This window comes from Oncorhynchus clarkii, chromosome 4, assembly GCF_045791955.1.
Source record: "Oncorhynchus clarkii lewisi isolate Uvic-CL-2024 chromosome 4, UVic_Ocla_1.0, whole genome shotgun sequence".
Classification (NCBI taxonomy): Eukaryota; Metazoa; Chordata; class Actinopteri; order Salmoniformes; family Salmonidae; genus Oncorhynchus; species Oncorhynchus clarkii.
This window is the reverse complement of record NC_092150.1, coordinates 13,403,435-13,475,523: the sequence shown is the minus strand read 5'-3', so window position 1 is coordinate 13,475,523 and position 72,089 is coordinate 13,403,435. Positions and strand designations below refer to the sequence as shown.

Genomic DNA, 72,089 nt, shown 5'->3' with positions numbered 1-72,089 from the left:
AAGAGCTTCTGGACATCAGGACAGCGATCACTCACCTTGGATTAGACAAAGATTTCTTCAACAACAACAGCAGCAGCAAGCAGGACTCACATGATATTCTCCAAACAACCCACATGGCAGATGATCTTCGGATGTTTTCACTCACGAGACTCCCAGTTACACAACAAATGTTCCTTTTGTTCCATGAAGATTATTTTTATACCCAAAATACCTCCGTTTGTTTGTCACGTTATGTTCAGAAATCCACAGGAAAGAGCGGTCACGACAACGCAGATGTATATTCCAAATAATATCCAATGTCCACAGACACATGTCATACGTTTTTTATAATCAATCCTCAAGTTGTTTTTAAAATATATATTCGATAATTTATCAGTGTGTAGCTTTGTCAATAACAGCGGGAGAAACAATGGACACTTTACTCAGTTGCACAAAACTCACTCAGATCCTCCACCTATCCACTCACGCAATGTGATCCTCCACGCTCATTTTTCAAAATAAAAGCCTGAAACTATGTCTAAAGACTGTTGACACCTTAGGGAAGCCATAGAAAAAGGAATCTGGTTGATATCCCTTTAAATGGAGGATAGGCATGCATAGGAACAGAGAGGTTTCAAAAATAAGAGGCACTTCCTGATTGGATTTTCCTCAGGCTTTCGCCTGCAATATCAGTTCTGTTATACTCACAGACAATATTTTTACAGTTTTGGATACTTTAGAGTGTTTTCTATCCTAATCTGACAATTATATGCATATTCTAGTTTCTGGGGCTGAGAAATAGGCAGTTTCAAATGGGTATGTTTTTTAGCCAAAAACAAAAATACTGCCCCCTACACGCAAAAGGTTAAGTTTGCTGACGACACAACAGTGTCTGATCACCGACAATGACGAGACAGCCTATAGGGAAGTCAGACCTGGCCAGGTGTTGACAGAATAACAACCTATCCCTCAATGTAACCAAGACTAAGGAGATGATTGTGGACTACAGGAAAAGGAGCACGTCCCCATTCTCATCGGCGGGGCTGTGGTGGAGCAGGTTGAGCACTTAAAATTCCTTGGTGTCCACATCAACAACAAACTAGATTGGTCCAAACACACCAAGACAGTCATGAAGAGGGCACGACAAAGCCTATTCCCCCTCAGGAAACAAAAAGACTTGGCATGGGTCCTGAGATCCTCAAAAGGTTCTACAGCTGCAACATCGAGAGCATCCTGATTGGTTGCATCACTGCCTGGTACGGCAATTGCCCTTCAGAGGGTAGTGCGTACGGCCCAGTACATCACTGGGGTAAAGCTGCCTGCCATCCAGGACCTCTACACCAGGCGGTGTCAGAGGAAGGCCCTTTCAAAGACCCCAGCCACCCCAGTCATAGACTGTTCTCTCTACTACTGCATGGCAAGCGGTACCAGAGTGCCAAGTCTAAGACAAAAAAGGCTTCAACAGTTTTTACCACCAAGCCATAAGACTCCCTAACAGGTAACCAATGGTTACCTGGACTATTTGCATTGTGTGCCTCCCCCAACCACTCTTTTACGCTGCTGATACTCTCTGTTTATCTTATATGCATAGTCACTTTAACTATACATTCATGTACATACTACCTCAATTGGCCCGACCAACCAGTGCTCCTGCACATTGGCTAACCGGGGTATCTGCATTGTGTCCCACCACCCAGCAACCCCTCTTTTATGCTTCTGCTACTCTCTGTTCATCATATATGCATTGTCACTTTAACGATACCTACATGTACATACTACCTCAAAAAGCCTGACTAACCAGTGTCTGTATATGGCCTTGCTACTCTTTTTTCAAATGTCTTTCTGCTGTTGTTTTATTTCTTTACACACACACACACACACACACACACACACACACACACCTTTTTTTTTGGCACCATTGCTTAGTAAGTAAGCAATTCACTGTAAGGTTTACACGTTGTATTTGGCGCACGTGACACCAACTTTGATTTGATTTGAGAAGCTTCTAAAGCCATGACATAATTTTCTGGAATTTTCCAAGCTGTGCCTTGAAAACGGGACATGGTTCCCAATGGTTTTAGCGGAGCTGGGGGACATGTAGACCCCCAGCTCCGCTAAAACCATTGAGAACCAGGCAAAACAATTGCTCTGTACCTTTTTATTGATATCTACCTATATTCATGGATTGCACTTACGTCACCACAGTCTGAGTGTTCTCAACCGGAGTGGCTGCCATATTGATGTCCGAAAGAGTAGTCGCTATTGCGAAATATACAGCTCACCTAAACTGAGGGAAAAATGTAATAAATGTGTTTTCTGCATTATTATGTATTTTGCATGACACTTCAACATTCTATGGCAGCCATGTTAGTCTACATTAACATTACATACGGAATACTAAAACAATGCAATGTAACTGAATGTCTCAAAATGGAACAATATTCAAGAAGGTGGCCTAACTCTCTCTCTCACACACACACCAGGTATTTTCCTTTCTATTGTTCAGGACATTTAATGACAACAAATGAGTAGCCTAGTGGGCTTTTAAACAACACTATTGGGTGAATTTTAATAATATAAGTAATGATGATGTGAGAGCAGCTTAGTACCTTCCACAAAAAGTGTTGCTCGCCAAAAAGGCACGTAAGCAACACACACACACTTCTCCACCCCTCTCTTGGTGACAGCGTGTTGACTGAACCACATTTAGAGCGTGACGTCTCCCGGCATCGTCATGGCAACATCAGTTCCACCGCATGACAAGTATCGGCTTCTCTAGACCAGAGCGCTAACCGCTGCTTATTGGGAGTAATGCATATTTTCTCCATATGTGAACAATCATACAGGTGAGAACTACAGTAGACATTCTCCCGCTTAGTGACACACACTGTATGCGCACAGATGTAATACAACATTGATACAAAAGAGCCTTCAAGCGCTGCAAATCCTGCTTTCGGTATGTCTTTAGGTATTACACTGCACAAGCACACACAATCTCCTACATACAATAATCATACCGGCCAATCTGCGGTAGCCTTGTGTTGGAAGCACTCAAGTCAGACAGTTCCAATCCCTGAAATCAGTCAATCCACACCAAGGATTTTCCCTTTCAGCAGGGAAATAGCACTGACAGTCTGACAGACTGCCACCAGATAGGGGAGATGCTGTATGAAGGAAAACAAGCATTCAAGATGTAGTAAATCCTGGTGAACAAGATACAAAATCCTGCCAGAAAGATGACACCTGTGGCCTTAGGAAAGAACACACCCTATAGTTAAATACACCTTCCACCTGCTTTGCAAAACAAACTACTAAGACTAACTGACAATCTGCTTTTGAAAACACACTTAGGCCTAATGCGCCTTTAGCTATTTCAGAATCCATTCTAAATATAACAAGTATTGACATTCACATTGTTAGGCATCATTCAAATACATTCATGAAGTTCAGTATTCCAATGCACTTTGAATACTAGATCATCCATCTAGAGACTTAAAATGGCTAACACACACACACATATGGGAACCTCCCCCAAACTCTGAGCAAACTGCTGATCTGAGAGTTACAGTGCCTTCAGAAAGTATTCAAACCCCTGGACTTTTTCCACATTTTATTGTGTTACAGCTGAATTTAAAATGGGCCTACACACAATATCCCATAATGTCAAAGTGGAATTAATGTTTAGAACATTTTACAAATTAAATAAAAAGCTGAAATGTCTTGAGTCAATAGGTATTCAAACCCTATGATATGGGCAAGCCTAAATAAGTTAAGGAGTAAAAATGTGCTTAACAAGTCACATAATAATTTACATAGACTCACTCTGTGTGCAGTAATAGTGTTTACCATGTTTTTGAATGACTATCTACCTCATCTCTGTACCAAACATACAGTTATCTGTAAGGTTCTACAAATGTTTTCCAAAGCCTGACAAAAAAGGGTGCCTATTTGTAGTGGTTTCTCCTTTAAAAGTTGCGTCATACTGCGGGACACCCTGTGTGCTGCTGCAGCATTCTGTGGCACGTCATTCCATTCTTAGCCATTTCTTCTGTTAATGCAAGTTATTGCTAGTTTGACCACCAGAGGGCTTCTTTGAGAAACATTTGATAGTACTCCCTATTGGTATTAAAACCTTTTTTGTAATAACATAGTATATGGGATTGATTTTAGACAATTTGGCTTAATTTGATTAATATTATGGCGTTTCCATTCAGAGAAATTGTCCGTTTGTAAATTCAGACCGTTTTGCTCTTGGAGAGCACACTGGATGTTCGGGCCGAGGAGTAGGGTTGATTTGAGCGTTCTGGCCTTGCAACGGCAGTCAAGCACCCAAGCTAATGTTGGCTAGCTACTTCCATACACAAATGAGACCACTAACCATTTTACTCACCCTAGCAGAGCTGGTAAGGCAGTTTTAGTGTTAACCAGAGCGTTGGTGACTGTAAATGTGCTGCTGGAAACAATTTAAATTACGCTTTTTTCCCGACGTTTACTGACACAGGCCATATTCAACAGGTGTTGAGCGCTCGTAAAGTTATTTTTCTGCGCTCTGGTACACTCAGAGAGAGTGCTCTGAAATCCTGTGTAGAAAGTAGGCTTTTGTGGAGCGATGGGTAACGATGCTTTGACGGAGGCTGTTGTCTGTGTGTGCAGAGGGTCCCTGGTTCAGGCCCAGGTAGGGGCGAGGAGAGGGACGAAAGCAAAACTGTTACACGGGTACCATTTTAAAATCAGGAGAATCTCCTCTTTGTAATTATGTAAGTCTGGGCAGCGAGCTCGTTTGTCGTCATCGATCGCTAGACCAGAAATAGTCCGAAGTTTTTATTTTTTCCCTACTTTTTCATTACGCAGACATAAGCACCAGTTTCGTCCAAGGAACAGATTGTAGTGGTAAAATAAAAAGAGATACATTTAATGGAATTCTAAGCATCACTCCAGTCAAAACAGGTTCTGCGAACGTTCGACTCCATTAATTTGCTATGGGCTCGTGCTAGCGTTCCAGTTTAGCCAACGTTCTTATGCCGTTTTTCAGCCTTCGGTGAATTTTGACTCGTTCTTTTGTCCAGCCTATAGATCGCCAGAGTGAAAGTACCCGAATGTCCATTGCGAAAGCACAACAACTATACCATTTAGCTAAGCTAAGAATGACGAGAATAATCAAGTCAATAAACGTTGGGTTGTTAGCCTATAGTTAATATACTGTCAAGTTTGATGTACAACTACTAACGTTAGGTAGATAGCTAACATAGCATATCATTACAGCAGTATGTACCGGTATGTGATTCGGAAGGACAGCGTAGCTAACAAATTGTCAGCCAACATAACGTGTAAGGTAACTTATTTGAAAAGTCATTACATTGAGTAGCAAGCTGCCCCTTGGTAGTTAGGGCAAATCTGGTCTGAGATAGAGGGGGGGGGGGGGGGGGGGGTTCACACCTAGCTCAGCTATTAGACTTTTCTTTAGTAAAAGTTGAATTGACTATTGTTCAGCTATTAGCCCTCCTCCCCAACTTGAAACAAATTGATGTTCCCATCGCATTCCTTTCCCTCTTCCACACGTCATCATTCTACTCCTGAGTGGCTCGCTTGTGAGCGTGTTGGCAGGATATGGCAGAAACTTTGGGTGTGCGTCAACAATTCTGCATACAGTAGCATGTTTGTATGAAGGTGTGGTTATTCACAGGCAAATTGTTACATGCTATGGAGGTACATTTGTCAAGAGCAAAACCTTTTTTATTTTCAATCAAAAATAGTTGTTCTGAAAGCAACATTTTTCAGACAAAGACAAGTCAATGCAGACACCAACGAAGATGTCATCTCAGGTAAGCAGCAATGGGCTGTATTGACATTTCCTAAAAATGACATCTGCTGCTTTAGACTGAATAGTCATATCGCAGTTATTGTTTTCATATCTATAAAAAATAAGCTGTTTCCTTTACTTTCAGAGAGCAAGCTGACCAAGGGGTCGAAAATGTAGATATTGCCAGATGTTCCCTGTCCGAGGAACATGCCATGGAAGCTGTATTGCTGGCAAAAGTTTCCATAACCAGAGGTAATTAAACTGTTCTGTGTTCTTTTTCTCCATCTCTGCCTGTCTTGTTGTACATGGAACCTGCCTCACTTGCATTAGTTTAAAAAAAACTTAAGATATCAGCTGCTAATTTTCAGATTTACACCACATAAACACACTGGACTATCTGTTGCTGATTTGATTTCCCTGGGGGTTAGCCTTGCAATAACCAAGTGGTGAGCCCTTTATATTTAAATTCTTCAGGTACACTCCGATAGGTGTCTGCGTAACATACCGTATCTTCTATTGACATGATCTTCTATTGTTTGTCTTCATGTGTCTGTTTTTCAGCATAAAGTACTCTGTAGCCACTTCGTGTGGACACCAGGTGAGACCACACACACAATAAGTCTCTTCTTCACTTCATCCCGCTCTCCCTTCTCTCTAAATCCTCTAGGTTACATTAGTTGTTTTGGTGAACCCCTTCCACATCTGAAATGGCTGACACAGCATGATCATAGGTGAGATGTTACTTGGTCGGGTCAACAGGAAGTATTATTAAAGAGATGCTGCACATTGAAATACAGACAGACGTAGCAGTCCCAGAGTTAATGATCCAAGGTCAGTTTTGCATTTCACCTCCTGATGTAAGATGACTGACTGAGTTAGAATTTAAAAAAAACAAGGCTTAATCATGCTCTCTTTCTATCCATTTGTCACTCGTCTGCAGGTATGTTTTGATGTGAGAGAGGAAGCCAGTCCCATCACCACCTCACCCGTTCTTAAGATAACCAGCTTTGGGCCGAAGGTTAGGAGACACCGCAATTGTGACGAACTCTGAGAATTTCAGGGTAGCACTAATTCATGAATCATATGTTGAGTTGAGAATGACAGAAATATTAATTTTCACAAAGTTTGCTGCTTCAGTGTCTTTAGATATTTTATCAGATGTTACTATGGAATACTGAAGTAAAATTACAAGCATTTTATAGGTGTCAAAGGCTTTTATTGACAATTACATGAACTTGATGCAAAGAGTCAATATTTGCAGTGTTGGCCCTTCTTTTTCAATGTACTTCTGGGTCACATCCTTTTTCTTTGTCCACCCGCCTCTTGAGGATTGACCACAAGTTCTCAATGGGATTAAGGTCTGGGGAGTTTCCTGGCCATGGACCCAAAATATTGATGTTTTGTTCCCCGAGCCACTTAGTTATCACTTTTGCCTAATGGCAAGGTGCTCCATCATGCCGGAAAGGGCACTGTTCGTCACCAAATTGTTCCTGGACGATTGGGAGAAGTTGCTCTCGGAGGATGTGTTGGTACCATTATTTATTCATGGCTGTGTTCTTAGGCAAAATTGTGAGTGAGCCCACTCCCTTGGCTGAGAAGCAGCCCCACACATGAATGGTCTCAGGATGCTTTACTGTTGGCATGACAAAGGGCTGATGGTAGCACTCACATTGTCTTCTCCGGACAAGCTTTTTTCCAGATGCCCCTATTCAATCGGAAAGGGGATTCAGAGAAAATGACTTTACCCCAGTCCTCAGCAGTCCAATCCCTGTACCTTTTGCAGAATATCAGTCTGTCCCTGATGTTTTTCCTGGAGAGAAGTGGCTTCTTTGCTGCCCTTCTTGACACCAGGCCATCCTCCAAAAGTCTTCCCTCACTGTGCGTGCAGATGCACTCACACCTGCCTGCTGCCATTCCTGAGCAAGCTCTGTACTGGTGGTGCCCCGATCCCGCAGCTGAATCAACTTTAGGAGACGGTCCTGGTGCTTGCTGGACTTTCTTGGGCACCCTGAAGCCTTCTTCACAACAATTGAACCGCTCTCCTTGAAGTTCTTGATGATCGGATAAATGGTTGATTTAGGTGAAATCTTAATATCCTTGCCTGTGAAGCAATGACGGCACGTGTTTCCTTGCAGGTAACCATGTTTGACAGAGGAAGAGGAATGATTCCAAGCACCACCCTCCTTTTGAAGCTTCCAGTCTGTTATTCGAACTCAATCAGCACGACAGAGTGATCTCCAACCTTGTCCTCATCAACACTGACATGTCAGCTGGTCCTTTTGTGGCAGGGTTGAAATGCAGTGGAAATGTTTTGGGGGGATTCAGTTCGTTTGCATAGCAAAGAGGGACTTTGCAATTAATCTGATCACTCTTCATAACATTCTGGAGTATATGCAAATTGCTATCATACAAACTGAGGCAGCAGACTGAAAATTAATGTGTGTCATTCTTAACTTTTGGCCACGACTGTATGTGCATTGAAGTACAGATTGAAATTATAAATACAATATTACAATTATTATGCATTTATAACATCTGAATAATGAACTTTTAATAAAGCGTTTCACATTCTCCACTGGTTGAAATGAAGTATTACATTGATTACTATCCTGTGTCCTCAGATTAATGCAGCTGAAGGGAGTTAGATATGCATATTTTTTTTCCAGTATATATGAATTACAAATCAATCATGTTTATAGTCCATTGCGTAGTTACAAAGTATAATCATTGATGTCCCGGGAGCAGTAAACACTGTTGAAGTGTAAAATTGTAATACATACATGCATACACAGCATCATTCAAATAATGGAGTTTGATATACTTTTTCAGTCATGTCTCAGAGATCCATACCTGAACCATACCTTTATTTGCCAAGGAAGAGTACATGATCAGTGAATATATTCAATGTACAGGCTGCAATGTGGGTATCTCATGCGTGGTAATAACTACAGTGCATGTGTATATAGGACTTGCATCCTTGGCACAATAAAGTAATTATATTCTACTCTATCCATAGGCTTCATTAATGCCATTCAGACTTGAAGTTGATACATCAACTATGATAGTGGAGGTTCATAGATTGGTATGAGAACGTAACGTTTTAGGGTCCATACACAGATCGGCTACATACTGTAGCTAGCTACACATCCATAGGCATAGTTATTTGTTATCCTCCACTACACAATAAGCAAGTAAAGAGTTAGCTAGCTATGTTACTTCAGCTGCATTGCAAGGCAAGTTTACGCAATTGTACTTTCAATTTGCAGTAAATGCTTTAGCTAGCTAGATTGTTTACATCCACTGTTTCACAAGACAAGCCTGGTTTGCTGGTTTCCTCAGGGGTCCCTAAAACATTAAACAGGAATTACAAATTCATTCTCCTAACACTAGCTAGCTGGCTAATGTTAGATAGTCAGATAACTTGCTAAATAGCGATTTTCGTAAGTGAACTTTGACAAAAAAAATATGCACAAACGTTTGTCTCTACATTAACTAACATATTCCTCTCAAGTGTACAGTTTTTGCTTGACTTATGTTATAACTTACATTTGGTTCCACTGTAATGTTTTGTCAGCCATCTTTGTTGAAGAACGCAAGTGTAGCTCGCGTAAAAATTCGTCATTGGAACCACACGATATGATTGGTCATATAAAAACCTTGGGACCCAAATGCATAACGAGTGCTCCAACTCCCCCTTGTGGTAGTCTGGAGCAATGAAGCAGTGACGCTGGGTACCTCGAAGTCCCGCAGTGCAAGCTCGCAACTTTTAAAGGAGGACCCACTGTAGGTCATTGAATATCCCTTTGAACATGTTGAAAGTTATTAATTACACTTTGGATGGAGTATCAATACATCCGGTCACTACAAAGCTACAGCATCCATGACAATAACCTAAAACAGAACACCAAATATACACTGGAGTTGCTTACCAAGATGACATTGAACCATCTTGAAAATCTATGGCAAGACTTGCAAATGGCTGTCTAGCACTGATCGACAACCAACTTGACAGAGCTGAAAGATTTGTGCAAATATTGTACAATCCAGGTGTGCAAAGCTCTTAGACTTTACCAGAAATTCTAACATGTTATCACTTTGCATTATGGGGTATTGTGTGTATATGGGTGAAAAAAAAATATATTCAGTACCAGTCAAACTTTGACACACCCAGACTTCAGCCACCCTTGTCATCGACTGTTCTCTTTGCAAACGCACAACAAACGGTACCCGGAGAAAAGTCTAGGTCAAAGAAGCTTCTAAGCTTGACTATGTACCGGTACCCCCAGTATATAGCTCCGCTATTATCATTTAATGCTGCTCTTTATTATTTGTTATTATTATTTGTTATTCTTATCACTTCTTTTAGGGATTTTCTTAAAACTGCATTGTTGGTTAAGGGCTTGTAAGTAAGCATTTTACTGTAAGATCTATCTATGCCTGTTGTATTTGGCACATGTGACAAATAACATTTTATTTGATGACAGCTTTGCAAGCTCTTGGCATTCTCTATACTAGCTTCACCTGGAAATATTTTCCAACTGTCTTGAAGGAGGTTCCCTCACATGCTGAGCACTTGTTGGCTGCTTTTTCCTTCACTCTGCGGTCCAACTCATTCCAAACCATCTTAAATGATTTGAGGTCAGGTGATTGTGGTGACCGGGTCATCTGATGCAGCACTCCATCACTCTCCTTATTGGTCAAATAGCCTTTACACAGCCTGGAGGTCTGTTGGGTCATGGTTCTAGTGGAAAAAAAATTGTGGGACTATTATTGTGGGATTATTGTGGGTAGCCTTGCTTTGAATTCTAAATAAATCACAAACAGTGTCACCAGCAAAGCACCCCCACACCTCTTCCATGTTTCACGGTGGGAACCACACATACGGAGATCATCTGTTCACCTACTCTGCGTCTCACGGCAGTTGGAATCAAATTTGGACTCATCAGACCAAAGGACAGATTTCCACTGGTCTAATGTCCATTGTTTTTGGGCCCAAGCAAGTCTTTTCTTATTGGTGACCCTTAGTAGTCGTTTCTTTGCAGCAATTCGACCATGATGGCCTTTTTCACGCAGTCTCCTCTGAACAGTTGATGTTGAGATGTGTCTGATACTTGAACTCAGTAAAAAACATTTATTTGGGCTGCAATCTTGAGGCTGGTAACTCTAATGAACTTATCCTCAGCAGCAGAGGTAACTCTGGGTCTTCTTTTCCTGTAGCGGTCCTCATGAGAGCCAGCTTCATCATAGCACTTGATGGTTTTTCCAGATTGACTGACCATGTCTTAAAGTAATGATGGACTGTTTCTCTTTGCTTATTTGAGCTGTTCTTGCCCTAATATGGACTTGGTCTTTTACCAAATAGGGCTATCTTCTGCATTCCACCCCTACCTTGTCACAACAACTGATTGGCGAAAATGCATTTAGGAAAGAATTGCATTAAGGAAAGAAATTCCATAAATTAACTTAAGGCACACCTGTTAATTGAAATGCATTCCATTACCTCATGAAGCTGGTTGAGAGTATGCCAAGAGTGTGCAAAACTGTCAAGGCAAAGGGTGGCTAGTTTGAAGAATCTCAAATACAAAATATATTTGGATTTGTTTAACACTTTTTTGCTTCCTACATGATTACATGTGTTATTTCATAGTTGATGTCTTCACAATTATTCTACAATGTAGAAAAATAAATAAAAAAACTTAAAAAAAACAATGAGTAGGTGTGTCCAAACCTTTGACTGGTACTGTATATAATCCATTTCGAATTCAGGCTGTAACAAAAAAATGTGTAAGAAGTGTGAGAGAGAGAGAACCGTGTTAGCCATGTATTCCTGCCTTTCTCATGTGGAGGGGCTTGCTGAAAGAGTCTCAAGGGCAAAGCCATTCAGACGAACATATGCCTTTTAGCAGACGCTTTTATCCAAAGCAACATAGGTCACACTTCCATACATCTTTACATATGGGTGGTCCCGGCCATTGAACCCTCTATCCTGGCGTTACAAGCGCCAGGCTCTACCAACTGAGCTACAGAGGACCATCAAAATGCAGTATAGGATCTTAAGCACTTACAAATTTGTATAGATATCTTCAGGTTTCTTTCTTTCCTTCTCTTCCTTTTGCAGGACGTAACATATATGAAATGGATAACGTAGCAAACAATTGTGCACAATTTTCAGGGACCCATTGTGGCTCGTGAGCACTACTTTCAAAACTACTAGCTGAAATTAGGGTTGTGACGATACCAGTATACTCAGCGGTACCGTGGTAAGGAAACAAAACATGAAGCAGACTTGATTTAGAGGAAACCAGTTCTAACATTGGAGACAAACAACCTGATGCTATCACCCAGAATCACACATTTCCTTTCCAAGCCATGTTACATACACTAGGATTTTTTAAAGGACAAAATATTTAAGTCTGCTTTGTGTTTTCCTTTTTGCCATGGAAAAAAAAAAATCAGGTATGGTAGTATCGCGATACTGGTACTGTGACAACCCTAGGTGAAATTAAACAAAATCTTTGGAGCGTCACTTTAAGCACCTTCTTTGTTTTCTCTTCTCCAGCAGCATAGTGGCAGGGGCCGTATTTCAAATTCCATATTTCTTCAATTTACACTTTTATGTAAAACATACAACCATATAAAGATAGAAAATTCTGTCTCTCGTTTGCGGCGCTATTGTCGTTGTTTCGTGTTGATGAAGTCATGTCTGCTGGTTTAATGGGGTTTCAATATGTTTTGTATTCTACAACTATGGACCTTAAGATGTCATGTTCCAGTCAATGCAAGGTTGTCTCAGGTCGAAGACATCATAACCAAACCTTGAAGTGAGTTCTCAATAACTATGTATCTTTTGAATAAGGGCTATGACAGAAGAGTAACATCCCATTTACCTGAGGGGAAAACAGCAGCTAACTGGCTACTTTTGTAGCCATGTAGTGTATGTGGACACCTGCTCGAACCTCTCATTACAAAATTATGGGCATTAAAATGGAGTTGGTCCCCCCTTTGCTGCAATAACAGCCTCCCCTCTTCTGGGAAGGCTTTCCACTAGATGTTGGAACATTGCTGCAAGGACTTGCTTCCATTCAGCCACAAAAGCATTAGTGATGTCGGGCACTGATGTTGGGCGATTAGGCCTGGCTCACAGTCGGCATTCCAATTCATCCCAAAGGTGTTTGATAGGGATGAGGTCAGGGCTCTGTGCAAGCCAGTCAAGCTCTTCCACACCATTCTCAACAAACCATTTCTGTATGGACCTCACTTTGTGCACAGGGGCATTGTCATGCTGAAACAGAAAAGGGTCTTCCCCAAACTGCTTCCACAAAGTTGTAAGCACAGAAAGTCTTTGTATGCTGTAGCGTTAAGATTTCCCTTCACTGGAACTAAGGGGCCTAGCACAAACCATGAAAAAACAGCACCAGACCATTATTCCTCCTCCACCAAACCTTACAGTCAACACTATGCATTTGAACAGGAAGCGTTCGCCTGGCATCCCCCAAATCCAGATTCGTCCGTCGGACTGTGAGGGGGTGAAGCGTGATTCATCACTCCAAAGAACGTGTTTCCACTGCTCTAGAGTCCAATGAAGGCGAGCTTTACACCACGCCAGTCGACGCTTGGCATTGTGCATGGTGATCTTAGGCTTGCTGGCGGCTGCTCGGCCATGTAAACCCATTTAACGAAGCTGCAAACAGTTATTGTGCTGAAGTTGCTTCTATCGGTAGTTTGGAACTTGGTAGTGAGTGTTGCAACCGAGGACCGCCATTTTTTGTTTTACACAATACAACACTCGGCAGTCTCATTTTGTGAGCTTCTGTTGCCTACCACTTTGCGGCTGAGTCGTTATTGCTCCTAGACGTTTCCACTTCACAATAACAGCACTTACAGTTGCCCGGGGCAGCTCTAGCAGGGCAGAAATGTGATGAACTGACTTGTTGGAAAGGAGCATCCTATGGTGCCACGTTGAAAGTCACAGAGCTCTTCAGTACAGGCCATTCTATTGCCAATGTTTGTCTATGGAGATTGCATGGCAGTGTGCTCGATTTTATACACCTATCAGCAATGGGTGTGGCTGAAATAGCCGAATCCACTAATTTGAAGGGGTGTCCACATACCTTTCGGAAACAAACACAAACGGTTGAGTTTAAAATACATTGATCTGACAGGTTCTCGCTCATTTCCTTTTTCAAAATTAGTTTTTTTTCCCCCACATGGGTATATGACCAACAATATAGAGGCTAGAAGGAAGAGTATATTGCCTTGACCTCATGGTCTCTTCACAATGCTTATGGACCAGCTCTTATGAAGTCAAAGGAAGAGCTCCAAATAACGAAGACAATGGTTACAGTAACCACCTATAGACCTGTGTGTTCAATAACACAGGTCTGTAATAACACCACTTTAATGGGTTTCCCACTTTAAAAAGACAAATAAAAAAAAAATCAGGAACATGGAAATCAGTGTACTAAAATCTGTTTGGCACAAAATTCTGATACCCTATTAATCCAACAGGAATCTAAATCAACTGACAAAACACTGCCATGACGGTCAAACTTTGAATGACGTTTTGTGAGTCATGAAAGCAGTATGTCAGCTGTAATTCCTGAAAGGACAGCAGTCAGATATTTTATGACTGTAATTATATCATCCTTATAATGATATGAAATCAGGATAGCAGTGCACTTCAACTAACATGTCCAAGAGCCTGAAGCACCTGATTTCACGAAAAGGTTGAAGTAAACAAGTCCAAATTTAGAGGAATTTGTCCAAGTATGTCAAGGGGAAGGAACGTATCTGGATTGCCATGCTTTCCCAGCCATTTGCTAACATAGATTTACTTAACACACCCACCCACACACACACACACACACACACACACACAGCCTGTGAGAAAGAGAGAAAGTAACATCCTGAAGATAGGAGGGGAAAGAGGGGGAGTTGAGGAGGAAGGGAACAGGCAAAGACATTTAATAGGAGAGTTAATGGAAGGAGTTAGGTGGTGAAAAGAAAGGTGAAAATATGTGAGGAAAGAACCTTATAGGGAGATCTGGGGTGTGAGAGAGGAAGTTCGGGAGGAAAGGATGACAGAAAGAAAAAGGGTAGAGGGAAAGAGTAAGTGTTTGAGAAAGACATGTGATGGAATCGGAGGGAGATGGTTCCTTTTAACAGTCGCTGATAGGCGAAGCCAATGAGGCAGAATAGCACTCCCCTAAGCCACAGCAGGAAATGGATAAGAGGCCAAGGAGGGGGAGGACGAGAGGAAGAAGGAAACTGATGACAATTGAGGTAGAGGAAAGGAAAAGACACGGGAGGAGAACAAGAGGAGATATAACCGGAGATGAAGGAGAAAAGGGAAGAGTAGAGCTGGGTCATATGGACAAAAAGCCATATCACGATGACAATAAAATGTATAAAACATGAATGTGCAACACCGTTTTTTAAATTTGTATTATCCTTTAAACTACTACTAGTTTATGGTTGTAGCGGTCAATTGTAACATTAACCATGACCCATATTAGCAAATTATTTCACTTCAAACTTCACATTTCTCTAGTATAGGCTACTTATGGTAATGACCGATACCAGCAAAATGCCCGCGATAAGTGATCGGTGCGTTCAATGTCGTTTTATCGGTTTGTCGTCCCAGCTCTATGGGAGATGACAGTGACTTCACAAGTCACTGAATATAAATAGAACTTGGGAATCTGGATAGAGCAGTCTGTGCACAGAGGCCATTTGAAATCAGTTGATCATCACTGTGGCAGAGAAGTCTTTGAAGTCTTTTATTACATTTGCCAATCTAAGCACCCGCCTCAGCAAAACCATTCAATTCCACCAAATTCATAATCCTTTATCAACAAGTACATTGCATTTCCACTGACAAGGTCAGGCACAGAGACAATCTCAGGGGTTCACAGAGGGCCTGTTATAGCATCCAGCTATCTGTCACAACAATTCCTAACAAGTCCAATACAAGAGTGCTTTATTAGAGTGACTGGGCAAGGTGCAATGTGGACAATGCAAATGAACAATATAATCTACTTCAGTCCACCCTTAACCCCCACACACAACCACCAACCTCTCCCATTATGCATTAGTTGTATTGAATTATAGTTTAAGTTTTTTTGATAAATTGCAATGTAAGACGCCCAAGACAGCGCTACAGGGAGACAGGCCGGACAGCTGATCGTCCTCACAGAGGCAGACCACGTGTAACAGCATCTGCACAGGATCGGTACATCCGAACATCACACCTGCGGGACAGGTAAAGGATGGCAACAACAACTGCCCAAGATAAATCAGGAACGCACAATCAATCCATCAGTGCTCAGACTGTCAACAATAGGCTGAGAGAGGCTGGACTGAGGGCTTGTAGGCCTGTTGTAAGGCAGGTCCTCACCAGACATCACCGGCAAAAACGTTGCCTATGGTCACAAATCCACCGTCGCTGGACCAGACAAGTCTGGCAAAAAGTTCTCTTCACTGACGAGTCACGGTTTTGTCTCACCAGGGGTGATGGTCGGATTCACGTTTATCGTCGATGGAATGAGCGTTACACCAAGGCCTGTATTCTGTAGCGGGATCGATTTAGAGGTGGAGGGTTCGTCATGGTGTGTCAAAGCGGACTGAGCTTGTTGTCATTGCAGGTAATCTAGGGCCATTCCCCCAGAAATGTCCGGGAACTTGCAGGTGCCTTGGTGGAAGAGTGGGGTAACATCTCACAGCAAGAACTTGCAAATCTGGTGCAGTCCATGAGGAGGAGATGCACTGCAGTACTTAATGCAGCTGGTAGCCACACCAGATACTGACTGTTAATTTTGATTTTGACCCCCCCCTTTGTTCAGGGACACATTATTCAATTTCTGTTAGTCACATGTCTGTGGAACTTGTTCAGTTTATGTCTCAGTTGATGAATCTTGTTATGTTCATACAAATATTTACACATGTTAAGTTTGCTGAAAATAAATGCGGTTGACAGTGAGAGGACTTAATTTTTTTGCTGAATTTATAACAATACATAACCAAACAAACTCTTTAATCCCACCCATCACCATAGACCACCGTTGTTTGGTTTCCATGTGCCATATATTTTTTAAATTGTGCTGGGATTTTTTTAACCTTTCTAATCGCATAGTGTCCACAGATTGTGAGCTAAAGATGAAAACCTTTCCTACGAGTATTATTATTTATTGACTGGCTATGGCTTTCCAAATCGCCCAACACTGCTATTTGTAAGGTTCATGTTAAGTGCATGTTGTGATTTCTTTAACCATTCCTAAACCTGTGACCAGAAACAAGCTACATTAGGGGCAATACAATAATAAATGATCTATTGATTCTGTCTCTTCGCAGCAAAATCTACAGAGCTGAGATTGTTGTATGCCCCATATATACATATATATATATATACACATATATATATATATATATATATATACACACATATATATATATATATATACATATATATATATATACACATATATATATATATATATATATATATATATATATATATATATATATATATACACACATATATATATATATACACATATACATATATATATATATATATATATATATATAGCGCATTCTGTTGGTGGGAAGAAATTAATATAATTTAAATTGAAAAACTTTAAGTGTTGAATCAAGTGTAGTTTTTTGTACCAGTTCATACACCATGTGCCATGGAATTGGTAGATCGAAATTCTCCCATTTATTTTGCAACATTTATGGCGCAGCTGTCAACATTTTTGTCCTCAGATGGAACTGGAATATTTTTCTATTTATGCCAGTTCCGTTCAGCCAATTTTATTTTAAATATATTTCAAGCCCCCTACCTTCTCCTTTTTCCACTTGCCTCCTCCATTTTTGTGGTAGTGCTGCAATCAGTTGGTTGTAAATTTGGATTGAGAAGATATGCAGTTATCGAAACTATATGGGAATATGTGACATAACTCCTCAGTTTCTATTCATAGTATAATTAACAAATAATACTTTTTTTTTTCATAAATCATTTTTTATTAAATCAGTATATTTGAGTATAACCATAACATTTGCTCCATCTTTTCTGGAGAATAAAACTGAAATTGTAACCAGCTTTGTATGGCTTGTTTAAGAAAGGGTGATACTTTAAACAAAATTACATTTTGAATTATTCGTAAATGAGAAGTTGTAATCTGTATAAAGGCAAAAAGTCAATTTTTGAAGAAATTATTAACCTTTCTTAAAACTCTACTGGAGAACCATTTTGGGTTTAAGTATAACTTATGTATGAGTGATAATTTAGTGAGAGGTTTAAAGCTTTAATAGTTAATAATATGAGTTGATATACAAAACAACGCAAGATTCAAGACTTCGTGCTTTTCAGCAAAAATTATTATATAGAATTCTTGCCACCAACAAAATGTTGAATATTTGGGGCATCAAATCATCGAAGCTCTGCAGATTTTGTTATGAGGATACAGAATCAATATACCATTTATTTTGGTATTGGCCTCAGGTAGCCTGTTTCTGGTTTCAGGTTCAGGAATGGCTGAAAATATATAGCATTGATTTAAATTGACCCTACAAATAGTACTGTTAGGAGATCTGGAGAGACCGGGTCAGTCAATTACTAATATACTAATACTCTTAGTAAAAGTATTTATCTTCAACACGCAATCTGTAGATTCTATTCGATTAGATAGATTGAAATTGTACGTTAAACATCATAGCATAGTTGAAAGATATGTGTTGAGTAGAAACACAAAGTGGGTGGCCAGCAGAGATAGATGGGATGGGCTGTGGGAAGCTGAGGGTTGGTATGGGGAATTGGAGACAAGTGGGAGTGGAGTTGCTGTGTGAGAGAGAATGATGATCAAAAGATAAAAAGGGGGGAAAAAAGTCAAAATAAAACATAAAAAGTACATTTGAATGACACTGGCAGTGTTTTTACAACTAATGCCGGTTCTCCCGAGGCTGACGCCGTGCAGGTGTTTATACACATGCATATAAAAACACTTTCAATCAAATAAACACATACGAGAACACACACACATGTAATAGTGCCAGACATGCACAGAAACATAAAGAAGGCATTGCTGTTATGATTTCCGTTGTCCTTGATATCCTTTGTTTTAAATGTATTATTTAAAATTAGAAAAATGTGCATTGTTGTTTGCCGTTTTCTTCTGTCTTTTCTTTTTTCTCTTTAGTTCATTCTCTTGGTTGTTGGTGCATTGGGGGGTTCTTGGGGGTGGGGGAGGGACTGTGGGAGGGGTCTTGAATGGTTGAGGGACAGCTATTGGGGAACTGTGGGGGGGATCTTGGAGGGTTCAGGTTTCACAAGATTGTGGTCATGAAAAAGGAAACAATGACATGTATTTTATATCACTATCATGCACACACACCCTCACACAAGGATGGCTCTGTTGTGGAAAGACTGATACATGTTTGATAGTAGTAGTAGACACCCTCACACAAGGATGGCTCTGTTGCGGAAAGACTGATACATGTTTGATAGTAGTAGTAGACACCCTCACACAAGGATGGCTCTGTTGTGGAAAGACTGATACATGTTTGATAGTAGTAGTAGACACCCTCACACAAGGATGGCTCTGTTGCGGAAAGACTGATACATGTTTGATAGTAGTAGTAGACACCCTCACACATAAGGATGGCTCTGTTGTGGAAAGACTGATACATGTTTGATAGTAGTAGTAGACACCCTCACACAAGGATGGCTCTGTTGTGGAAAGACTGATACATGTTTGATAGTAGTAGTAGACACCCTCACACAAGGATGGCTCTGTTGTGGAAAGACTGATACATGTTTGATAGTAGTATTAGACACCCTCACACACAAGGATGGCTCTGTTGTGGAAAGACTGATACATGTTTGATAGTAGTAGTAGACACCCTCACATAAGGATGGCTCTGTTGTGGAAAGACTGATACATGTTTGATAGTAGTAGTAGACACCCTCACACACAAGGATGGCTCTGTTGTGGAAAGACTGATACATGTTTGATAGTAGTAGTAGACACCCTCACACAAGGATGGCTCTGTTGTGGAAAGACTGATACATGTTTGATAGTAGTAGTAGACACCCTCACACAAGGATGGCTCTGTTGTGGAAAGACTGATACATGTTTGATAGTAGTAGTAGTAGACACCCTCACACAAGGATGGCTCTGTTGTGGAAAGACTGATACATGTTTGATAGTAGTAGTAGTAGTAGACACCCTCACACAAGGATGGCTCTGTTGTGGAAAGACTGATACATGTTTGATAGTAGTAGTAGACACCCTCACACAAGGATGGCTCTGTTGTGGAAAGACTGATACATGTTTGATAGTGTCTTGATGATGTATTGTTTGTCCTTCATGTTCTAATACTTTAATGTTACCCCTTGCGGTTTTTTTGTAGCCCCCCAAACTCATATTCATTATATAAATAGGCACGTTTAATTTTGGCTGGCTTAGCATTCCAAATAAAATGAAATATTTTTTGCTCATCTGATTTTTAAAAATGAATAATCTGGAGTAGGCAGTGCCATTAGTAAGTAAGTAAACTGTGACAGGACCAAAGAGTTAATCAATGTGATTTTTCCATAAATAGACAAGTATTTACTTCTCCGTGGTTGCAGAATCTTATCTAGTTTTGCTAACTTTCTATTGAAATTAATTGTGGTAAATTAATTTATATTTTTTGAGATGCGAATACCAATATGTCTACTTCACCATCTGCCCATTTTATTGGTAAACTACAAGGTAGTGTAAACACTATATTTTTTAGCGATCCAATACATAATATGGTACACTTGTCATAATTAGGTTTTAATCCATAGAGGCTAGAAAAGCGATCAAGATCTTCAATGAGACTGTGCAGGGATCCAGATTACAGACTTAAGAAAAAAACTAAGGTCATCAGCATACATTGACACTTTTGTTTTTATCCCCTGGATTTCTAACACCTTGATGTTCTTGTTGGATCTCATTTTAATATCTAGCATTTCAATGGCCATAATAAATATGGAGACAATGAACAGCCTTGTTTCACTCCTCTTAAAAGCTCAATACTTTGAGAAGTAACCACTGCTTACTATTTTACATCTGGGGTTGCTGTACATAACTTTACTTTACATAACCCATTATATAAGAGATTCACCAAAATGTAACTATTCTAGGCATTTATATATAAATTCTAATTGTACTTTATCAAAATGCCCTTTTAAAATGTGCTATAAAGAACAGACCTGGTATCTTCAATGTTTCATAATGTTCAATTGTTTCAAGTAATTGTCTTATATTATCTCCAATATATCATCATGTAAAAAACCTGTCTGATCAGAATGAACAATATCTGGTATAACCTTTTAATTCTATATGCTATGCATTTCGCCAGGATTATAACATCACAACAATGAAATGTTAGAGGTCTCCAGTTGTTAAATGGACTGGATCTTTATACTTACCACCTGGGTCTTGTTTTAGAAGTAATGAAATCAGACCTTGTTGAGTACCTGGAAGTCTACCATTTATATAAGAGTAATTCAAACATGCTAATAATGGATCTTTGATTACATTAAAAATAAAAAAAAAAAAGGTCTGATATACCTCTACTGGTATATCGTCAAAAGATTTCAGTCTGTAAGTTCGCCTTCACACCAGTATTTCTGTAAATTTCAAAATGTTACATTATTATTATCATTATTATTAGGAAAGAAATCCTTAAAGTTAACATCATTCAGTGGAAATGGAGAAGACAAAAGAAAACATGTGCTTAAAATATTTTGCTTCCCTTTTCAAAATATAATTTGGTGAATCATGGATAACTCCATTTGTAACGAGTTTCTGTAAATTGTTTTTGGTAGAATTTCTGTGTTGAAGATTCAAGAAAAATCCATCCAATTTGCTTTTCTTTTTGTAAAACATTACACTTGATCATTCTTGAATAAGTACCTCCATTTATTTTTGTTTTTCCTCTAACCTATTTTATGCCTCTACAGTGCAGTTTCCATTACCATCTACCGGTGCTGTTACTTCCTCTATTTCTTTATTAGTCTAATCGGTCTCCTATTAATACTTTTTTAAATGTTATTTTTAACTTTTGATGCCAGCAAGAACGAGACTAGGAAGTAATCAAGCTTGATGAAGCCTCCTTGTATATCTCAGTAGGTCAGGGTTTTTCAACCTCCATATATCCACTAGTTCTAATGTATCCATGATCTTTGTGATCTCCTAAAGTGCTTGAGGATGATAGTTTGTGGAATGATTTCCTTTACGATCCATTGAGGTACTTAAAACAGTAATATAATCTCTCACCATAATAAAATATCATTTTGTTGCATATGAGCTCAGATCTCTATTATTTATCCATCTATATTCAAAAAAGTGTTGGCCATTATTTTATTGATTAAATAGCCAGATCTGTTTTTAGTCCTACAGCATACATTTAAAATAATCCATCTTCCTTGCGGATCTGTTTGCACAGTTTACACAATCTGATCAAAATGTGTATTAATTAGTATAATCACCCCTTTTGAGCTTCTTTGACCATGACAAAAATATATCTCCCTCCCAGTCCTTTTTCCACCCAACCTCATCTATATTTGTAGAATTAGTTTCCTGTAAACAATAGATATATTCTATTTTAGCCATGTAAAAAAAAAAAAAAATCTGCTAAACCATTACAATTATAAACTTGCTATACTTATTTCCCCGCTTACCATAATGAAACCCAAGTTTTAATTATACTTACCACAACCAATGTTTGAAAAATTACCATTAAAAAGCACCATGATGATTAAGTGTCCATATATCTGTACCATAATAATTTGCATTGTTTAGCTGCTACTTTGTCAATTGTCCTAATATTCCACCCACTAAAACATTCCCCCATATCTAGGTCTGTTGTCACTAAGACCATCTCCCTGACTCATGACGCACCTTTGCGTCCTAAGGCAAACGCTTGGCTGCCAATTGGCGTTGGCCAGAGGGAAATATGGGCAGTCCCATGATAACATAATTATCTATGAGGATGCCTAAGAGAACTAACCAAATAACATGGAAAACAGTCAGAAAAAAAACAACATTGGGGTTGACAGCACAGACGGCGGAACCTGGAGAGCTTAAGGTTGACAGAGGCATTGAGGAGATCAAGAGATTACAGCACCCGTCTTGTCCGGTCTCCCATTTCCAGCAGGGGGACAAGAGAAGAAAGGGACTTGGAAATGAGTGAGGGAGAGAAAGAAGCAGCTAAAACAAAGCTGGGGGGGTGGGGTACTTAGTGTGCCAGTGTCAAATGCATAATTTCTGAGTTGTGAAAGTTGGAGAAAGTGCCTACAACTCTGTCCACGTTCAGGGAGGGACAATTACTCAAGCAACGTGAGGTTCTAATGCAAGATGAAGATGAGAGGCAAACTAAACTCCTCAAAACATAGTGGATAGCATCCCTTCAACAGTCTCGCAATAGTCTGAGAAAGCTCCTTCATCAGAGCACCATGACCTCAAATGAGTTGCTGTATCCTATACGTACATGCATTTAATATGTCTGTATACATAATCACAGAGAATGGCACCCGAGTGCTTCTCTGGCATTACCTCAGAAGGGAGTTGGAAACATGCCTGTTCACCAGAAAGGACATCCACCTACTTACAGTTGTGTACCCTCATAACACCAACTCAAATGGAGAAACCAACACAGTAACAGGGATATTAAGTATTATAGAGAACAGGATGTTGTCACACAGCGAGTTAGCTGTGATTGACAGTATCACCATCCACTGAGTTATGAATACACACCTACTGTAACAAGACTCTGGTCCTCTCATCACATGAGAAGACAAGGGGCTAGACCAGTGTGCAGTCTGCGCGTGTGTCTTTATCAGCTGAGAACAGCTAGGCGCTGAGGGGCGGAATGAGTCGTGACAAACCTTGGGGCAGCTTCACTCAAGTCCCAGTAAGCCTTCGTTTTCATATTCCATCTCTCCCCATCTCCCCCTCTCTAGTGCCGCCTCTTCTGTCATGCCGACATTCTGCCAACTGCGTATCTTTTGAAGACAGAGCCTTCCAGTTTCCACAAGTGGAAGGAATATGATCCGATAACAAGGCTGCCAAAGGCAACGTCGGTGGTATGATGGAAAAGTAATTCTTCAGATATGGGCTGGGGATATTTTCCTTATTCTACAGATTTTTTCAGTTTGACCAAGTTTAACTTCAGAATCCTTTTGATTAAAAAAGTACATTAATAGCTCCAAAACTTTGATCTGAGCAGGTTTAAATTTTCCAAACGTATCTTTACTGGAGAAAAAAACAAAGTGTTTAGGAGGGGTGGAATTATGATTCAGCCAAAAGCTGGTTTTAAGACCAGAGAAAATGCATGGCCAGGATTATTATTTTTTTTTTAATCACAGAGCAGTTGAATATACGGAGTTGGGAGCAGAATTATAATTTCTACCAAATCAGTTGAAATGAGCTTTATTCAGCTCACAGAGCATAGTAAAAACCAGGAAATTATACGCAGGAGGAAAACGACGCATCTAAAAAGCAGGAAACAAACACAAAAGATGTAATTAGACTATTGAGAAATGTTGTAACATAGGGAGAACCTCCCCTCTGACCTTCTCCTCCAATGGGTTTTGACAATGAGGCGAGAGGACGTGAGTATGCAATTGAGATTCTCCCATAGTCATTGAGAGTGAAGAAAATAACAGATGTTGAGAACAATGGAAGATCTTCTCATGACTGACGGAGAGAGACGTAATTAAAAGGTGTATGATGGATCAGTCTCGGTTGCCAATCTGTCACCACGGCCCTCAGATAAGATTCTATCAGAAGTGACTTTAGCCTGAAGGACAGGGCATGAAAGACAGACTGATTGCTTATACAACGTGTCATTTTCAATTTCACAGACGCAAACCTCCAAAAGCATTGCGCATTGTGTTTGCTCAATCAATACCCTGTGAGGAAACAAACTGTGCTCAAACACACACACACAGCTCATCAGAAGGAACCAATTCAATGAGGCAGATAATTGAGTGGTGTGCTAATTCTCGTTTTAAGACTATTAGGTCTACTTTGATAGAGCCAGCCAGTACATCTCAACTCCACGATACCACATCTGGAGTTAATGCAGACAAGAGTTTGAGTGAACCTCTGTCTCACTGTGAAATCGATACTTCAAAAAGGTTACCTCCTTACCGTTTACCTATGTTTGTCCTCTGTTGTTGCGTGCCTTTGTTGAAATCCATACTTTTTAATAAAACGTTAATCGAATACAACCACCGACCGTTTCCTTGTTGAGATTCAAATCGGCACAGCAACAGGTCGGCGGTTGTACTTATTGTTTTAATTAAAATTATGGATTTCAGTAAACAAAGAAAGGCACGCAACAGAGGACAAACATCGGTACACGGTAAGGGTGTAAGAATATACTTCAAAAAAATTATCGATTGCACAGCGACTTGAAGGAGTCAGAAGTTCCTTTCAAAAACTCTCGTCTGCACTCAACTCCGAGGATGTGGTATGGTGGATTTGAGATATATTTGGCTAACAAATGAATACACAAATGGTATTGCTTTTCATCATTTTTCTCCAGGTGTCATTGTCAGCCATTTCAAAAACTATGGAAAATGTAAGTTGCTTGTGGCATAAAAGTAGCCAATCATTGTAAAATACTAGGTTACCAAGGGACATGTTTTTTTACATGATATGTACTAGCACATATTCATTCAAATCTGTTGCTACTGTATCATAAAATGCTCACTGTCAAACCATGGCTGTTAAGGCATTAAGAGGGGAGAGAGGATCAAACCTGTGACCAATATTTTGTGAGGTAGTTGCATCTTTGAGAAGTTACCAACTTGTCAGTGTTTGCTAGAGGTAGAACTGAAAAGGATTTGCCCCTGATGTTTGAACTCACAAATATCAAATTAAATGTCATCGCATAAATAAAAAAGCCAGTGCGTTGGAAATAAAAAGTGATTCAAAAGGATGGATGAAGGTCAATAGAGAAAAAAAACATTGGCATGCCAAATAAAAAGGTTCAACTTTGCAGTGGAGGATTTCTGGAAATTGAACCCAAAATGTTACTACAAGTACAAGCCCGCTCCAAAACGTCATAGCATGTGTTCCATTTTGTCTATAGTCTGACAAAAACATAAAACGTGCAAATGGCCAAATGAGTGCCTCAGAGAACCTCCCCAGAGCTTCTGGGAGAACAAATTATCTCCTGAACACACATGCACAACATATTGAGTAGAACTGGATCCGTCCCCAGGGACTTCATTAGCAAGCAGACCCACAGACCGGATCTGCTGGCATAGGCCCCTACTGCCACTATTTAGAGAGATGACCCCAGATATTTAATATGTCCAAAAGCATTTACAAACATACAGAAAAACAACGACACCAGTGTCCTCAAGGGTGTTACAAATTAAGCCAACAGTCAATTCTTGAGATAGCATCACAGTACTCTCTGTAAACAAAACAAGAAATAAAAATGTGGGAAGATAATGTTTTTTTTGTCCCCTCGAGCAGTGTGCCGTTTCTCAATGAGGGCCACAAAAGGTACTTTGGGAAAAAAGCCCATTGAAATGTAGGTTATAGGCCAAATAGTGTCCTCTGAGGTGGCCACAATATCATGATTTCCATTGGCATGAGCATGACGGTGTGGCAGAAGAAATTCAACAGCAAAGTGGCTGACCAAACAAGCCTACAACAACACATGGGAAAAAAACATCATTAGAAAGGCCTTTATTGATTTAAAACGTTACTTCAAAATGGAATGTATCAAAATGCCGTTTCCAAAACAATTGTGTGCAAAACTATTGAGTGTTTTCAAACCTTTTTGTTCATTAAACAATACAAAGCCTTGGATTCTTATTTCCTTACACTGTTCTGTAGCATCAAACATTAGTCTCTTCTCCAAAGATGATCAATAATATTGTAGGCCTTACCTGAGAGACATCCTAACACAATCTATTCCAAAGCCTGTCACTCCAGGCAATGCCAAGCATGTCAACTTTTGCAACAACTATTAGCTGTTACCGACCTCATTTAAGCAACCAAGAGCTATATTGGCATCATCTTGTCCTGCTACATTGACAGCCAAAAATGTATGGGCTAGAATAATAACACATTTTATTTGCACCTTTCAAGATACCTAAGGACATTTACAGAGTGAAGAACCCAGGTACCATGGTATCCCCTCCAGATCTGGACTCTAAACCAGGGTAGCAACAAGACACACAATGGGGTTATAGGGCTAGCTCTGCCCTCAGGGTTTCTCCGAATCTACAACTCTCCACGCAGCATCTCTACTCAGAAAGCCCCACTGAACTGTCCAGTCACTTGTTGGCAGTAGAGGGTGAGGGTAGGGAGGAAGTGAGTTACATAAGCCCCTGGGAAGATCCAGAGGGAAATTGTATGCCTGAAGAAACATTATGGGCCGCCAATTTCACCCACCAGTCCACAGAGCTACACAGGGAGACTTATCCTTTAACATCAAATTGTGAAGAACAAAACATTATTTTTTTTGTGTGTGTAATAAGCAATTAAGCCAGATGATTAGACATGTGGAAGGAAGGATGCATGGGAGAGATGTTCCTGAGGCGGTCCTTGGCTGTCATGCATGCTTGGAGACAAAAAGTGAGTAGGGGAGACTAACAGCTTATGGTTTCTCTCCGGTTACTATGAGGATTGTCAAGAGAGACCGAAGAGAGAATATTATCAAATGTATTTTTACCGTTACTGCCATTCTCATGCAAGTTAATTGAAATCCTCAATATTATTACACTAATCATGGCAGCTAAATTACATGTTTCCATTGAGTTAAATAAAGAAAGGGAGCCACCCGAGTGGCGCAGCGGTCTAAGGCACTGCATCGCAGGTTCGATCCCAGGCTGTGTTGCAGCCAGCCGCGATCGGGAGACCCATGAGGCGGCGCACAATTGGCCCAGGGTCGTCCGGGTTACAGGAGGGTTTGGCCGGCCGGGATGTTCTTAACCCATCACGATCTAGCGACTCCTTGTGGCGGGCCAGGCACATGCACGCTGACTTTGGTCTCCAGTAGTACAGTGTTTCCTCCGACACATTGGTGTGACTAGCTTCCGTGGTAAGCGAGCAGTGTGGCTTGGCAGGGTTGTGTTTGAGGACACATGGCTCTTGACCTTCGCCTTTCCCAAGTCTGTACGGGAATTGCAGCAATGGGACAAGACTAACTACCAATTGGGGAAAAAAGTAATAAAAAGTACAAAAACAATTTAATAAATTAACATTGAGATTAAAGACAAAATAAGAAAGCGAGAGATGTGGGACAAGGCAGACAATCCTCATGGACTTGCACTGAAAGAGCCAACATTTTGTGGAAAGAGAAGGCAAGCCTTATGGGAAAGAAAGTTTGATTCAGCTCCTCGTGGACAATACCTACTCTCTCCTTTATAAAAAGCGGACCAATGCTGTGGCCCGATTTGCAGTCCAATGCAAAGAAGGAATTTGACAGTGCAGTAGAAGTGGTCACAAGTAAGGCAACAGAAAGAAGTCATTGACACAAGCAGAATCACTTTGGCACCAAAATGTGTTAGGAAAAAGCGAGATTTCTAGTAAACTCGTTAAAATGTAAATGTATTCTGTGAGTTAAAAATGAAAAATGTGGGTTCAGTGAAAAATAAACTGTTTGTGTCCTCTCAATCCATTCTTCAATAAATCTGCTAGGCACACTGTTGCATTAGCCATCATCTAGCTTCAGTCAATTTGACTTTTTGTACTGATGGACTAATCCGTTAGTGGTCTATGGCCCTGATCTATGGTCCTCTGGGATCTGGCAATCAGAGGTCTGGATTAGAGGTCGACCGATTAAATCGGCCATTCCGATTAATTAGGGTCGATTTGAAGTTTTCATAGCAATCGGAAATCGGTATTTTTGGGCGCCGATTTCCGATTATTATTATTTTTTATTTGATATCTTTTATTTAACTAGGCAAGTCAGTTAAGAACACATTCTTATTTTCAATGACTGCCTAGGTACTGTGGGTTAACTGCCTTGTTCAGGGGCAGAACGACAGATTTTCACCTTGTCAGCTCAGGGGTACCAATCTTGCAACCGCACAGTTAACTAGTCCAACACTCCAACCATTGCACTCCACAAGTAGGCTGCCTGTTACCCGAATGCAGTAGAAGCCAATGTAAATTGCTAGCTAGCATTAAACTTATCTTATAAAAAACAATTAATCACTACTAATCCAGTTTAGCAGGCAATATTAACCAGGTGAAATTGTGTCATTTCTCTTGCGTTCATTGCACGCAGAGTCAGGGTATATGCAACAGTTTGGGTTGCCTGGCTCATTGCGAACTAATTTGCCAGAATTTTACGTAATTATGACATACATTGAAGGTTGTGCAATGTAACAAGAATATTTAGACTTAGGGATGCCACCCGTTAGATAAAATACCGAACGGTTCCGTATTTCACTGAAATAATAAACGTTTTGTTTTCGAAATTATAGTTTCCGGATTCGATCATATTAATGACCAAAGGCTCGTAGTTCTGTGTGTTCTGTTATAATTAAGTCTGATTTGATAGAGCAGTCTGACTGAGCAGCAGCAGGCCCGTAATCATTCATTCAAACAGCACTTTCATGGGTTTTGCCAGCAGCTCTTCGCAAGCATAGCGCTGTTTATGACTTCAAGCCTATCAGCCTAATGGCTGGTGTAACCAATGTGAAATGGCTAGCTAGTTAGCTGGGTGTGCGCTAATACTGTTTCAAACGTCACTCGCTTTTAGATTTGGAGTAGTTATTCCCCTTGCGCTGCAAGGGCCGCAGCTTTTGTGGAGCAATGGGTAAGGAAAAACATTTGAAAAGCACATTCACATTTTAAAAGAGGGGGTTTGGACTGGTATACAAGTACCATTCTCTGAAATGCAGTACCATTCGAGTGTGGGTGTTGTCGATGTGTTCCTGGTTCGAGCCCAGGTAGGGGCGAGGAGGGGGATGGAAGCTATACTGTTACACTGGCAATACTATAGTGCCTATAAGAACATCCAATAGTCAAAGGTATATGAAATACAAATGGTATAGAGAGAAATATTCCTATAAATACTATATTAACTACAACCTAAAACCTATTAACTTGGAATATTGAAGTCTCATGTTAAAAGGAACCACCAACTTTCATATGTTCTCATGTTCTGAGCAAGGAACTTAAACGTTAGCTTTCTTACATGGCACACATTTTTCATGGCACACATTTTTCATGGCACATTACTTTCTTCTCCAACACTTTGTTTTTGCAGTATTTAAACCAAATTGAACATGTTTCATTATTTATTTGAGGCTAAATTGATTTTATTGATGTTTTATATTAAGTTAAAATAAGTGTTAAGTCAGTATTGTTGTAATTGTCATTATTACAATATATATATATATATTTTTTTTTAAATAAAAATACATTTTAAAAATTTGTAAAAAAAAATCGGCATCGACTTTTTTGGTCCTCCAATAATCGGTATCGGCGTTGAAAAATCATAATCGGTCGACCTCTAGTCTGGAGGAGGGAAAGCAAATAAGGCTGCGTTCACACAGGAAGACAAATTCTGATCTTTTCCCCCCACTAAATTTGACCAATTAGATCAGCTCTGAAAAATATTTAATGTGAAAAGATCTTATGTGATTGGTCAAAAGACCAATTGGTGTCAAAAGATCAGAATTGAGCTGCCTGTGTAAAAGCATCCTAAGCCTTTCTGAAGCAGTTCCCAATACATTGACGGAGCCAGTTTATGTGGTTATACTGTGATACACTGTATTGACAACAAATGTTCTGTTTGATCCTATGGTTCGTCATAAGACAGTTACAGTACCTGAGACAAGAGTAAGATAGAGATACTGAGATGGCTAGTCAGCACGTGACTACTTCAGTCCCACTACAACCAGTCAACTACGCAAATAAGGAGGAGACTGACGCAGTAGAGCTGGTTTCTCCAGTTATGGTAAACTTATCAAACCTGCAATATCTCCAGGAATTATACAATGGATCCAGAAAAAAAGCTGATCCACAGAACGCTTTTGATTGACATCATTGGACATGACGTTTTCTTTGAACAACAACGATGTAGGAGAGTCAGTTTATCTCCATTGCCAAGAACGACATATTTTACCTTGTCAGCTCAGGGATTTAATCTTGCAAATTTTCGGTCACTAGTCCAACACTCTAACCAATAAGCTACCTGCCGCCCCACTGCGGCAAAGAGAGCACCAATTCGCTGTGGTCAGCTGGGATGGCAGTGAAAAAACGAGTTGGATACAAGTAGTGTCGTGGTCCTGCAAGTGGAAGCACGCACGCACGCACGCACGCACACACACACGTTTGTCATGGTCAGTGACTTAAAATAATTCTGTCCATCAAGTGAGCCAGGGTGAAATGTGTTTACTGTAAGGAAGATGGACATAGAACAGGAATGCAGCAGCAGCATAAGACTATGCAAACCAAGTGAACCTACTTCTCTAATCTCTCTGAGGATTCCTCCATGTGCTAATTTGGACTCAATCCCAACACTGGCCCTTCCCTATACCACAATGTCTCCACCAGTTGCCTCTTTCCATTGGGCTCATGGGATTTGAGGCGTTTTCATAATACAACACCAAAATCAATACAAGCGCTCCAGCGGTTCCACTTCGCTCAATGAATTACGATCCTGGGGGTTTATGCATGAGCGCTGTGAGAAGCAGTATTTTTTTGCCTTCGTTTGAGCGCAAATCAGACCTATTTTTTTTCCCTTCTAAGTCAAGCAGACACCTCTCTCTCTGGATGTGACCAAGATGTGAAATACATAACCTAATGAACATTTCCACTAATGTGATGGCAGGTGCATATCAGAATTACTTGCGTTGAAAATAAACAGTTGCTGGCCTGGCTCCAAGAAGAATATCTCAGAGCCGGTGAGTGAATTCTTTAAAAATAGATTGTGAGCTTTGTTGAGCGCTTGGGCATGGCGTCAAACCAAAGTTTAGGAGTCAATGGCCATATCTAAAATACTAAATTTGTCTGAAAATAGATTTATTCTGTTTTTAAACACTCAATAAACATTCAATAGCCAATGTAGGCCTCTAATATTTACCATATTAAACATCCATCATTCATTCAGTTTATGTGGGAGCAAAGGATGGAGATGACACCTGCACTCAGCCCTGTCACAACAAATGAAGGCATTTGAAGATAAAAGTACAACGCTCCCTCATAACTTTTAGGCTTTCATGTATTCAATCATTTTGGAAAATGCTATGAGTTGAAGATCTTCTGATATGTTATTTGCATACATGGGTTAAACGGGCAATTTGTGTAGCTACACCCATTTTAGGACTTATTTATAAATGAAATGCTTCAAGAATCATTTATGTCTCATGAGCTTAGTTCAACTGTCGAACCCCATCAGAACACAAAATATAAACTTGTTTTACGCAAATGTTTGTAAAATAAAGGAATGTAAACAAACATTGTATAGCCTTAAAACAATATTAAATGTATAAGTCAGTCCTTGCATCCATAACTGTCTATGAATTTGAGTAGTTCCATTTCTCCAGCCCCCACTCAGCTTTTTAACATTACAATGGCGAGGATTACATGTTTCAACTACCAATTGACGCTTTAAATTTGCTTCAAGTTGGGTGAAACTGTTTCACCTCGCCTGGCTGGCAGTGGAGCGCAAAACTTGAAAAGAAAGCAGGTGCATGTGATTCAATTGGCTACTTTGAAAGGTGTTTGCTGTGACCGTGCGTTTATTTGCGATCACTCACCTTCTGTTGCCTGCGTGCCATATCCGTGGGTTGTTTGGCATTGAAAGGGTATGCTATACATCGCAACACAAATACATAAATCTGTAGTTTACTTTTCCGCTCAGCTTCCTCTTTCTGAAGTCTTTCTTTCTCATTTTTCTGCTCGTCTCCGGCAGAAGGACTTTCGGCTTGTGGTTGGTCCGCAGGTGGTCGTTTATGTTTACCTCCTTGCCCCGAGGAAGTCAAAGGCTTTTTGGGGGAGTCTTTTGGAACTTCAGTGTCCTCGTCAATTTCTCCTCCAGAGTCTTCGCTGGAGGACGGGTCTAACATGTTTTACAACACAGGTAAACTCCTTTCCCCCACACTGTAGCCTACGTGGCGGTCGCCGCTTCACTTGAATTGTCTATATTCCCCGGTGTTTTTTGGAGCTGTGACGACGACTCGAGTTAAATGTTTCTTGACATAAATGCGAGGGCGGAGTTTTGGGGCACGTGAGTCGAGGCAACTCGGAGGTTTTCGTTTATTCTGCTCCTTTGAAAAGACGGTGCGAGCAGTGTGGCTGCCGATACAGTCAGAGCAAGCAGTACAGGTGGACAACCTGTAGCATGGACGAAAAGCAACATGTGGGAGGTGCCTTTCTTTCTCTTAAAGCCACACTCAAAGGGTCGCGACCAAAACTTTAAACAATTGCGTATCCCATAACATTTTCAAATAACACTTGATGGAATTACATCATATAGTAAGTAGGCTGTTGAACTATTTACTGGAAACCCTACGTTGAATTCCAGTGAATTTTATGTCTGGCAGAAATTAGTGTTTTGAGTCAGGAAACTTTCCTCATGACCTCAACATGCCAGGATGTTGAATAAAATTATATTGTAATGTACTTTACGGGTTGTCCATGCGGTTGGTCATTTTGTCGGTAGGAATGTGACTCAACATTCACAGGAAAGAATAATAACAAACTTTTCAAAGCGCCGTGTTACAATTTATATCACCTGAAGCATGTGCAGAACCATGTAAACGTATGCTTAAGGTGATATAAATGACTGCATTACCAATACTTTGAAAAGTTGGATGTAATTATACTTTCAACTGCACGGACAATCGGTAAAGTACATTAAATAATTGTATTCAACATTCTGGCTTGTAGAGGTTGTGAGGAAACTTTCCTGACTCAAATGCAAATTTTGCCCTACTTAAAATTCAATGTAATTCAAAATCTGGTTTCCAGGAAAGGCTATATATCTGCTTAAAACCGTTTTTGCATTAGGTTAGCCATTGATGAATTTAAAGCTAGAATCCTTAGTTGTTACATTCATTTTGTTAACTTAAAGCGGTATTTTACAACTTTGTTAGATGGTTCCTCACCTTGAAAGTAGTCTATGGGTCTGGGTAGTCTAGGGGAGAACAGCTCATAAATGTCTGGAACTGCCTAAATGGAATGGCATCAAACACATGGAAACCATGTATTTGATAATATTCCACTCCAGCCATTACCATGAGCCCACCCCCCCCCCCCCAATTAAGGTGCCACAAACCTCCTGTGATGGGCCAAGAGAATGTACAGTCGTGGCCAAAAGGTGAGAATGACAGAAATATTAATTTTCACAAAGTCTGCTGCCTCAGTGTCTTCAGATATGTCAGATGTTACTATAGAATACTGAACTATAATTACAAGCATTTCATAAGTGTCAAAGGCTTTTATTGACAATTATGACGTTGTTGCAAAGAGTGAATATTTGCAGTGTTGACCTTTCTTTTTCAAGACCTCTGCAATCCGCCCTGGCAAGCTGTCAATTAACTTCTGGGCCACATCCTGACTGATGGCAGCCAATTCTTGCGTAATCAATGCTTGGAGTTTGTCAGAATTTGTGGGGTTTTGTTTGTCCACCCGCCTCTTGAGGATTGACCACAAGTTCTCAATGGGATTAAGGTCAGGGGAGTTTCCTGGCCATAGACCCAAAATATTGATGTTTTGTTCCCCGAGCCACTTAGTTATCACTTTTGCTTAATGGCAAGGTGCTCCATCATGCTGGAAAAGGCATTGTTCGTCACCAAACTGTTCCTGGATAGTTGGGAGAAGTTGCTCTCGGAGCATGTGTTGGTACCATTCTTTATTCATGGCTGTGTTCTTAGGCAAAATTATGAGTGAGCCCACTCCCTTGGCTGAGAAGCAACCCCACACATGAATGGTCTCAGGATGCTTTACTGTTGGCATTACACAGAACTGATGGTAGCGCTCACCTTGTCTTCTCCGGACAAGCTTTTTTCCGGATGCCCCAAACAATCGGAAAGGGGATTCATCAGAAAAAATGACTCAACCCCAGTCCTCAGCAGTCCAATCCCCATACCTTTTGCAGAATATCAGTCTGTCCCTGATGTTTTTCCTGGAGAGAAGTGGCTTCTTTGCTGCCCTTCTTGACACCAGGCCATCCTCCAAAAGTCTTCGCCTCACTGTGCATGCAGATGCACTCACACCTGCCTGCTGCCATTCCTGAGCAAGCTCTGTACTGGTGGTGCCCCGATCCCGCAGCTGAATCAACTTTAGGAGACGGTCCTGGCGCTTGCTGGACTTTCTTGGGCGCTCTGAAGCCTTCTTCACAACAATTGAACCGCTCTCCTTGAAGTTCTTGATGATCCGATAAATAGTTGATTTAGGTGAAATCTTACTGGCAGCAATATCCTTGCCTGTGAAGCAATGATGACGGCATGTGTTTCCTTGCAGGTAACCATGTTTGACAGAGGAAGAACAATGATTCCAAGCACCACCCTCCTTTTGAAGCTTCCAGTCGGTTATTCTAATTCAATCAGCATGACAGAGTGATCTCCAGCTTTGTCCCCGTCAACACTCACGCCTGTGTTAACGAGAGAATCACTGACATGATGTCAGCTGGTCCTTTTGTGGCACAACTGAAATGCAGTGGAAATGTTTTTTGGCGATTCAGTTAATTTGCATGGAAAAGAGGGACTTTTCAATTAATTGCAATTCATCTGATCACTCTTCATAACATTCTGGAGTATATGCAAATTGCCATCAGACTTTGAAAATTTATATTTGTGTTATTCTCAACTTTTGGCCACGACTGTAATCATAGTTCGCTCTTCTTTGAAGGCCACTACAAAATTCAGCCAGCCACCACAAGCTAGCTAACAATCAATGGAAGTGATTTGAGCATGTTTTAAAAAATGATGTCCAAATCACCTGAAACCAATTAAAATCAACTCCATATTTGGTTTGATGTTAGTTAAAGCTGATTTGGCCATAAATAAATAAAAATATGCTCATATGCCAGCATCACTTCTATTGTAATGGGGTGGCTAGTTACAGTAGCTGAAGTTTGTAGTAGCTATTTTAAATAACTGAACCATGGATTAGTTTATCCTGGCCAGTAGACTACTATCCTGGTGAGAAACCATGCAACATCAAGTCGTAAAATAGTGAACTACTCCTTTAATGATATATTGATTCTTGAAGAATATAACTGCTTCCATGAGATTAGTTCAACTGTCAGAACCCAAAATGTACAGTGTACAAAACATGAGGAGTACCTTCTCTTTCAATGACAGACTGACCAGGTGAATCCTGTGATCCCTTACTGATGTCACCTATTAAATCCACTTCAGTCAGTGTAGATGACGGGAAGGAGAAAGTTAAAGAAGGATTTTTAATAGAGGTCGACCGATTATAAGTTTTCAATATCGATTCATCTGATTTTTTTTTTTATATATATATATATATATTTATATACACTGCTCAAAAAAATAAAAGGGAACACTAAAATATCACATCCTAGATCTGAATGAATGAAATATTCTTATTAAATACTTTTTTCTTTCCATAGTTGAATGTGTTGACAATAAAATCACACAAAAATTATCAATGGAAATCAAATTTATCAACCCACGGAGGTCTGGATTTGGAGTCACACTCAAAATTAAAGTGGAAAACCACACTACAGGCTGATCCAACTTTGATGTAATGTCCTTAAAGCAAGTCAAAATGAGGCTCAGTAGTGTGTGTGGCCTCCACGTGCCTGTATGACCTCCCTACAACGCCTGGGCATGCCCCTGATGAGGTGGCGGATGGTCTCCTGAGGGATCTCCTCCCAGACCTGGAATAAAGCATCCGCCAACTCCTGGACAGTCTGTGGTGCAACTGATGGAGTGAGACATGATGTCCCAGATGTGCTCAATTGGATTTAGGTCTGGGGAACGGGCGGGCCAGTCCATAGCATCAATGCCTTCCACTTGCAGGAACTGCTGACACACTCCAGCCACATGAGGTCTAGCATTGTCTTGCAGTAGGAGGAACCCAGGGCCAACCACACCAGCATATGGTCTCACAAGGGGTCTGAGGATCTCATCTCGGTACCTAATGGCAGTCAGGCTACCTCTGGTGAGCACATGGAGGCCCCCCAAAGAAATGCCACCCCACACCATGACTGACCCACCGCCAAACCGGTCATGCTGGAGGATGTTGCAGGCAGCAGAACGTTCTCCACGGCGTCTCCAGACTGTCACGTCTGTCACATGTGCTCAGTGTGAACCTGCTTTCATCTGTGAAGAGCACAGGGCGCCAGTGGCGAATTTGCCAATTTTGGTGTTCTCTGGCAAATGAAAAACATCCTGCACGGTGTTGGGCTGTAAGCACAACCCCCACCTGTGGACGTCGGGCCCTCACACCACCCTCATGGAGTCTGTTTCTGACCGTTTGAGCAGACACATGCACATTTGTGGCCTGCTGGAGTTCATTTTGCAGGGCTCTGGCAGTGCTCCTCCTTGCACAAAGGCGGAGATAGCGGTCCTGCTGCTGGGTTGTTGCCCTCCTACGGCCTCCTCCACGTCTCCTGAAGTACTGGCCTGTCTCCTGGTAGCACCTCCATGCTCTGTACACTACGCTGACATACACAGCAAACCTTCTTGCCACATCTCACATTGATGTTCCATCCTGGATGAGCTGCACTACCTGAGCCACTTGTGTGGGTTGTAGACTCCATCTCATGCTACCACTAGAGTGAAAGCACCGCCAGCATTCAAAAGTGACCAAAACATCAGCCAGGAAGCATAGGAACTTAGAAGTGGTCTGTGGTCCCCACCTATAGAACCATTCCTTTATTGGGGGTGTCTTGCTAAATGCCTGTAATTTCCACCTGTTGTCTATTCCATTTGCACAACAGCATGTGAAATGTATTGTCAATCAGTGTTGCTTCCTAAGTGGACAGTTTGATTTCACAGAAGTGAGATTGACTTGGAGTTACATTGTGTTGTTTAAGTGTTCCCTTTATTTTTTTGAGCAGTGTATCGATTGGTGTGAGTGTGTGTGTGTGTGTGTGTGTGTGTGTGTGTGTGTGTGTGTGTGTGTGTGTGTGATAATGACAATTACAACAGTACTGAATGAATACTTTTATTTTAACTTAATATAATCCATAAATACAATCAATTTAGTCTCAAATAAACAATGAAACATGTTTAATTAATGCAAATACAGTGTTGGAGAAGAAAGTAAAAGTGCAGTATGTGCCATGTAAAAAAGATAACATTTAAGTTCCTTGCTCAGAACATGAGAACATATGAAAGCTGGTGGTTCCTTTTAACACGAGTCTTCAATATTCCCAATTAAGAAGTTTTAGATTGAAGGAATTATAGGACTATTTATCTCTGTACTATTGGTATTTCATATACCTTTGACTATTAGATGTTCTTATAGGCACTAGTATTGCCAGCCTAATCTTGGGAGTTGATAGGCTTGAAGCCATAAACAGCCCTGTGCTTCAAGCATTGTGAAGCGCTGCTGGCAAACGCAGGAAAGTGCTGTTTGAATGAATGCTTACGAGCCTGCTGCTGCCTACCACCACACAGTCAGACTGCTCTATCAAATCATAGACTTAATTATAATAAACACATAGAAATACGAGCCTTAGGTCATGAATATGGTCAAATCTGGAAACTATCATTTCGAAAACAAAACGTTTATTCTTTCAGTGAAATACGGAACCGTTACGTACTTTATCGAATGGGTGGCAACCCTAAGTCTAAATATTGCTGTTACATTGCACCATCTTCAATGTTATGTCAGAATTATGTAAAATTCTTGCAAGTTAATTACGGTCTTAGTTATTAAGAAATGGTCTTCACACAGTTCGCAACGAGCCAGGCGGGCCAAACTGCTGCATATACCCTGACTCTGCTTTCACTGAATGCAAGAGAAGTGACACAATTTCCCTAGTTAATATTGCCTGCTAACATGAATTTCTTAACTAAATATGCAGGTTTAAAAACATATACCTGTGTATTGATTTTAAGAAAGGCATTGATGTTTATGGTTGGGTACATTGGTGCAACGATTGTGCTTTTTTTCGCAAATGCGCTTTTGATAAATCATCACCCGTTTGGCGAAGTTGGCTCTGATTCGATGATAAATTAACAGGCACTGCATTGATTATATGCAACGCAGGACAAGCTAGTTAAACTAGTATATTCATCAACCATGTGCAGTTAACTAGTGAAGATTGATTGATTGTTTTTTATAAGATAAGTTTAATGCTGGGTAGCAACATACCTTGGCTCCTTGCTGCACTCGCGTAACAGGTGGTCAGCCTGCCATCCTTGTGGATTGCATTGTAATCGGCCATAATCGGTGTCCAAAAATGCTGATTACCAAACTTGAAATCGGCCATGCCGTTGAACTTTAGTTTTTAAGCCTTGAGACAATTGAGATATGGATTGTGTATGTGTGCCATTCAGAGGTTGAATGGGCAAGACAAAATATTTGTGCCTTTGAATTGTGTATGGTAGTTTGAGTGTGTCAAGAATGGTCCACCACCCAAAGGACATCCAGCCAACTTGAGACAACTGTGGGACGCATTGGCATGAACATGGGCCAGCATCCCTGTGGAACCCTTGTAGAGTTCATGCCCAGGTGAATTGAGGCTGTTCTGAGGGCAAAAATGCGTGCAACTCAATGTTAGGAAGGGGTTTCTAATGTTTTGTAAACTCAGTGTATAAGCTTGTTTTACGTGGTCTGCGGTTGTGAGGCCAGTTGGACATACTGTCAAATTCTCTAAAAGGACGTTGGAGTGGGCTTATGGTAGATAAATTAACATTACATTCTCTAACAACAGCTCTGGTGGACAGTCCTGCAGTCAGCATGCCAATTGCACACTCCCTTAACTTGAGACGTGGCCTTGTTGCGTGACAACTGCACATTTTAGTGGCTTTTTATTGTCCCCAGCACAAGGTGCACCTGTGTAATGCTTATGTTGTTTAATCAGCTTCTTGATATGCCACACCTGTTGTTAGGTGGATGTATTATCTTGGCAAAGGATAAATGCTCACAAACAGGAATGTAACAAATGTGTGCACAATTTGAGCGAAATAAGCTTTTTCTGCATATGGTACATTTCTGGGATCTTTTATTTCAGCTCATGAAACATGGGTCAGTGTAACTGAGAGCCGTGAATGATTGACAATTAAGTGATATTGTCTTCGAGGAGTCTTGTATAAAATCTTATGTAAATTCATGAGCGCCACTTTATCAAATTAGTTCTACTCTAATTAGTAGGGGACCGCTTCAACCATAGCCAATAGCTGCTGATTAGAACATGAAACGAGTTGAATCTCCAGCAATTTATATCAGTCCACTTTTTCTGCCTCCCCCACGACCAACATTCAGTTTCTTCTTCTCAGTTTCTTCTTCGAGACAATCTCTTATCCTTCATTTCTGGAGAAATGTAGGGCAGTAAGGATCTCCTTTAACAAGTAGTAGGCTACCCTTGATCCTCAAGTTTAATTTCAGCACAATTATCAACACTGTTACAATGATGCCATTATGCTACTGAACTTTAATACTATGTCAACCCTCTATTTTGAAGCTGTCTTACGAAAACCATTATCACGGACAGGCTAATATTGAAAGAATTAAAGATGCACTATGCAGAAATCGCTCTCTACCATTTCCTGGTTGCTAACATTCTAATAGTTTGCCTAACTTGAGTTTGTTATCCCAAGCAGTCATTTTGTAGATAACCGTTGTACCATCTAAACTGCTGTATAATATATTTTCCATAACCAAAAATATTTTATATTCAGCTGTTTGAAGCTAGTGTACAAAAGTAAAAGACGCAAGAACAAAACTTCAAACGGGAAGCATAGAAATAGAACAGATCTACTGCTTCTTAGACTTGCTTTCAATGGGAATAAAATACATTTAACTCACATTTCTATGTGAATTTGGTTGGGTCACCCCAAAAGTGAAATATTGTAGCTTTTAACATTGTTTTGGTTTTGCATAGTTCTGCATGTTGTAGCCTGACAATGCAGCTAAAACAGTTCATACTGTAATGGGGCCTGGAGTGGAAAGAGGTGGCCATGCATAAGAAATAACTCGATACACTCCTAACGAAGTCTGCCCTGCTGTTGCCACGGTTACATCAGTGTCACAAGCTGAGCACTGCATGTCCAACCTCACTGAGCGCTTGTGATAGTGAGGCCCTTGATATGCAGCACTCAAACCCTAGCTGAGATTCCCTATGGCTAGTTTTGCAGCATGTTTGTGTAAACTGTGGAATAGTATCTAGTACACTTGGAACACAGGAGCTGAGTAAGAAATACAGCACTTTTATTCAGTGTCGTGTCAACATCCATACCAACATCACTGATAGCGTTAGTGCTGTCACGACATGCTGGCTGTGTGAATTGAATCACACTTTGTCACATGCGCCGAATACAACAAGTGTAGACCTTACCGTACAAGCCCCTAACCAACAGTGCAGTTCAAGAAGAGTTAAGAAAATATTTACCAAATAAACTAAAGGAAAAAATAATAAAACATAACACAATAACGAGGCTATACACAGGGGGTACCGGTACAGAGTCAGTATGCGGGGGTACAGGTTAGAGTTAATTTGTACGTGTAGGTAGAGGTGAAGTGACTATGCATAGATAATAAACAGCAAGTAGCAGCAGTGTACAAAACAAATGGAGGTGGGGGGGTCAATGTAATAGTCCGGTGACCATGTGATTAATTGTTCAGCAGTCTAATGGCTTGGGGGTAGAAGCTGTTAAGGAGCCTTTTGGTCCTAGACTTGGCGCTCTGTTACCGCATGCTGTGCGTTAGCAGAGAAAACAGTCTGACTTGGGTGACTGGAGTCTCTGACAATTTTATGGGCTTTCCTCTGCACTTATATAGTTCCTGGATGGCAGGAAGCTAGGCCCCAGTGACGTCCTGGGCCGTACGCACTACCCTCTGTAGCACCTTATGGTCAGATGCCGAGCAGTTACCATACCAGGAGGTGATGCAACCGGTCAATATGCTCTCGATGGTGCAGCTGTAGATCTTTTTGAGGATCTGGGGACCCATGCCACATCTCTTCAGTCTCTCCTGAGGGGGAAAATGTTTTGTCGTGCCCTCTTCACGATTGTCTTGGTGTGTTTGGACCATGATAGATTGTTGGTGATGTGGACACCAAGGAAATTAACTTTCGACTCACTCCACTACAGCCCCATTGATGTTAATGGGGCCCGCCTTTTCCTGTAGTCCACAATCCGCTCCTTTGTCTTGCTCGCAGTTAGGAAGAGGTTGTTGTCCTGGCACCACACTGCCAGTTCTCTTCATTAATTTCATTATCTTAATGTTGATTAGGCTTGTCTCTTCTCCTTTTGGTACTGATAGTAGTCTACAACATTAAGGCTGACATTTGTAAAAACACGTAATGCTAGGTTACATCAAATAAGGAAGTGGTAACACAAATTAAATAGTAGGCTACCTCTATAGCCAAATGGTGTGCCTGCCTGCGTGCGTGCGTGCGTGCACCTATTTATTTGTGTGGATGGGTACTCTGCAATGTCAGAGATGATCAGATGGCTCTAATGTTTTGATGAAACATTTTGTGGTATTGGGACACGAGGATCATTAGGTATTACTATTAGAATTCTCAAACGTTTGAATATATTTATAACCCTTAGCGCAGGAGCCATGCACAGAATCTGATTATTAAGTGACACGTTTTGAGTGAAATAACATCTTTGCTTCATGGAAACAGACTTTGTTGTACTGCACCAAATTCCATTGTGACACTGCAGCCACTAGATGGGGTTCTACCTCTGTGACCATGAGTTTGATGTTCCCATAATGTGGGCTGGAAGAATAATTGTGCGTTACCTCAGTCAAATTATGAACCAATATGTTTTGTTTATTAAATCCAATTAATTCTGGCCTTCGATGAGGAAGCTAAAGTAAATGCACAAACATAACTTACAAAATGTGCTTTTTGCAAGCTGTTTCATTTCAAAGACATAGCAGCCCACGCCCCAACCTATCCTATATGCAACGCCTATCTATTGTTTCAGGTAAACAAACATTGTTGGCTATAAAAATAGTCACACTATATACAGTACCGGTCAAAAGTTTGGACACACCTACTCATTCCAGGGTTTTTCTTTATTTTTACTATTATCTAGCTTGTAGAATAATAGGGACTTCCCAACTCAGAAATAACACATATGGAATCATGTAACCAAAAAAGTGTTAAACAGTTCAAAATCTATTTTATATTTGAGATTCTTCAAAGTAGCCAACCTTTGCCTTGATGACAGCTTTTGCACACAGCTTTGGCATTCTCTCAACGCTGAGCACTTGTTGGCTGCTTTTCCTTACATCTGCAGTCCAAATCATCCCAAACCATCTCAATTGGGTTGAGGCCGGGTGACTGTGGAGGACAGGTCATGGGGCGGCAGGAGCCAAGTGGTTAGAGCATTGGGCCAGTAACCGAAAGGTTGCAAGATCGAATCCCCAAGCTGACAAGGTAAAAATCTGTTGTTCTTCCCCTGGACAAGGCAGTTAACCCACTGTTCCTAGGCCGTCGTTGAAAATAAGAATTTGTCTTAACTGACTTGCCTAGTTAAATAAAAAAAATATGATGCAGCACTCCATCACTCTCCTTGGTCAAATTGCCCTTATACAGCCTGGAGGTCTGTTGGGTAATTGTCCTGTTGAAAAACAAATGATAGTCCCACTAAGCGCAAACCAGATGGGATGGCGTACCGCTGCAGAATGCTGAGGCAGCCATGCTGGTTAAGTGTGCCTTGAATTCTAAATAAATCACTGACAGTTTCACCAGCAAAGCACCATCACGCCTCCTCCTCCATGCTTCATAGTGTAAGCCACACATGCCTTGCAGTCGGAGGCAGAGCAGTTGCCATACCGGGCAGTGATCTCGACGGTGCAGCTGTAGAACTTTCTGAGGATTCATGCCAAATCTTTTCAGTCTCCTGAGGGGTAATAGGTGTTGTTGTGCCCTCTTCACGACTGTCTGGGTGTGCTTGGACCATGTTAGTTTGTCGTTGATGTGGTCACCAAGAAACTTGAAGCTCTCAACCTGCTCTACTGCAGCCCCGTCGATGAGAATGGGGGCGTGCTCGGTCCTCTTTCCTGTAGTCATCTGACCTCCTCCCTATAGGCTGTCTTGTTGGTGATCAGGCCTACCACTGTTGTGTCATCTGCAAATGTATTGATGGTGTTGGAGTCGTGCCTGGCCGTGCAGTCATGAGTAAACAGGGAGTACAGGAGGGGACTGAGCACACACCCCAGAGGGGCCCCTGTGTTGAGGATCAGTGTGGCGGATGTGTTGTTACCTCAAAATCAATTTGCAGTACAAAAACAATGATACATGTTGATTAATTACATTTATTGTAAGTATTTCCTGACAAAGTTGATTTCTTTATAAATGGTCTCCCCTGCCATTGTGTTAAATGATCAGTGTCCAATAAATTAAACACTTTGGCACATGGCGAATCCTCACCTTTTAGCCCTAACTCCCTATTAGAATGGTTCCTAACATAGCCCCACCAGTCCTCCTGGGTTCTAAGCTTGAGGTGAGGGTTAGAAGTGCAACTGAAGGATACATTCTGCTATTGACCATTTAAGTATTTTCCTGACAGTGATGCTGTTATATCATCAGTTATTGGAGATGTAGTGATTTCTCCTAGAAAGCTCCTGAACTCAAAACTACATTACTTATCAGCTTCCATGTTGGAAATTCAATTGAGGAACATTGTGGTAATATGGTTGTACCTTTTACTTTTCTAGTCAGATAGTACAGTGTCCAACTTCTGAAGAGTGCATGAACCCAGCATTAGACAAACACTCTATGGCCCCGTATTTAGTGTTTTCCTGACTGATTTCACCATCCAGTGACGTTTGACGTGGATGGAGTAGGTGCCCAATCAGGGTAGGTATCCAGGTCAAACAGTGGAATCCCCCATGTTGTCACAGCCAATAATACTGCAAGGACACTGATTACATTCACACCAATCCCCGCCTTCACCTGAAATGACAATACTCAAGCAGCATTAGACAAGCAAAAATCCATTGTTAGCATTCATTAGCTTGGGAACCAGACCTAGTGGTACATCAACAGGCTTTGACCTGTGTACTAATGAAGGTTATTTTTGTATACCGGGTCAGCTAAACCAGAACTAGCCCTTCTGGATGAATTCAACATGGGTATTTTGAAACTGGCCTATGTGTAGTGCATTTACTTTGAGGCGATGTGCACTCACCATGTCCGTGGTGGTGAGGTGGCCGTAGGCAAACACAATGGCATTTGAAGGGTTGGATGAAGGAAGCAGAAAGGCGAAGGATGTGCAGAGGGTTGTGGGTATCAATATGTAGAGTGGGTTCAGATGGATAGCTTCGGCCTACCATTCATGGAGAATGGGAAAGAAGAGGCATTCAGATACACGTCAAAAGAAGAGTACGTTTCTATTTTTTTATGACCGCTTCATGTCTGTATGTCTATTAAAGTAGCAGATGTAGTTATTCTGTATCATGTTCATATTGTAGCTAATGATCCCCCTACTGCCATATTCATTCCATTAACGTTTGTTAGCCACTGAGAAATTATATTGTATAACATTTTGTCATTTAGCAGACAATTTACAGTGGGATAAATAGGGAAAAAAAATCATTATTGCAAACAAATAATTCATAACTCAGAGGGAAAGATCTATGAACGCACCAGAGGGGCAAGGATAGGGAGGAAGATGGTGATGGTGGCTGCATTGCTGGCCAGCTCTGTGACTGAGGTGACAAGGACACAGGCAATGGTGACTGTTGCTATGATGGGGAGGCTCCCCAGAGGAGATAGCAGGTTTGCCACCCAGGAGGACAGACCAGACACCTACAGAAAGACAGACAGACTGTAGGAATGCTGTAGACATGTTTTATTATTAGCAAGCATCATGGGAAATTTCCTTTTTAGGAACATGTGGGTGTCTATCCTTCCTAATATACATTACATCATTCTATATTCATACAAATTACACAAGAAAATGTGACCATAGCGTCAGACATCAGTGCGATAGCTACAAACTTTTGGCTGTATAAGAAGGGCATGGTCTATATGGCTGCGTTTAGACAGGCAGCCCGATTCTTATATTTTTTTAATAATAATTGGTCTTTTAACCAATCACATCAGATCTTTTCACATCAGATCTTTTTCAGAGCTGATCTGATTGGTCAAAAGACCAATTAGGTATAAAAAAAATATCAGAATTGGGCTTCCTGTCAAAAAAAATAATATATATATATATATATATATATATTTTTTTTTTTTTATTATTATTTTTATATATATATATATAATATCCCAATGCTCCAGGGCAGTGATTAGGGACATTGCCCTGTGTAGGATGCCGTCTTTCGGATGGGACGTTAAACGGGTGTCCTGACTCTCTGTGGTCACTAAAGATCCCATGGCACTTATCGTAAGAGTAGGAGTGTTAACCCCGGTGTCCTGGCTAAATTCCCATTCTGGCCCTCATACCATCACGGTCACCTAATCAACACCAGCTTACAATTGGCTTATTCATCTCCTCTCCTCTCCACTGTAACTATTCCCCAGGTCGTTGTTGTAAATGAGAATGTGTTCTCAGTCAACTTACCTGGTAAATAAGGGTTAAATAAATAGCCTTAGCATGGAATACTTTTAACACAGGGGTGACTAATTTCATTGACACATTGATTATGATATGGCTGGAGTGTGAAGGTTTTAGACAAGATGGTACCTGGGTGCCCTCAGCAAGTGCAAAGCCCCCACCAACAAGTAGGGCGACTTCCCATGGCATACAGGCCTGGAACTCTTTCCATGAGATCATGGCCTCTAGAAACAGAGAAACCGAAAGTTGAACCCTCATGAAGCCTGTTACGCTGCCACAAAAACACAAACTGTGCAATCATTTATACGACGACGAGAAGAAAATAGTGGGTGAAACGCTTCACTGTTATCATGTATCTTTCTTATGGGCTACCGTCTCTGTGAATATGCCCAGGTGTAATGCTATTAGGGGTACCGTACCATATTTGATACCGTGTTTATCTGCAGAAGGCTTGTGTGCTGGTATGATGAAGAACACGAGCCCCAGCAGTAGGGCCACGGTGGCGTCACTGATGTAGCCCGCATATCTACATGAAGAGAATGAGGACATGTGCCTTTTAGTCACATATCACAAAACCTTTTGAAGTGCATGTGTTGCTGGGGAGTGACGCTGCTCTGTAAAAAGTTATTTTAGAAGAAAGTATTGAACTCACTCAGGGAGGAAGATTGAGGCCCACCCTGGCATAAATCCAGGGTCTCTGAAGACCCACAGCACCACCATCAGGATGAAGATGAACGCGGTCACAACCTCCTGGGGACTGAAACAGGCCGTTCGGATCGGATGTCTTGCAATACACAGACACTCTCAAACAAAAGTTTGCATCAACTTTCTAATCAGCACAGATATTCAAACTAAAAAAAGGGAGGAAACAAGGTGGAAAAGCTTTAAGGGTCACCTCGTAGGACCCAGCGTGTTGTAGTCCTCCTCTATGACTCTGGCTGTTGCAGTCTCTCTCTCAGAGCGCTCTCCACTAGGACGGAACAGCACCCTGAAGCTGCATGGGTTTATTGAACACATGACATTGTTGAGGGAAGACATACCTGCAATGCAATTCATTTTTTCAAAGCATTCAAAAATAGTTGTGCCATTCAGGGAAAACAACTGCTTCAAACAGAACAATTAACATGACCATCAGCTAAGCGTTAATGGGGCTTCCCCCAGTTCTGTAGACCAGGGGTGTCAAACTAATTTTTCCCACGGGCCACATTCGGTTGTGACCAAGGTCCGGAGTAGCCTCATCCTGATCTAGCGAAACAGAATGTGAGCTCGCGAGATGAGGATGGTTTGTACGAGGCTAGGTCCAGAAGGCCGCACTTAAAATTAATTATCTTTCCTCAAAATTTGCAAAACATTGTTCATTATGCATCACTTTTTGGAATTTTCTATGTTCCCTGATTTTCTAGCTTTTGTTTAGATGACGATTACCAATTTCCGATGTTTCCTGACATTTCTAGCCTTTGCTTCGATGACTGTTGGCAAGCTACACAGAGTGAAGAAACTATAAATCTACGTCCATTATGATTTCTGCACGGTTTCAATTTGGTTTTTAGTCATTTCAATGGTGATTTGAGGTCGTTTTTTTAAATACATGAAAAAAAAAAAAACTATGAATCAAAACCTTTTTTTACTCAAGCCCAGGATTAAATGGGCTCTTGAGTTTGACACGTATTGTATGGATGATTAACCCATACTCGCTTGTTGTATCATGAGTAAGCCTTTCAGTTAATAAATGACTCATGCAGGCCAGTCTGCCCTGTGGTACTGGTGGTTACATTTACAGTGACAGGCAGAGAGCCCTGGTGTAAAAGGGTGTTTGAGTGAGAAGTCAAGACATAAAAGAGTGAGTGATGGGAGGGAGGAACGGTGAGGAAAGAACACTGAACGGATAAGGTGATAGTTAGGGTCAAGGATGAGGCCAATTTAAGTTAACGACAATCGTGATCTGATGAAACAAGCGAGAAACTGGAGTATTGAGTCAATAAAAGGTGAAATGCTCATTAACGCCTTGAAATGGTGTTTACTCACTCTGAGCCGATGAACATCCAGTGCAGCCATATCCATGACAACAGCAAAGCAATGATGCTGATTGGCAGACACAAGACGATCCAGTTTCCAAAGTTTACAGAGGTGCATTCTGGGTAAAACCTGTCAATGAATAGGGTTGAATGGAGATGTTTCAAGTTTTATTAGTAGTCTGTACGGGATACATGGTATACACCGTCCAACAAAATGCTTACTTGCAGGTTCCTTCTCGACAATGCAACAACAATGAGATATAATATAATATGAACATGAAGTAAACAGCTCAGTAGAATAGAAAAAACATTTTAGCATGTTCAAGTATACAGTAGTATTGCGCCATACAGAGTGCAGCCCTTTCTATCATACTCTATGTATCATTGACCAAGCCACTTGTATTCCTCTGTTACGATGCATTCTAAAGATTTCTATTGCATACAGTATAGGGATATGTCGCAGGAGGTAGGTGGCACCTTAATTGTGAAGAACGGTCTTGTGGTAATGACTATAGAAAAGTGGAATGGTATCCATACATCAAACACATCGTTTCCAGGTGTTTGATGCCATTCCATTTGCTCCGTTCCTGACATTATGAGCTTTAGCTGCCTCCTGTGATATGCACTGTATATAAAGTCTGACCACCACTAGATATAGCTGATGGAGAACTCACTGATGGATGTACTCTGAAAAGATGAGGTTGGGGGAGGTCCCAGGAAGGGTGGCAATCCCTCCTATAGAGGAAGAGTATGTAATGCTTAGGCACAGCCCCTTGCACATCATGTGTTCTCTCTTACTCCGGTAGCGGCCCTCTATCTTTTGCCCAATCACCTTTAAGAAGAAAAAGAGATGGTAGTGTGTCATGAACTGTCTTGACCATGTTAGAAGCCCATTGTGATATGGCAGTGTTATAAGCTTTTGATTTGTGAGCTATCTACAGGTAACTTCCAAAATAAAGGAAACACTTAAGTAAATGATGAATACAAAGTATGTTGAAAGCTGTTGCTTAAAATAAAATATATAACTAACACCCCATCATGCTTAGGGTCATGTATAAAAATGCCCAGTTCCCCATTATTCTTGGCTACCATGGCTAGAAGAAGAGATCTGTGACTTTTGAAAGGGAGGTCTCAAAAGAGCATAAGGGGTTTAAAGAGAGTGAGTGGGTGTCAGTCACAAGATCTCAACCCAATTGAACACTTATGGTAGAATCTGGAGTGACGCCTGAGACAGAATTTTCCATCACCATCAACAAATTCTGGAATTTCTTATAGAAGAATGGTGTTGCATCCATCCAATAGAGTTCCAGACACTCGTAGATTCTATGCCAAGGCACATTGAAGCTGTTCTGGTGGCTCATGGTGGCCCAATGCCTTTATTTTGGCAGTTACAGTGCCTTGCAAAAGTATTCATCCCCCTTGGCGTTTTTCCTAGTTTGTTGCATTACAGCCTGTAATTTAAATGAAGTTTTATTTTGATTTCATGTAATGGACATACACCAAATAGTCCAAATTGGTGAAGTGAAATGGAGGGGGGGGGGGGGGGGGAATTGAAAAAAATGGAAAAGTGGTGTGTGCATATGTATTCACCTCCTTTGCTATGAAGCCCCTAAATACGATCTGGTGAAACCAATTACATTCAGAAGTCACATCATTTTAATAAAGTCCACCTGTGTGCAAAATGTGTCACATGATCTGTCACATGATCTCAGTGTGTATATATATATATATATATATATATATATATATATATATATATATATATATACACACACACCTGTTCTGAAAGGCCCCAGAGTCTGCAACACCACTAAGCAAGGGGCACCACCAAGCAAGCGGCACCATGAAGACCAAGGAGCTCTCCAAACAGGTCAGGGACAAAGTTGTGGAGAAGTACAGATCAGGGGTTGGTTATGAAAAAACATCTGAAACTTTGAACATCCCACAGAACACCAAATAAAAAATAAATACATTTTTTAAAATAAAAAATGGAAAGAAAATGGCACCACAACAAACCTGCCAAGAGAGGACCGGCCACCAAAACTCACCGACCAGGCAAGAACGGCATTAATCAGAGGGGCAACAACAAGACCAAAAATAACCCTGAAGGAGCTGCAAAGCTCCACAGCGGAGATTGGAGTATCTGTCCATAGGACCACTTTAAGCCGTACACTCCACAGAACTGGGCTTTACGGAAGAGTGGCCATAAAAAAGCCATTGCTTAAAGAAAAAAATAAGCGAACACGTTTGGTGTTTGCCAAAAGGCATGTGGAAGACTCCCCAAACATATGGAAGATGGTACTCTGGTCAGATGAGACTAAAATGTAGCTTTTTGGCCATCAAACCCAACACCTCTCATCACCCTGAAAACCCCACCCCCACAGTGAAGCATGGTGGTGGCAGCATTATGCTGTGGGGATGTCAGAATTGAAGGAATGATAGATGATGCTAAATACAGGGAAATTCTTGAAGGAAACCTGTTTCAGTCTGTCCCAGTCTCAAATCTCTGAAAGAGGTTCACCTTCCAGCAGGACAATGACCCTAAGCATACTGCTAAAGCAACACTCGAGTGGTTTAAGAGGAAACATTTAAATGTCTTGGAATGGCCTAGTCAAAGCCCAGACCTCAATCCAATTGAGAATCTGTGGTATGACTTAAAGATTGCTGTACACCAGTGGAACCCATCCAACTTGAAGGAGCTGGAGCAGTTTTGCCTTGAAGAATGGGCAAAAACTCCAGTGGCTAGATGTGCCAAGCATATAGAGACATACCGCAAGAGAATTGCAGCTGTAATTGCTGCAGAAGGTGGCTCTACAAAGTATTGACTTTGGGGGGGGGTGAATAGTTATGCACGCTCAAGTTTTCAGTTTTTTGTCTTTCTTGTTTGTTTCGCAATAAAAACTATTTTGCATATTCAAAGTGGTAGGCATGTTGTGTAAATCAAATTATATAAACCCACCGAAAATTAATTTTAATTCCAGGTTGTTAGGCAACAAAATAGGAAAAATGCCAAGGGGGGGTGAATACTTTCTCAAGCCACTGTACCTGTACAACTTACATTGGTCTGAGAGGGTGCTTCCTCTGGAATAGTGTACTCCATTTCATCTGGTTCCTTATTTGTTCTACCAGAGATTAAAAATAAATAAATAATGACTTGCGTGAAATTAAAGCAAGACCAGGTATGAGGACAATTGATACAATGCTAATGAAAATGTTTACGTTGTTGACAGTGTAAACAAATCCACATCTTGGATTGTTGTCTCTCCTTCTCCATTGACTGCTTTAAAGGTAAAGACATTTTGAAGTAATTTGGGGGATCCTTTTAAGAATGTTAAATATATGCAGAGGAACTCCAAAATACCTTATTGGCTCTTCATTTTTCTCACACGGTCCCTCAGTGTCTGTAGGAATAATGTGGTGTTCTGAATCTTCCAAATCTTAAATTCCTACCAATAACTAAGTTCTGTGGGTAAACAATGTATGGATCATTATTGTGCTTTCTCACCTTCCAGTTCTAGGCCAAGGTTGCTGGTGCCCGTCATTGCTGCCTGCCGCTGCTCACCTTCTCCCTCTGCATTCAAGATTTGCTGAATGATCGCCTCAACGATGGGCATCACCATGGCAACGGCGGATGTGTTTTGGACCCACATGGATAGGAAGGCACAGCTGTTCATGAAGCCCAACATCAGCCTGCAAAGAGACATCCACAGGGGCGCTAACCAATGAAAATGGGTGGTTCGCCAAATTACCCTTACACAGGCCGCCCAATTCTGATTTTTTTTCTTCTCCTAATTGGTGATTCAGAGCATTCTATTAGACCTTGAGATATAGCTCTTCTGCTGTGTTAGTGTTAATACCTTTTAAAACACATGGTCCTCCAAGATGGTGACACTTTTGGTATTTTATTAGGATCGCAATTAGCTGTTGCGAAAGCAGCAGCTACTCTTTCTGGGGTCCAAACACAACGTGAAATATGACATAATGCAGAACATTAACAGACAAGAAAAGCTCAAGTGCAGAACTATGTAAATTTAAAATGTCACACATAGCCTACATTCACACAAAATATCTAGATCAAATCGGGGCGTTGTGCCGTGAGGTGTTGCTTTATCTGTTTTTTTTAAACCAGGTTGGCTGTTGAGCAATCTGAGATGGAAGACTTTCATACAATCATGGCTCTATAAAATACTGTACCTTTCTTTGAATTTGTTCTGTATTTGGGGACTGTGAAAAGACCCTTGGTGGCATGTCTGGTGGGTAAAATGTGTGTAAGAGATGTGTGTAAGCCGACTATGCAAACAATTTGCAATTTTCTTATAAATGAACAAGTGATGCAGTCAGTCTTTATTCTACATTTGGCCAAGAGAGTCTGGCCTGCATAGTATTGATATTAGCCCTTTGATTACAGTGAAGAGCAAGACGGGATTCTCTGTTCTGGGCCAGCTGCAGTTTTTCTAGGTCCTTTGCAGCACCTGACCATATGACTGGGCGATACTTAAGATAAGATAAAACTAGAGCCTGCAGTAATTGCTTTGTAGAGTGTGGTTTAAATGCAAAGCATCTCTTTATCACAGACGGACCTCCCCGCATCTTTACAACCATTGAATCAATATGTTTTGACTGACAGTTTAGACATTATCAAATTCAAATAAAATTGTATTGGTCACGTACACATTTTACAGATGCTATCACGGGTCTAGTGGAATGCTTATGCTCCTATCACCGTCAGTACAGTAATACCTAACAATACAGGCAACTACCTACCCCCACACATAAAAAAATCCAATAAAAATAAAGGTATTTAGAAATATTACGACGAGCAATGGCAGAGTCTGGAATATAAATGTATATGAGGGTGTGTATTGATAGTAAATCAATAGAAAAGATGTGTACAGCAGTAGTTTATATAGGATGAGCCTTGACTAGAATACAGTATGTAGAGTGGGGCCAAAAAAGTATTTAGTCAGCCACCAATTGTGCAAGTTCTCCCACTTAAAAAGATGAGAGAGGCCTGTAATTTTCATCATAGGTACACTTCAACTATGACAGACAAAATAAGAAAACAAAAATCCAGAAAATCACATTGTAGGATTTTTAATGAATTTATTTGCAAATTATGGTGGAAAATAAGTATTTGGTCACCTACAAAACAAGCAAGATTTCTGTCTCACAGACCTGTAACTTCTTCTTTAAGAGGCTCCTCTGTCCTCCACTCGTTACCTGTATTAATGGCACCTGTTTGAATTTGTTATCAGTATAAAAGACACCTGTCCACAACCTCAAACAGTCACACTCCACTATGGCCAAGACCAAAGAGCTGTCAAAGGACACCAGAAACAAAATTGTAGACCTGCACCAGGCTGGGAAGACTGAATCTGCAATAGGTAAGCAGCTTGGTTTGAAGAAATCAACTGTGGGAGCAATTATTAGGAAATGGAAGACATACAAGACCACTGACAATCTCCCTCGATCTGGGGCTCCACGCAAGATCTCACCCCGTGGGGTCAAAATGATCACAAGAACGGTGAGCAAAAATCCCAGAACCACACGGGGGGACCTAGTGAATGACCTGCAGAGAGCTGGGACCAAAGTAACAAAGCCTACCATCAGTAACACACTACGCCACCAGGGACTCAAATCCTGCAATGCCAGACGTGTCCCCGTGCTTAAGCCAGTACATGTCCAGGCCCGTCTGAAGTTTGCTAGAGAGCATTTGGATGATCCAGAAGAAGATTGGGAGAATGTCATATGGTCAGATGAAACCAAAATATAACTTTTTGGTGAAAACTCAACTCGTCGTGTTTGGAGGACAAAGAATGCTGAGTTGCATCCAAAGAACACCATACCTACTGTGAAGCATGGGGTTGGAAACATCATGCTTTGGGGCTGTTTTTCTGCAAAGGGACCAGGACGACTGATCCGTGTAAAGGAAATAATGAATGGGGCCATGTATTGTGAGATTTTGAGTGAAAACCTCCTTCCATCAGCAAGGGCATTGAAGATGAAATGTGGCTGGGTCTTTCAGTATGACAATGATCCCAAACACACCGCCCGGGCAACGAAGGAGTGGCTTCGTAAGAAGCATTTCAAGGTCCTGGAGTGGCCTAGCCAGTCTCCAGATCTCAACCCCATAGAAAATCTTTGGAGGGAGTTGAAAGTCCGTGTTGCCCAGCAACAGCCCCAAAACATCACTGCTCTAGAGGAGATCTGCATGGAGGAATGGGCCAAAATACCAGCAATAGTGTGTGAAAACCTTGTGAAGACTTACAGAAAACGTTTGACCTCTGTCATTGCCAACAAAGGTTATATAACAAAGTATTGAGATAAACTTTTGTTATTGACCAAATACTTAATTTCCACCATCATTTGCAAATAAATTCATTAAAAATCCTACAATGTGATTTTCAGGATTTATTTTCTCATTTTGTCTGTCATAGTTGAAGATTACCTATGATGAAAATTACACGCCTCTCTCATCTTTTTAAGTGGGAGAACTTGCATAATTGGTGGCTGACTAAATACTTTTTTTGCCCCACTGTATATCTATCCTACCCTGCCTTTCTAAAGTCTTCGAAAGCCAAGTTAAGAAGCCGATCACCGACCATTTCAAATCCCACCGTACCTTCTCCGCTACGAAATCTGGTTTCCGAACTGGTGGGCCTTAGCCACGCTCCAGGTCCTTAACAATATCATACCTGCCATTGATAAAAGACAATACTGTGCAGCCGTCATCGACCTGGCCAAGGCTTTCGAGTCTGTCAATCACCACATTATTATTGGCAGACTCAACTACCTTGGTTTCTCAAATGACTGCCTCACCTGGTTCACCAACTACTTCTCTGACAGAGTTCAGTGTATCAAACCGGAGGGCCTGTTGTCCGGACCCCTGGCAGTCTCTATGGGGGTGCCACAGGGTTCAATTCTCGGTTCGACTCTCTTCTCTGTATACATCAATGATGTCGCTCTTGCTGCTGGTGATTCTCTGATCCACCTCTATGCAGACGACACCATTCTGTATACTTCTGGCCCTTCTTTGGACACTGTGTTAACTAACTTCCAGTCGAGCTTCAATGCCATTCAACACTCCTTACATGGCCTCCAACTGCTATTAAATGCAAGTAAAACTAAATGCATGCTCTTCAACCAATCGCTGCCCGCCCGCCCGTCCAGCATCGCTACTCTGGACGGCTCTGACTTAGAATATGTGGATAACTACAAACACCTAGGTGTCTGGTTAGACTGTAAACTCTCCTTCCAGACTCACATTAAGCATCTCCAATCCAAAATTAAATCTAGAATCTGCTTCCTATTTTGCAACAAAGCATCCTTCACTCATGCTGCCAAACATACCCTCATACCCTGCAGCTTTTCAGTGACCATTTTTATTACTTTCTCCTTACTCGGCCTAGTTCTCATGTGAAGGCTCTGGTATGCCATCCACAAAAATGTTATTCTTCCTTGATTGTCCCACTAGTCTGTTTTCGCAGTCATTGTTATAAACCTCTTACAGCTACCCCCCTACTTTTTTCAATTTCCGCCTGAAGGCATACCCAAATCTAACTGCCTGTAGCTCAGGCCCAGGACCAAGGATATGCATATTCTTGGTTTCATTTGAAAGAAAACACTCTGAAGTTTGTGTAAATGTGAATTGAATGTAGGAGAATATAACACAATGGATCTGGTTTAGATAATACAATGAAATCACCTTATATTTTTTCATTTTTATATCATCATCCTTAAAATGAACAAGACAAAACAAACATTCAGATAGGATGATGGGGACAATTTCAGTGAAATATATAAGAGGGCAACAGTACTTGTGAAAAGTTTAAGAATGATAACTTCCAAAATAAGTGTGCTACATGACATTTATCAAGAAGTCACCCAGGTATCCCAAACAAGTAGCCCAAATGTACCCAAGTGGCCAAATTGGTGAAGTTATACATTTTGAATGGAATAACTATATACAAAATACCAAAATGGTATTCTAACACACCCCCCCCAAAAAAAAAACATGGAGAAAAAAACAGAAAAAAAAAATATACATTTACAAAAAAACACTTTAAATATTTGGAAGACCCTCAGTCCTCTACACAATATTGTGCTGCTGATGCCAGGTGCCATAGCAGTCTCTTTCTGCTGTAAAGCAGAGGGTCACCAAGCATGTGGTGTAGGTGATGGGGGACTTCATTTTGTAAAGAACACAGCGACGTCTCCATGCTGTGCCCTTTTGGCCCTGAGGCACATCCATGCCTGCAGAAATACATTTGGGCAGATGAACACCACTTGTGGCAGGAGCTGGATGAACCAGCTTCAGTGGGGGATGGGCACCTTGGCACTGGGGGCTCCCATTTGGAGTCAGTGCCACTGTGAAAGAAAATGTTCAGTTAGAATAGTTTCACTTTGAGCCCTGTATCAACAGGTATAATAAACAGATATATATAGAGTACAGGGCACATAAGGTTGAATATATTATTATAGACCTGCTTGATCTACTGCCTCATTTATATTATGACAGACCAGCTAGATCTATTGTCTATTTTATATTATGACAGACCAGCTAGATCTACTGTCTCCATTTCACTTTGGCCATTGTTGTGGGCCCTCCCCTCAACAGCCTCAAATAGGCTATTTCATTTCACAAATGATATTTTATATTATTAATTTCAAACAACGGCATTGGCATGAGAAAAACTTACCAGTCCAAAACGATGTCCTCTCCGTTCAAAAAATATTCCTCCATTTGGGAATTGCTAAATGAATCGTCTTCCAACAATCTCTGTCTCACTTTCCCGATCAATTTATTCTAAAATTGTGTGTACATCTGTATATCTAGACTTTAGCTTTAGATTTAGCTTTCCCTGACTTAGTCGCCATACTGATTGATATATAAACAGCTGACAAAACAACGCTGTGCGTAACATGCGTTGCTCCTTCCGGTATGAATCTTCAATGACGAATTAACCTCTTTACGCCGGAGTTTACTACATGGGTTGCTCTTCCAACACATAAACATTACATATTGCCGTTTACCTCAGCTCATTGGCAATCTACCCAGCTAGATTTCAAGACGATCAGTGGTAATTTGGTTAAAATACAGTCAATCAACGAAACAGCGGTCATATCATTGGTGCACAATGATGTCATTAGTTGTTGTCTTCAAATCGGTTTCTTTCAGTCAATACATCCCGCAAAATGACCCATCAGGTTTGGTTGTGTTACAAACAAAATGAATCGTCCGTTGTGTTACAAACAAACCAGTTGATTGCAATGAAACCAAACATGACTGGAAAAGTCACGTTTAGTGTGTGTATTTACATCGAATGTGTCGTCGAAAATGGAATGAGACGGAATTCACGACACAAGCGGTTCACAAAATGTTTCGTGTTAGGCTATAAAAATGGATTTTATCAAACAAAAGACCATTCATTGTGTAACAATGAGCATTGGGATTGCAAACAGAGGAAGATCGTCAAAGGTAAACAATTTATTTTATTGCAGTTTGTGATTTTGTTACGCCTGTAACAAGTTGTTTTTTTATGGGGTTCTATCCTCAGATAATCGCATCGTATTCCTTCGCAGTAAATCCTTTTTTAAATCTGACAACGCAGTTGGATTAGCAAGATTCTAGGCTTTCGAAACATGTGAGACACTTGTATTTTCATGAATGTTTAATATGACTATTTATGTAGCGATCACCGTATGTTGTCGAATTTCATCCCACTAACGGGTTCAGTGCGCAGAGATGTTAATAATGATTCACTGACTGTGCTGATGTCATCTTGCGTGACTTGCAATATAACAACAAACTGTAAGTCTCTTTCAGGACATCCACCTCTGCAAACTGTTCTTAAGATCCTGGACCTCTCTGGTCAGATCGTATATTATTTTGTTAGTTAAATCCATTAGTATTTGGACAAAGCTCTTGAAGGTATTTTCATGTTGTTATAACAACTGCTTGTTGAACCCTTTTTAATTTTTTTTTTTAAAGATCCTTCACCTGTGATAGAGAAACACTGTCTTCTCCATTACTCCCACTGGCTTTGGTTTTGGATGTCATGGTAGCAGTGTAGGCTAATGCTAGCACTCCATGCAGTTCCAAACAGGTCAGGTTGCAGGTCAGATGGAAACAGCAACAAACAGTAGGGATTTAGACAGCCACAACCCGGGACAAATCGTGGTCCCTGCCAAAAGAACTAATCGCATCGCGGGCTGGGTTCAACCTTCCTGGAAACCTTCCTGGCTTGATAGCTAGTTAGCAGCTAAGCTATCTGCTACCCCAAGCAGCTCTTCAGACTTTTGGTTGGCAGGATCCCTGGATGGATAGTAGCAGTCCCCGCAACTGAGGCTAACCATGTTGCTGGATCCAAATTCAATAGGTAGCTAATAACTTTTTCAATAGAACACTTTTTCAGAGACTTTAAAAACAACAAACCGATCTCTCCCTCCTTATGCGTTCTGTGCGCATCGCCTGTCAATGTAGCCACACATCTGCAACTGAGGTCTGGAACAGATGATGAGAGAGTGGCCGGCAGAGAGAAAGTTCTCACCATCCAGGATTGACACCGACCAGAGTGACCAGACTAAGTGCTATCCTCCGGTGGAGACCCCACTTCTCTATAGACGTTGCCAGACAGATGACTCCGATCAACAGCAGGTGGAAGTCTTTGAAGTACACCCCAGCCACCTGGACATGAGAGAGGGCAGGAGGGAGAACAGCAGGAAAAAAGAGCAGTGGAAGATCTTAGACATGTCAATCAATATGCTGGTCAGATTTGACATTTCATGATAAGCAGTCCATTTTGACACCTATCAACATGTTAAGAGGACATTTCAAAAATAATACTGACTTTTTTAATTTGTCTAGTAAGGATGGAAAGAACATTATGCCTTCTGTGTCATTTTGCCAAGCCAATAAAACCATACAGTGCCCGGCACTGAGATTGTTAATAAAAAAATAGATCATAAACAGATTATTACAGACTAATGCTACATTCACGTCATGTCTGAAACTCAGGTGCTCCAAATTAAAATGAATGTAAGTTATTTGCGTAGAGCTTCCTATTGGTTGATTCTGGTACCTCCCAAGTGGAAGACATTTTTCGAGTTTCCTACATAACGTGAGCTGACTGTGATATGATAATAATGTAATAAATGCTCCTGCATTTATAGATTTATGGATGAATTAATCAAACCAGAGGAGTTTTGTCATATGTTCTATCAAACATGAAAGTGAGATGGAGAGCAGCCAGGTTACATAACGTCGGCTTCCTGGAAAATACATTCATCAACATTTTTGCAGATTTTATTATATTTTAAAATAGTTGCACGCACACACACACAATTGAATGCAATAAAATTGTGCAATGTTCACCTGAGAGGACTTCATGATGCCAAAGAAAGGGAAGAGCAAGGCTGGGAACAGAGATGTGGCTGCCAGTGGCAGGGCTTCTGTCAGCCAGTACACTGCCATGACACACAGTACGAACGCACATTCTGACACCTAGAAGAGGCCAAAAGGAAAGAAACAACATGCTTCAGATTGGGAAAAAATATGAAAATGAGCTTCATGTCAAGTCAAACGTCCATTAGTCTCACGTGGAATTATTGTCTTTTCCCATTTTCGTCAACTGAAATGAAGAGTAATTTGTAATAGTTATAATTTTTTCCAAGGGCATCTCGTCATCATCATAGGCTGTGTGTGTCCCAATCCAAATTCAGCTGCCTACCTGCTTCCAAAGGCAACTACCTTACTAGGTAGCACTCCAGTTGGCAACTGCAATTTGGGATGGGGATTCGAAGGCAGCATCACGTGAGAAGACATTTGCGTTCCACTGATCACGAGACGTTTGTTTACATTGTGGCCACTGTAGCAGCTTGAGCAACTAGCGCTAGCAATTTAGTGAACAACTATCCCAAAATGGAAATATCTGACACGAATAACAAATAACAGAATCGATCTCAGGACCTGTTCATGAATTAAGTTGACACCGACCAGAATAATTATTCTACGGTATAGGGTCCTCCTCGAAGCATATTGCTTGGTCTGCTGCTCCATCGTTGTGGACAGACTTGCATGCATGATACAGGATATGTTTTTTGAGATGGCTAAATAAGCAATTTTACTGACTTTTTAAGAATGATTAATAGCCAGAATAGTGGTGTTTCACTGTGAAGCTAATCTTGCATTAGAGGTGCCAATGTTTTTTCTATGAGTAGGCTTACATTGTGATTAATTAATATTTATTTATCCAGGTAAGTTGACTGAGAACACGTTCTCATTTGCAGCAACGACCTGGGGAAATAGTTACAGGGGAGAGGAGGGGGATGAATGAGCCAATTGGGAATTTGGGCCAGATTGGGAATTTAGCCAGGACACCGGGGTTAGCACCCCTACTCTTACGATAAGTGCCATGGGCTCTTTAATGACCTCAGAGAGTCAGGACACCCATTTCACATCCCACCCGAAAGACAGCACCCTACACATGGCAGTGTCCCCAATCACTGCCATGGGGCATTGGGACATTTTGTTTTAGACCAGAGAAAGGAGTCCCTCCTAAGGGCCCTCCAACACCACTTCCAGCAGCATCTGGTCTCCCATCCAGGAACTGACCGGGACCAACCCTGCTTAGCTTCAGAAGCAAGCCAGCAGTGGTATGCAGGGTGGTATGCTGCTGGCATAATATAACTATTACACCTGCATTTTCAGGATAACATGGTTTTGTATTCGTTGATAACTAATAATTAAAGGTGGTATGAAAAAATACTAAAGTATTTGCTGAAGATTGCACAGACAAGGTCCCTGAACTAATAAGTTGGTTATATTCATGAAAGTCCTTAGGGGGTCGAAGTTATTGAAGATTTAAGCAAGTATTTTTGACATATAATGAAATTAAATTAATAGAAATAGCCAAAGTAAAAAAATTCTAAAGTAATTACCGTTGATTGGACAGGCGATGTCCCTGAACTAGTAACAGTTGGTTGTATTATTTTAAATCCTTTGGGGTGCAAGCTATTGACATTTTAAGGAAGTATTTATCTGTAAAGTGAAATATAAATTAATTGATAAAGTAAAAAAAAAGCTAAACTACTTGCTGTGGATTCGAAAAAAAGCGGTCTCAAAACAATGTCAAATCGATTTGAGAGCGATATGTCATGTGGTTGAGAAGTGTTGCAGTTTTAAGATGGTCCCTTAACCCTCAGAAGAGGAGAGCAACATTTTAGCTACATTTTGACTCCAAAAAGAAAATATGACACCTAATTGCAAAAACAAGGGGTGTAACTTGCTCGCTATCATCAGCCGATTCAGAGTATGTATATCATTCTTGCACGTTACGTTTAAGAGGTATTAACGTGAAAAGTCAGAATCTTTAATGCAAAGCTAACTACACTGCACTATTTGAGTGTACCTTGGGATTGGGACATGTCAATTTTGATGTCCTGCCTAGAAATGTTGCCTCAAAAGGCTGCGTCCTTGTCGATTGGGATACAAGCCATACATTTTGTCAGGAATGATATGGGTCGTTGACAAGTATTGTTTTAGTTATTGTTGATAAAAAATGTAAAAAATAGATTGGTAAATTAGTCTAGTCAACTATCTAAATTTGTAATCATGGATGAATTACTGACCGGGCATGCAGGGCACATGCCCAGGAGCCCTGACCTCCAGGAGGCCCCCATTTTGATTTTGTCACTCAGATGTCCTATTAAGTCATGGCAAAATGAGTAGAATTCATAGCTTCAAAAAGTAGGTGTGCTGGCCTCCCAAGTGGCACATGGGTCTAAGGCACTGCATTGCAGTGCTTGAGGCGTCACTACAGACCACTGGTTCATTTCCAGGCTGTGAATGGGGGTCGCATAGGTCGGCGCATAATTGGCCCAGTGTGGTCCAGTTTACGGGAGGGTTTGGCCAGTGGGGGGCTTTACTTGGCTCATTGCGCTCTAGCGACTCCTTGTGGTGGGCCGGGCGCCTACAGGCTGACTTTGGTCGTCAGTTGAACAGTGTTTCCTCCGACACATTAGTGCGGTTGACTTCCTGGCGTGTGTTAAGGAGCGTGGTTTGGCTGGTCATATTTCTGAGGACACATGACTCGACCTTCGCCTCTCACGAGCCCGTTGGGGAATTGCAGGGATGAGACCAGATAGGAATTGGATAATTGGGGAGGAAAGGAGGTTAAAAAATAAATAATAGTAAAGTAGGTTTGCTGCAGCAGCCCCTGATAAATAGAAAGAATTAGACATATTTTAAAGGTTTATTATACCGACATTATTATTAATTTAAATTCCCAAAATTATATTACTCATGTCTGAACAGACGTAATTCAAAATACTACACCAGGGAGCATAATTTAGTCACAGAGAATCAATAGCTTCAAAAAATGTGCTGTAGATGAAGTTGTATTACATGCACTTAATCGTGAAGGCCGCAATTTGGGCAGCGAGCATGCCAAATAAGAACAAATTGTGGCCATAGACATATAATCCATAGAAGGATTTTGGAACCTCTATCCCAAGCACTTTGACTGTTAAACTCATAGCAATGGCTGCCAGTGCTGACTTGAATAGGAACTGCCATCTATGGATTATATTGATATGGTTGGTTGCGGCTGTCAATTTGCCTTTCGCAAATTTCAAAATACAATCCTGAGAAATACAATTCCAAGAAAAACGTAGGCATACTATTTGGAAAGCAAATGCCTACTGATGAAAAGAGAAGACTAATATCTTTGTAGAAGCCCCTCCAAAACATCCTCAACATTTTTTTTGCTCTTCTGAGTGAACAGCAATGTTTTACAAAATAGCTTATATTGAGATAGGCTATTGGCATGAGCACATTGGCCATCACCTGTGAGTAGCCTAGGCTTCATCTTCATCACTGACTGTACAAAACATTAGGAAACTTAATATTAGTTGCACCCCCTTTTGTGTCATGTACTGTCATGTTGTGTCTTGTCTCTGTCCTTTCCCTTCACCCTGTCTCCCTCTGCTGGTCGTTGTTAGGTTACCTTTTCTCCCCCGCTTTCCCCCAGCTGTTCCTTGTCTCCTCTTGACTACCTCGTCACCCCTTCTCCCACCTGTTCCCCTTTTCCCTCTGATTAGTCCCCTATATCTCTCTCTGTTTTTGTTCCTGTCCTTGTCGGATTCTTGTTTGTTGTGTTTCATGCCTGAACCAGACTGTCGTCATGTTTGCTGTAACCTTGTCTTGTCCTGTCGGAATCTGCCGGTCCGTCTGAGCCTACCTATGTTTGGTAATTAAAGAAGCTCTGTTTAAGTTAATTCGCTTTTGGGTCCTCATTCACGCACCGTAACAGAAGAATCCGACCAAGAATGGACCCAGCGACTTCAGATCCTCTCCACTCAGCCGTCGGGATCCAGGGAGCGATGCTAGGCAGACACGAGCAGGAAGTGTCTGCTGCTCGACATGCCGTTGAGACCCTGGCCACCCAAGTCTCCAACCTCACAGAACAGGTTCACCATCTCCGCCTCGATCCACCGGCCACTTCCAGGGCTTTCGAATCTCCGGAGCCCAGAATCAATAACCCGCCGTGTTACTCTGGGGAGCCCACTGAATGCCGCTCGTTCCTCACCCAGTGTGATATTGTGTTTTCTCTCCAGCCCAACACTTACTCCAGGAGCACTGCTCGTGTCGCCTACGTCATATCTCTCCTTATTGGACGGGCTCGTGAGTGGGGCACGGCAATCTGGGAGGCAAGGGCTGAGTGTACTAACCAGTATCAGGACTTTAAGGAGGAGATGATACGGGTTTTTGATCGATCTGTTTTTGGGGAGGAGGCTTCCAGGGCCCTGTCTTCCCTATGTCAAGGCAATCGATCCATAACAGACTACTCTATTGAGTTTCGCACTCTTGCTGTCTCCAGTGGCTGGAACGAGCCGGCCTTGCTCGCTCGTCTTCTGGAGGGTCTCCGCGCAGAGGTAAAGGATGAGATTCTCTCCCGGGAGGTTCCTTCCAGCGTGGATTCCTTGATTGAACTCGCTATTCGCATTGAGCGACGGGTTGATCTTCGTCACCGAGCTCGTGGAAAGGAGCTCGCGCTCTCCGTCGCTCCCCTCTCCGCATCACTACCATCTTCCTCTGCCGGCTCGGGTGCTGAGCCCATGCAGCTGGGAGGTATCCGCATCTCGACTAAGGAGAGGGAACGGAGAATCACCAACCGCCTCTGTCTCTATTGCGGTTCCGCTGGTCATTTTGTCATTTCATGTCCAGTAAAAGGCCAGAGCTCGTCAGTAAGCGGAGGGCTACTGGTGAGCGCTACTACTCCTGTCTCTCCTTCAAGATCCTGCACTACCTTGTCGGTCCATCTACGCTGGACCGGTTCGTCAGCTTCCTGCAGTGCCTTAATAGACTCTGGGGCGGAGGGCTGTTTTATGGACGAGACCTGGGCTCGGGAACATGACATTCCTCTCAGACAGTTAAAGGAGCCCACGGCCTTGTTCGCCCTGGATGGTAGTCCTCTCCCCAGGATTCAGCGTGAGACGCTACCTTTAACCCTCACTGTTTCTGGTAATCATAGTGAAACCATTTCTTTTTTAATTTTTCGTTCACCTTTTACACCTGTTGTTTTGGGCCATCCCTGGCTAGTTTGTCATAATCCTTCCATTAATTGGTCTAGTAATTCTATCCTCTCCTGGAACGTCTCTTGTCATGTGAAATGTTTAATGTCTGCTATCCCTCCTGTTTCCTCTGTCTCTTCTTCACAGGAGGAGCCTGGTGATTTGACAGGGGTGCCGGAGGAATATCACGATCTGCGCACGGTGTTCAGTCGGTCCAGGGCCACCTCTCTTCCTCCACACCGGTCGTATGATTGTAGTATTGATCTCCTTCCGGGAACCACCCCCCCCCGGGGTAGACTATACTCTCTGTCGGCTCCCGAACGTAAGGCTCTCGAAGATTATTTGTCTGTAGCTCTTGACGCCGGTACCATAGTCCCCTCCTCCTCTCCCGCCGGAGCGGGGTTTTTTTTTGTCAAGAAGAAGGACGGGTCTCTGCGCCCCTGCATAGATTATCGAGGGCTGAATGACATAACAGTGAAGAATCGTTATCCGCTTCCTCTTATGTCTTCAGCCTTCGAGATCCTGCAGGGAGCCAGGTTTTTCACTAAGTTGGACCTTCGTAACGCTTACCATCTCGTGCGCATCAGGGAGGGGGACGAGTGGAAGACGGCGTTTAACACTCCGTTAGGGCACTTTGAATACCGGGTCCTTCCTTTCGGCCTCGCTAACGCTCCAGCTGTCTTTCAGGCATTAGTCAATGATGTCCTGAGAGACATGCTGAACATCTTTGTTTTCGTTTACCTTGACGATATCCTGATTTTTTCACCGTCACTCCAGATTCATGTTCAGCACGTTCGACGTGTCCTCCAGCGCCTTTTAGAGAATTGTCTTTTTGTGAAGGCTGAGAAGTGCACTTTTCATGCCTCCTCCGTCACATTTCTCGGTTCTGTTATTTCCGCTGAAGGCATTAAGATGGATCCCGCTAAGGTCCAAGCTGTCATTGATTGGCCCGTCCCTAAGTCACGCGTCGAGCTGCAGCGCTTTCTCGGCTTCGCGAACTTCTATCGTCGTTTCATCCGTAATTTCGGTCAGGTGGCAGCTCCTCTCACAGCCCTTACTTCTGTCAAGACGTGCTTTAAGTGGTCCGTTTCCGCCCAGGGAGCTTTTGATCTCCTCAAGAATCGTTTTACATCCGCTCCTATCCTTGTTACACCTGACGTCTCTAGACAGTTCGTTGTCGAGGTTGACGCGTCAGAGGTGGGCGTGGGAGCCATTCTTTCTCAGCGCTCCCTCTCTGACGACAAGGTCCACCCATGCGCGTATTTTTCTCATCGCCTGTCGCCGTCGGAACGTAACTATGATGTGGGTAACCGCGAACTGCTCGCCATCCGGTTAGCCCTAGGCGAATGGCGACAGTGGTTGGAGGGGGCGACCGTTCCTTTTGTCGTTTGGACTGACCATAGGAACCTTGAGTACATCCGTTCTGCCAAACGACTTAATGCGCGTCAGGCGCGTTGGGCGCTGTTTTTCGCTCGTTTCGAGTTCGTGATTTCTTATCGTCCGGGCTCTAAGAACACCAAGCCTGATGCTTTGTCTCGTCTCTTCAGTTCTTCAGTAGCCTCCACTGACCCCGAGGGGATTCTCCCTGAGGGGCGTGTTGTCGGGTTGACTGTCTGGGGAATTGAGAGGCAGGTAAAACAAGCGCTCACTCACACTCCGTCGCCGCGCGCTTGTCCTAGGAACCTTCTTTTCGTTCCCGTTCCTACTCGTCTGGCCGTTCTTCAGTGGGCTCACTCTGCCAAGTTAGCCGGCCACCCTGGCGTTCGGGGTACGCTTGCTTCCATTCGCCAGCGTTTTTGGTGGCCCACCCGGGAGCATGACACGCGTCGTTTCGTGGCTGCTTGTTCGGTCTGCGCGCAGACTAAGTCCGGTAACTCTCCTCCTGCCGGCCGTCTCAGGCCGCTTCCTATTCCCTCTCGACCGTGGTCTCACATCGCCTTAGATTTTGTCACCGGACTGCCTTCGTCAGCGGGGAAGACTGTTATTCTTACGGTTGTCGATAGGTTCTCTAAGGCGGCTCATTTCATTCCCCTTGCTAAGCTTCCTTCTGCTAAAGAGACGGCACAAATCATCATCGAGAATGTTTTCAGAATTCATGGCCTTCCGTCAGACGTCGTTTCGGACAGAGGTCCGCAATTCACGTCTCAATTTTGGAGGGAGTTTTGCCGTTTGATTGGGGCTTCTGTCAGTCTCTCTTCCGGCTTTCACCCCCAGTCTAACGGTCAAGCAGAACGGGCCAATCAGACTATTGGTCGCATCTTACGCAGTCTTTCTTTTCGCAACCCTGCGTCTTGGTCAGAACAGCTCCCCTGGGCAGAATACGCCCACAACTCGCTTCCTTCGTCTGCGACCGGGCTATCTCCTTTTCAGAGTAGCCTCGGGTACCAGCCTCCACTGTTCTCATCTCAGTTCGCCGAGTCCAGCGTCCCCTCCGCTCAGGCTTTTGTCCAACGTTGCGAGCGCACCTGGAAGAGGGTCAGGTCTGCACTTTGCCGTTATAGGACGCAGACTGTGAGGGCTGCTAATAAGCGTAGAACTAAGAGTCCTAGATATTGTCGCGGTCAGAGAGTTTGGCTCTCCACTCAGAACCTTCCCCTTAAGACGGCTTCTCGCAAGTTGACCCCGCGGTTCATTGGTCCGTTCCGTATTTCTCGGGTCATTAATCCTGTCGCAGTTCGACTTCTTCTTCCGCGATACCTTCGTCGCGTCCACCCGGTCTTCCATGTCTCCTGCATCAAGCCCGTCCTTCGCGCCCCCGCTCGTCTTCCCCCCCCCCCCCCCCCATCCTTGTCGAGGGCGCACCCATCTACAGGGTCCGTAGAATTTTGGACATGCGTCCTCGGGGCCGTGGTCACCAGTACCTCGTAGATTGGGAGGGGTACGGTCCTGAGGAGAGGAGTTGGGTTCCCTCTCGGGACGTGCTGGACCGTGCGCTGATCGAGGATTTCCTCCGTTGCCGCCAGGTTTCCTCCTCGAGTGCGCCAGGAGGCGCTCGGTGAGTGGGGGGGTACTGTCATGTACTGTCATGTTGTGTCTTGTCTCTGTCCTTTCCCTTCACCCTGTCTCCCTCTGCTGGTCGTTGTTAGGTTACCTTTTCTCCCCCGCTTTCCCCCAGCTGTTCCTTGTCTCCTCTTGACTACCTCGTCACCCCTTCTCCCACCTGTTCCCCTTTTCCCTCTGATTAGTCCCCTATATCTCTCTCTGTTTTTGTTCCTGTCCTTGTCGGATTCTTGTTTGTTGTGTTTCATGCCTGAACCAGACTGTCGTCATGTTTGCTGTAACCTTGTCTTGTCCTGTCGGAATCTGCCGGTCCGTCTGAGCCTACCTATGTTTGGTAATTAAAGAAGCTCTGTTTAAGTTAATTCGCTTTTGGGTCCTCATTCACGCACCGTAACATTTTGCCCTCGAAACAGCCTCAATTCATCAGGGCATGGACTCTACAAGGTGTCGAAAGCGTTCCACAGGAATGCTGGCCCATGTTGACTCCAATGCTTCCCACAGTTGTCAAGTTGGCCTGGATGTCCTTTGGGTGGTGGACCATTCTTAATAGACACAGGAATCTGTTGAGCGTGAAAAACCCAGCAGCGTAGCAGTTCTTGACACACTCAAACTACCATACCCAATTCAAAGGCACAAATATTTTGTCTTGCCCATTCACCATCTGAATGGCACACATACGCAATTCATATCTCAATCTTTAACCTGTCTCCTCCCCTTCATCTACACTGATTGTAGTTAACAGGTGACATCAATAAGGGATGATAGCTTTCAGCTGGATTCACCAGGTCTGTCTATGTCATGGAAAGACCAGCTAAACCTATGTTTGCTATACTCAGTGTGTATATACTGTAGGCTAGGCTATATGAATCAAGAAATGCCCTGACATATCATGTGATAAGTGGGAGAGAGAGGCTGAGGATATAGCAGTTCAGGTCAAGCCATATCCTGGAAATTGTTCATTTTGAAATGCACATCTGTCAATACCATTCAGTGCCCCTGAGACAAATGTCCTGGACTGTGTTTTTGGTTGCTACTGTACAATCCAGATTTTTTTTTTTAAATACCTCATTAAATGTCTCAAATTAATGATATCGCATTTCTCTGGGCTGTTGTTTCTGACGAGACATGACTTGAAAACTCAATCTGTTTTTTTGTTCAAATCGTTGTAAAATACAGACTTTTAATAGATGCATTCAAATTAAATGATTATGTTTGTGGGGTTGGTTTTCGATGCATGCCTGGTTTTCCATGTTTATTTTTATATTTTATACATGGCAGCTAAAACCTGGATTGCATATACAAGTACAAACAAAGATAAGCCAATAAATTGTGATGAACTTCACATGTTCTGTACCACTGCATGTATTCATTCATTTGTTTGTGGATGTGTCAGTGTTACAGTATGATAATGTGTGGTGACTACAGTATGTAACAACATTTGTACCTAAAAGTTTTTTTTGTGTGGGTGTATCAATGGTCAGTCCTGTCCTGAGTGTCCGGTCCTGGGTATGTGTTGTGTCTGAAATCCTACCTCTTTGAAGAGTATCTTAGACAACTCTCACAGACCCCCCCCCCCCCCCCCCTTGTCTTTGCCTACTAGCACTGACTTTGCTGATAAATACTTTGTTGAGAGAAATTGTACTTCATACGATTGTGATCTGTTGTCTCACCTAGCTATTTTAAGATGAATGCACTAACTGTAAGGCACTCTGGATAAGAGCGTCTGCTAAATGATTAAAACGTAAATGTAAAATGTGTGTGTGTGTGTGAGAGAGAAGGGTATGCTCTCCCTCACCTTTCCTTGGATGACCAGTGGAAGAGGCAGAAGCAGCACAGGGGTGAGTATGATGATGAGGAGATTGTGGTAGTTCCAGACAACTCTCAGAAACCTCTTCATCATGTCGAACAGCTTAGTCATCTCTGGTGAGTGTTGAATTGACTAAAGGCATTTCTTCAGGCGCTCACCGCTCTCTTATCCTGTCTACTTGGCCAGCCATAAATCTTTATTGTTTAACGGTCTGCCACTGGGCATGCCCAGAGTGAGGCCTTGAGAGAGAATGTGAGACCTGTGTGTAGTAATGTACAGTGCCTTCAGAAAGTATTCATACCCCTTGACTTTTTCCACATTTCTCTGTGCTATAGCCTGAAGTTAAAATGGATTACATTTAGATGTTTTGTCACTGGCCTACACACAATATCCCAAAAGGACAAAATTGAATTGTTTTTCGATTTTACAAAACATAATAATTTACTAATTAATTTTTAAAAAATCAAGCTGAAATGTCTTGAGTCAATAATTATTCAACCCCTTTGTTATTGCAAATTTGCTTCAGTCACATAATTAGTTGCATAATAGTGTTTAACATCCATTTTTGAATGACTACCTCATCTCTGTACCCCACACATATGACTATCTGTGTCCTTTCTCTCAGTTGCCGGAGAGGAAGGAAACCACTCAGGGATTTCGTCATGAGGCCAATGGTGACTTTAAAACAGTTACAGAGTTTAATGGCTGTGATCAACAACATTGTAGTTACTCAGGGGTGACAGGTAGCCTAGTGGCTAGAGCATTGGGCCAGTAACCGAAAGGTTGCTGGATCGAAACCCCTAGCTGACAAGGTAAAAATCTATTGTTCTGCCCCTGAACAAGGCAGTTAACACACTTCCCCTGTAGGCCATCATTGTAAATAAGAATTTGTTCTTAATTGACTTGCCTGGTTAAATTTTAATTTTTAACTCCACACTACTAACCTAATTGACCGTGTGAAAAGAAGGAAGCCTGTACAGAATAAAAATACATGTATCCTGTTTGCAACAAGGCACTAAAGTAATATTGCAAAATATGTGACAAAGCAATAACCTTTTGTTCCAAATACAAAGTGTTATGTTTGGGACAAATCCAATCCAACACATTACTGAGTACCATTCTCCATATTTTCAAGCATAGCAGTGGCTGCATCATGTTATGTGTATGCTTGTAATCGTTAAGGACTGGGGAGATTTTCAGGATAAAAAATAAACTAAATGGAGCTAAGCACAGGCTAAATCCTAGATGAAAACCCGGTTCAATCTGCTATCCCCCAAACATTGGGAGAGGATTTCACATTTAAGCAAGAAATGCAAGACAATAATCCTAAAGTGAAATCTACACAAGAAGATGGTGAATGTTCCGCAGTGTCCAATTACAGTTTTGACTTAAATCTGCTTGAAAATCTATGGCAATCTAGCATTGACTGACAACCACTTTGACAGATATTGAAGAATTTTTTAAATAATAAATGGGCAAATGTTTCACAATAGGGATTGGGGGATACCTAGTCAGTTGTACAACTGAATGCCTTCAACTGAAATGTGCGGGGGGCTGCCTTATTACAGGCGTGTAAAGTGCTTAGAGACGGACCAGAAAGACTCACAGCTGTAATCACTGCTAAATGGGATTCTAACATGTATTAGGGGGTTGAATACTTATCTAATCAAGAGCTATTAGTGCAGCCTCCTGAGTGGCGCAGTGGTCTAAGGCGCTCCATTGCAGTACTTGAGGCCTAACTACAGACCCGGGTTTGATCCCAGGCTGTGTCACAGCCGGCTGTGACTGGGAGACCTTTGAGGCGGTACAATATTGGCCCAGAGTCGTCTGGGTTAGGGGAGGGTTTGGCCGGCCCGGGATTTCCTTGTCCCATCGTGCTCTAGTGACTCCTTGTGGTGGGCCAATCGCCTGCAACCTGACTTCGGTCACAAGCTGACTTCGGTCACCAGCTGGAGGGTGTTTCCTCCGATACATTGGTGCGGCTTGTTTCCGGGTTAAGTGAGCCGTGTGTCAAGAAGCAATGTTTCAGAGGATGCATGGCTCTCGACCTTCGCCTCTCCTGACGCCGTAGGGGAATTGCAGCGACGGGACAAGACTGTAACTACCAATTTGAATATCAAGAAAGTGGGGGTAAAAGTACAACAACAAAAAAATATAAATACATTTTTTACTAACGCTAGAATTTTTCTTCCACATTGACATTAGAGTATTTTGTATACATAGATT

At 41.8% G+C, this 72,089-nt stretch overlaps 2 protein-coding genes across 2 annotated transcripts in view; both read right to left on the bottom strand.

Annotated features, from left to right (window-relative positions):
* LOC139406455 (Ca++-dependent secretion activator 2) overlaps positions 1-33,107 on the bottom strand; it is a 266,758-nt gene extending 233,651 nt beyond the window's left edge. The window contains exon 1 of the mRNA XM_071149059.1: positions 32,553-33,107. Within this exon, the coding sequence (XP_071005160.1) occupies positions 32,553-32,861 (309 nt within the window). The 5' untranslated portion in view covers positions 32,862-33,107. The remainder of the gene's footprint in view (positions 1-32,552) is intronic.
* Positions 33,108-44,693: 11,586 nt separating this feature from the next.
* Positions 44,694-69,956, bottom strand: LOC139406454 (solute carrier family 13 member 1). The gene is made up of 15 exons (XM_071149058.1): positions 69,852-69,956; positions 59,859-59,987; positions 59,035-59,171; positions 51,990-52,174; positions 51,846-51,885; positions 51,543-51,606; positions 49,159-49,301; positions 48,495-48,614; positions 47,365-47,463; positions 47,122-47,226; positions 46,889-46,995; positions 46,599-46,693; positions 45,551-45,712; positions 45,093-45,230; positions 44,694-44,857 (listed from the first exon to the last, which is right to left on the bottom strand). The coding sequence occupies exons 1-15, from the start codon at positions 69,954-69,956 to the stop codon at positions 44,714-44,716; spliced, it is 1,773 nt and encodes a 590-aa protein (XP_071005159.1). The 3' UTR covers positions 44,694-44,713.
* Positions 69,957-72,089: the final 2,133 nt, after the last annotated feature.

What these genes read in the sequence shown, in the direction of transcription:
- LOC139406454 (XM_071149058.1), bottom strand. Translation starts at nt 69,956, where the DNA reads ATGATGAAGAGGTTTCTGAGAGTTGTCTGGAACTACCACAATCTCCTC. An exon ending in GTCGGTGTCAATCCTGGATG is followed by an intron (nt 52,175 to 59,034) that starts GTGAGAACTTTC and finishes GTCTCTTTGCAG; the next exon opens with GCTGATGTTGGGCTTCATGA. An exon ending in CCTTGGCCTAGAACTGGAAG is followed by an intron (nt 51,886 to 51,989) that starts GTGAGAAAGCAC and finishes TTATTCCTACAG; the next exon opens with ACACTGAGGGACCGTGTGAG.